The sequence below is a fragment of the Haemorhous mexicanus genome, chromosome 1, assembly GCF_027477595.1.
Source record: "Haemorhous mexicanus isolate bHaeMex1 chromosome 1, bHaeMex1.pri, whole genome shotgun sequence".
In the NCBI taxonomy this organism is placed as follows: Eukaryota; Metazoa; Chordata; class Aves; order Passeriformes; family Fringillidae; genus Haemorhous; species Haemorhous mexicanus.
In genome coordinates, this window is record NC_082341.1 from 47,024,725 (window position 1) to 47,085,672 (window position 60,948).

A 60,948-nucleotide genomic window follows, 5' to 3' on the forward strand; every position below is an offset into this window, starting at 1 on the left:
GTAATGCAAAAACAAAACAAAACAACAACAACAACAACAAAAAAAAATCAAACCAAGTTTTAAAAAAAATTTTAAAAAAATCTAACAAAAAACCAACTACAACAACAAGAAAGAGTAAAACACAGAAAAGTTCCAGGCTTTTTTTTCTCTATTACCTCCCTTACTGTCCTTTGAGGAAGGAAAGCCCTTTTCCCACTAGGCAGGTAATCCACAGCAAGGTAACTAAGAATACAAAGTGCTAACACATGTAGCTAGCACATGAGTTGGGGGGTTTGGGGGTGGTGGGGATTTTTTTGCGGATTTTATGGGGACTATTTTTTTGGAAAGGCTAAAACCACACCATTATTTTTCTGTCTCATAATAATCACTGTAATAAGAGCACAGCTCAGAAAATACTGAATTGGCATTTCTAAAGCCTCTTGGCTGCTCCATTTTGCACTAGAAGAGCTATCTTCTTGGCATTGGCCTAGACAGCACAAAGACATAGTATGTGTTGCATCACAAGCTAATAGCCAGAAGAGCAACATTTATACTACTTTATATGAATGAGACATGAAGAAAAATAAAGTATCTTATGGATAACTCAACAAGCTATTCATCTAACTGGGCCTTAATTTATTTGATCTATAATAACAAAATATTTCCTCCTTTATAATTTCATTCTTTAAATTCACCAGATGACAGAAGAATATTGTAAGCAGAAATTCTGTGCTAGAAACCACATTCCAGTGGTATTGAGAAATCACTTTCTTGTGGTGGAACTAGAAGCCTGTTCTTGGAGCTGCAAAGATTTCTATTTCTCTGGTAGCTTTCTGTGTGGTTGAGATGTAGTGTACACTACAGAACAGGCCTTATTTTGGATGCCAATGAACCTCATGGGTAGTAAATCTTTTTTCTTAAGCAATTAAATTTCAGACTTTAATCTTTCATTCTCTTGATAGAAGTGGTTTCCTGGATCAGGCTGAATGCCAGAAAATAATTTGCAAAACAAAGGTTGCCCCCAGCTCTAAACTACATTTAATATTTCTCTTTCACTGCAATCATCCCTGCTGCTTTCTTTTTAAATCTTTTTTTTTCTTTCTTCACTGTAATGTAAGAGATCAACTCTCAGCTGGGAAAAAGTGAGCAAGTTTTGAGACATGCTGTCTTAAGAGACCCAAAGCATCCACACACACCAAATCTTGCCCTTTCTATTATTCATTGAGGCAAAAGTGCTTAAGCTGGAAGAGACATTCCCAGTCCTCAGTGCCTCCCTGGAAATCTCAGCTACAAACAACATTAATCTAGAAGCCCATGTCCATCACTACTTTACCCTGTCTAGCCTCTCCTTTCATATCTAGGGGAAAAACCCCACCAAATGCTGGCATTCCAATTTGCCCCTTCGCTCTGTAAATTAAAGATTATATATAAAAAAGAAGACTAACTGCAAAGGTAATACTATCTCTATTAACTAGAGGGTCCTGAAACCTTTTATTTAAGCAGTTAAATGAGCTAGAATACTAGAAAGTACTCGTCCAGTAAGACACCAGACTCACTATTAAGCCTACATTCTTTATCTGTACTGAGCAAAGGCAATTCAATACCAGTGGTCTTGCCACCTCCTGGGTGGGCACTTTCCATTAGGAGGTGTCTGACAGGATCATATTTTGAAAAAACATAGAAGTCTGGACTGGATTGAGACATGCATAAAACTGTGAACCTGAAATCTGCCAGAGAGTTTAGACGTCCAGTAGTACATTTTGTATCAGCACAGGCATCTCTGCCTATCAACATGCAAAAGACTTTCTGGTTATGGTCACTGGTTCTTAGCTGGACAGCTTCAGAGACAGTAATGAGACTTAATGGAGGGTGTCATAGCACTCAAGCTCTCTACTAAAAGTTGAAAAGGAATATTACACATACCATAAAATGCATTATATATTCCATTGATGTCTTGCACAAAATAAATATTTCTTTCTTAATAGAGCTCTCCCTTCATTATTTTTAGAAACACCTAGAATGTTATGGCATTTGGAAAGGAGTTTTCATTTAAAACATCACCTGTGAGATACAACTGCTCTCTGAATGAATGGCAAATCTCCCTTTGCAAGACTTCAGTATGTAGCTTCTACTCCTTAATACAGTTATGGGTTGGGTTTTTTCAGGTCTGATCAAGTAAGTGCCAAACTGCACTTTTCCCCTCTGCTTCCACTGTGCAATAAACCTAGCATGATTTGTGGGTGTTCAGCAAGTAAATCTGATCCTGCAGACCTTTAAGATCCTGTTTGAGCCTTTAGCCCTGGGATGATAAAATAAGATGTCCAGGATTATTTAGTCCATATAAATACATGCAATTCTTCTTTATGGCCCCCTGTGCAGCCACACAAAATATGAGTCTATATTTTATCCAGTATCACACAAGGACAAGATTAACAGTCCTGCACCTGCTGTGGACTAACAAGAATCCTACAACACATTTCAAACAACTGTAGGAAAAAACCTACCCTCTCTGGTGCCCTTCCTTGACTATCCAGAAGCAGCTGCTGTGTCAACAACTTTCTTTGCCAAGTATCAGTTTATGCAAAATATTTTCATGACTGAAAACAACCAGGAAGATGATGGAATTACTTCCTAAATCAGAGCCAGGGAGTATCTCATCATACTTGTTTAAAGTCAGGGAAGAGTATCGGTTAGCACTATTGAATGGATTGGCTACTTAATGAAGGAGGTGGCATAATTAGATCAGAATGCTTAATTTATCACAAGAACAACCTATTGACTTCCAAAACTCAGCCACTGACAGAAGAGAATTGTCATATTTGCTTAATAATTTCAGAAAAATAAATAGCTGTCTGGAGCCCTCTCAGGTCTGAGAAAATGAGCAAGCAGCCACAGAGCAGACAAATTCTTTGTTCAAGACACACAACACCTTTCACTTTGCTGTGCTTCGACAAACTGGAGCCAGGGCATGATGTAATACTGAGTTATCAATTTGCTTGACACAAAAGACACAGAGAGGACAGTGAGAACTGCAGACTGAGTGTGTTTTAAGAGAAGCATGTTTCCAAAGAGGTCAAAAAAGTAATTGGTAAGTAATACAATTGTGTGAGATGATATTAAAGCCTACGGTTATTCATTTTATTACATGTTGCTGCAAGCCACAGAACCAACGATCTATCTAGGTTGAAATTTATTTTGTTAAGTTTAGAAATATGCAGAAAATGAACATTTCAGTGCCACCTTTGGCTTTCCTACCTAGGGCAGAGTTCAAGACAATCTAGACTAGGTTTCAAAGCTATTGAGCCTGCAGGAATAGTAGGTCCCTAAACACACTGAAAATCCAAAGCATGGCTACTCCAGTATTAAGTGCTAGCTTAAACACAGACTTTTCCTACACATCCATAAAGGACTGCTGTGTTTTCACAAAAGCAGGAGCTCTCAGAGAACTGCTGTGGTGTGCTCCTGCAAGCTTCAAGCCTAAAACGCGCCCACACTACACTTGGCAGGAGAGTGAACTAACTCCTGTAGAAGAGCTTCACAAAATTCATCAGACAGCTCAAGTCTAGGTTTCTAGTACTTCTGATCCTTGACACTGAACTATTTAATGGCTAGCACATGTGACCCATTTCACTGCTAACTACTAGTACAGCCTCTCCCTGAAGCAAAACAAAAAGGAAAGTGATGGAAAGAATTGTGCTTAACTAAATTAACTACAAGTTAGAAGGAGTTCTGTTTAATGGTTGGTGCTTCTGCTGTTTGGCTGCACTAAATATTCAACATATTTGTAGAAACCAAAGCAAGATGTAAAATGTGACTCCATATCTCCATAAAAGCTTAACTTCAGATTAACTCAAACTTCATTTTCAACCACGTGTCCACCTATTCATTTATAACTGCATAGCAGAACCATCTGCACCTCCTAAATTCTTATGTTCAGAAGGAAGGCTTGGATTAAGTGTGAGTTTCTTCAACTATATGTGCTTTTGAGCATTGCATTCACTAGAGGTTCTTCAAAGCTAATTCATTCCTTGACTTTATGGATCGGTTATGGCTTGAACCTCAAAGCAAAAGAGGAGCTAACAACTTATTTCCCCACTGATTAAATACACAGCTACTTCTTCATACGGCAGGAGGTCCATCTTGGTACATCTGTGCCCAAATCACGAGAAAGGGCATCAGCCAGCCACTGCCTAAGACAACTTCTGGTACCATGGTACCTCTGCCTTCAGCCCAGCTCCCAGGAAAGCCAAACCACAAGTTTTCCTGCCTGCATGAACTTGGCAGAATGCACCGGGGAGGAAGATTCTTCCAATTCTCACTTCCTCTTATACAGAAGAAGGTGAAAGACAGAGTTCATACCAGAATTAGACTGTTCTTATGCTATTCTGAAACACCACACTTCCCATCTCAAAGCACCAGGTGTAGGTGGTACAGATCATGTGACAATACCCAAGTATCTCAGCATCCTGTTCTGCTTTGACTGCAGAGGGCTGATAACTGCTCTGCAAATACTCACTGCTTGGGGCAATCAACGCATTTACTTGCCCCAAGACAATCAGAAGTTACTCCCCAGAGGAGGCAGTAAACATGCCCACATACTTGCAATGGTTACCTAATTTGTTGTGCTGTCTGAGAGCACTATTACTTTGCTACGGCAAAGCCCTAACAAAACCCACTGTTGGTAAAAGCCTAGTGAAATCACCTGGCAGAGATGTACTAGACTGGTACTTTGCTTTTTACTTCAGTGCTTTTCCCAGATAAATTTGCAACGGAGTGCTGTTTCCGTTACAGATGTCTTGATTGTAGCTGCGCTTGTGTATCTTGTCACCCCAGAAGGATGAGGCCTCAAGAAGGGTCAGTTCTCCAAAATCTCAAACAAGCTATATGGTTAGACTGACAAACTTTCCAGAAGCCCTAATGAGGCCAAACCTGCAGGTGCTGATAGGGAACACCTCACAGTCCTGACCACAGAACTCAGCGGAGCACAGACAACTGACAGGTGGTGTGGCCAAAGAACCAGCATCACGCTGGGCTCTGCTCTATTCTACCATCGACATTACATGGATTTACTCAGAAAATATCTGTTTCGGGTGGTATCATTGCAAAGAAAGAAAGAAAGTGGTGGATATGACAGATCAAGACAGAGATTAAAGAGCAAAAGTTTTAATATGATCACTTCTCTCCTCAGCCAGAATGCTAAAGCTAAATCTTATTTCCATGGAGGTTCCCATTTTATTCCCCTCACAATCCCTCCTGTCCTCTAAAACCCACATGCATGCCATTAGGCAATAAGCTTAGGGATATCAAACAACAGACAATGTTAACAACTGACTCAGTCTTCCTTTTCTTTCAGCAGTAGTTTGTGGTCTTATTGAGCTGACTTTGAATACATACCAACTAGCAAAAAATAATACACCCCTAAAAGCATAAAAAACCAGAAACTGGATGTGACTGCAGAACCTATATTCAACATGTAATCAATGCTTTACCATTCACAGGCACTTTCACTCACTGCCAGCAAGGAGTAGAACGGCAGCAGACATTTGCCAGCTTCCATATATGTGTCTCCTGTTTACTCTTAACTAAGTACCTTTTTCTTGTAAGTCATTATGTCAAATGCCAGGACTGTGACATTGAGCTGTGGCTCAGTATTCCAGACCTCAAGAACCATGTCCAAGATAGAGTAGCTTTTACAAGGCTGTGCAAGATTATTTTCTTCTTTAAGGGTACCATCTAGAGTTAGGAAATGGCTATGCTGTCTGTTGGTACACAAGATAGTCTAAAATGGTTATCAAAAAGTAGAAAGTAGCTACTGGAAATTATTTGCCATTATTAGACCCAGCAAATCCTCAGTGATCTACATTTCAACAAGACAGCAATAATTCTGACATAGTATGAAAAATTAGAAATCTCTATGGACTACACAGTTTTGTCTTCTAACCCAATGGATAAGATGTAACAGCAATGTTTTTAGCAAAACCAGTGAAAAACAGTGCTGGAGTTTCAGGAAGGCATTATGCATTGTAATGAAAATATTTTGTCAAAATTTCCAGTCACCCTATTGCTTTTTTTTCATAGGGAGCCAGTTATTACAAAGCATCTTGTTCATCTGAAGAAGATACTTTTCCATCCCCAAAGGCTTTGTCTGTAACACAAATAACCAGGCATTGTTGGTACTCCAGATGATGATGTAAAAATTAGTACTTTGTAGCTGGCATAGATGCAACATCATTTAAAAAGGCTAAAGAATCTGCTTAGCAAACCAGCAGGCATCCAAAATTCCCATACTCACAGAATTCAACCAAACATCTCTAATGTTCTCTCTCATCACTCAAGAGGGACATGTGAAAACTTCACTCAAAATATTTGCTACAACAACAAGAAGAGCATTCACCTTCTGCTCCTGATGGGTGGTGATTTACAAGCCCAGAATGACGGTCTTGTTACCTCACGTAGAGAAAGGCTCTGTGTTTAGGCTTGTGCCAGGCTGAGCTCCAAGACTCCAAGAGGACTTTCAGCTCCCTGCACAATGGGAGGTCGAAACCTGAACCAAATAGAGGCTATTCCTGGCAAGAAAGCACTGAACTACACAGGGGAAATAGGTTATAAAGAATAATCATCAAGTGGGTGCATGCTGTTTTCAAACCAGCGTTTTAAATGTTGTTCTTCGAACCTGGAAGTCAACCTGAAATAAAAGTACATGCTGAGCAACACTGTGCAAACAGGCTGGGATTCATAAGTTACCCAAACCCTGTCACCAGGGCCATCAAATTTGATGTTCTGGGAATAAGAGCTAGGCAAGCACTGTTCTACTTGTGCAATGATTTAAAGACAACAAGCAACATATTCAAACAGCTCTCCTGAGCCCTGATGTTGCACACATAAGTGCACCACCAGCAAAACATTTACGTTTGTGTTTCAGGGAGGTAAGTCCTGTATACACACACCAACTGAAAAATAACAGCATGTCTCTGGAAAGGACGCTTGCTAAGGCAAAACCTTTTCTCTCAGGGATCAGTCCTTGATTCTCCTTTCCCCCCAACAGAGAAGTCAGCCAACTGTTTGGTGTGAAAACAAATTCTCCCAGTGTGGCCACAAGCTGAGCTAACACAAGAAACATTTCCTCTTGCCCAGCTTCTGCAGATGATGGGACTTGGTCCCAGGGCATTGTATTTCGTTTCAGTCTAGAGCTGCAGATCAGCCCGAGGCTGAGAATCCCACCCTTGCCCTGCTACGAAGGAAACAGTGTTGAAAGGAAAGCATTTGCCTCCAAGAGGGAGGATTATTTTTAAGGACTAAGCATTTAGCTGTTTAGGGTACAAACCAAGCCAAGGAGTTTAGCCAGAAGTCAATTAGGGGAATAACACACAATTTCCCTCTGTATAATATAATGGTTTTCTTAAGTAAGTTAGAAGAGGAGAAGCAATTTGGTGGTATTCTAAGAAGAGGCAGCTCATATTTTAACAGAGTAATTCATATCTGATTAAGTGTATATGCATTTATTTACCTTTGTCTTGGTACGTAATCCAAATCCATCTGGGCAGCAGTTCTGCTCTGAAACAACAAACTGTGGTGCACACACACACAGATTCACACTGATTTTATGAAACAGTCACCAAATTTTGGCCAGATATGGGCTATATTCAAAGAGATCAAATTTAATGCTAATGCTTGAAAACCAAAGCTGAGACCCCATTCTTCAGTGTCCAGATAAGATCATCTAAAAATGTGATACTGTGGTACTTCCACAGCATTGCTATGCAAAGGTGTCCTGATCCTTAGGGAGCATCTGTCCACAGCTATGGACAGCCAGATCCTCTCACACAAAGCTAGAGCATCAATTCTTGCACATGACCCTGTTACTGGGGAGAAAAAAAACCAACAAACCAACAAAGAAAAGCCACACCAAAACACCCAAGTCCCCTTTCCCCAGTCTTTTCAGTTTAGAAGCTAAACATACAATGAGTTTGAAGATTCACATTAACCTGGTGAGGCTTTCTGGGAACTTCAAAGCACCATAGCTCTGACACAAAAAGTGCCCAGATGATATAAACCCAAAATCTGGATGGTATTAAATGCCTAATAGGATACTCAAGAATGTCCGACTGTGTTACTCCTACGCTACAGTCACCACTGTAACCACAGCTTGGTGCAGGGGTACTTCAACATAAAATTCAGCTGTGTAACAGAATTTCAGCATTTGGACTTTGCTGAGCTCTGACCTAAACTCTGCTGGTTCCTGGATAGGCAGCTGACAGTTCAAGAACAGCTGCCATCTACTTCGAACACAGCAGCTGTTACAATCTAAGAATAACATAGATGGGTCTCAACCCAATTTCTATGAAGCTTTGAAGTCCAGCTTTGCGATCCAACTGGGAAAAGAATTGGCTCTGAAAAGAAGGATTATTTCTGAGTACAAAACTTTTAGCTTCTAAGAGTACAAAATGTACAGCAATCTACGCAGATCTATGTGCTGAACTAGGAGAACAACATCCAACATCAGGAAGCAACATAGGCTACCCATCTGTACAGTAAAGCTTTAGAACATCAACTGAGCAAGCCTACATTCAAACTTTTTGAGGGTCAGGCACCAAATTGCATAGCCCTTCCTATGTGTTAATTGAGTCAAAGAAGCTCTAAAAATAATTAAGAACAGAGAAAAAGTAATGGGCCTTGTGCTTTCATTAAATCTAGCTACTTCATTTTTTTTTCTTCCCACTCTCCTTCAAATAGCTACGATTTCCCCTCCCGGTGTCCTGGGACATGTGGTGGGAAAAATGGGACAAATTAATTCACACCTCTAAAATTTTGCTACTGTACCCAACACCCACACACAGAGACTCATTGGACCAAATCAAGAGGCTCTGTTAGTGCTGGGATTTGCAGGCAGAAATCTTCATCGCTCATTCTCCTGGCACCAGGCAGGAGCCTGGAGCTTTCCGAAGTTTATTATTCCTGTTCCACAGTACAGAGTGTTTCACTGATGTATTTAAACAACCTCCAGTTAAAAAACAAAACAAAATAACCAGATACATGTTTATCACTTGCAGGGGTGTGATGTCAAACAAACACCAGCCAGCTCTGTGGGATTGTCTCAGCCTGCAAAAGTCAATGGAAAGGAAGGAGGGAACCACTCAACCAGTGCAGCACAGGCAACACAACTCCCAGGAGAGGAGGCAGCTCAGGGAGCTTCAACAAGCTCAAAATTTGTACTTACCAACACAGTCCTTAAGGACAAGGATCTTCCTAGCTACTCACTATTCATACTTACACTAACTCAGACCAAACTGACCCAACAGCCCACTGCAAACTGAAGAACACTAAACCTTCTCCCACCAGCCCCTCAAGGCTCACAGCCCTTCCCTGGGCACCTGCTGGGCCTGTGCTAATCCACAGCAGCTGTAGCCTGGAACCAGCTTTCTCCCAGCTGATGCTGGGAGAAAGTCAGCTCATACTGAGACAACAGAACTTAGTAGATGGCATTAGTTTTTCTGATGAGTATGTTCCTTCTTCTGAGGAAAAGCACATGATGTGAACCTTAAAAGGGCTTTTCCCTGATTTGCTAGGAAAAAAAGACTAAAAATCCTGCAGTATGGGGACCCTTGAAGGGAACCAAAGCAAGCACCAGTTCCTGCCCTAGGACAACTTGGTGTGCCCCTTTAATAGGAGCACCATGTGGAAGGAAGTACTGCCTTTCTTTACAAAGCACTAAGACAAAAGATCCCAAAGCCTCTCTTTTTCCCAAAAGAAAGTGTTGTCTTCTTAAACAACCACTCAGAGGTAAGGATATCCAAAATCCATCCCAAATGAAGAAAAAAGTTGAATCTACACCAAGGCAGGTATTTGTTTCTCACTGAAGTTGGCAGGATCTAAGTGAGCAAGTTTCTCTGAAGTTGACCAACAGGACAACTGAGCCCAGAAACACAAACCCTTGAACACCTGGTGGTAGAGTTTGGATCTGTTTGTAAAGCAGCACATATTTGCACTGCCCTGAGCACAGCCCAGCCACAAGGCTGTTATGCAGCTGCCAACAGAGTCCTCTAATAAACTGAAGAGGAGTTTTGAAATTTGCTTAGATAAAAATTGGGCCACAGCTAAAGGACATCATCAGAAGTTTTGCTTAGCAAGGATCTGGATGACTGGGATTTAATAATGGATGATTGGAAAAGCATTGCTGCATTTCAACAGTTTGAATAGTGCCACTAAAGTCCCAGGGAGAGCAATTCAAGTTTGTGTGAACCAGTACCAAAGGAAAACTATTTTCATGAGCTGAGGACTGACCAGTCAGCTTTCATGTACAGTATGAAGATTTACATTTGCCATGGTAGATAATGACTGATAGAAGAAATTCTCTGTGTACCAAGTTACTTTTCACCTCTGTTTTAAAAATTATTTTATTTATCCAAGGTTACTTGTGGTAAAAATTAATGGTTAGTCAAATACATATTACTTAGTTGCAAAAATAATAAAGAAATTTTTAAAAGGAGAGAAATGAGAGTACCAAATTGACTTGAATTTATTTGACTTGAATATTCATCTCATATGGGAAGGCAAATGAATATTTATATACTGTAAAGTCAAGTGTCTAGCCACCAAAATAATGTCATCAAAAAGCCACCAGGAGAAAAGGTCTTATTATTTGAATAGATTTTTTCCTTCTGTGGTTCTTTCTTCTTTCAGTCTAAATAAACACTTGGGCTGCAGCCATATTTCATCTGCTGGAAGTGTGGGGAGGTGGCAGGCCCCTGTGTTAAAAGAGAAACTAAGTTTTTCTCTTGGTAAGAAGCAAGAGTAGGGCCCTAATGAATTGAGGGAGAGGCTTCACAGCCCAACATAATCACCCATTCAGACTGATTAAGATGAGACACTATGGGAAGCTGTTTCCAATGCTCTCCAGATGCAGCCAGAGTAATAACAAAGCAAGTAGTGCTAAGTACACTGTAAAAGGAGCAGAGGCCTCCACCCTTGCATGATATACACCACAGAACTCAAGATAACAGTGTCCAAGGGAACAACACCTGAAATTCCTTTAGCTGAGGCATCTCAAGCTCTTCACTGGAAATCAATTAACCACCAGTACAAAATATTTGCTCACACATGCGTTAGGCAGCCACTTGGTTCTGCAAAGTCTACATCTGTGAGATGCAGATCTCACTCTCTGTCTCTCTGCATTGCAGCAACAATTAGAGGCACTCCAAAATTCAGAAGTATTGGCCTCTAGCCCTTCTGGGAAGTGTTTGCACAGCCAGCTTCAGAGGAGCAGTGAGCACCAACAGAGAAGTACATAAGAACAGGGAGGACTACAGGGCTGTGACTTCCCAGCCTGGCTGGATTGCAGCTCCGAGGTGCCCAGGACATCACCTGGGAGATGCTGCTGGGAAGCCAACAACAACAACAACAGCTTTGGCAAAACAACAACAATTGCCACATTTTCTTGTGATTCAATACTGACCCAGCTGGTACCTACCACTCATGCCAGCCAAAACCTTGCTGCGACCTAGCTTAGGTTTCAGGTGAATGAGAGTTTGGGTGCTTAGAGCTGTTGTGGATTTTTGTGTAAGATGACACTTGGGGATTGTAGAACAAATGGCATTTTTCCTATTGAAATTCCTTCTTAATTAAAAATTTCAATAGGAGTTTTCCCTTCTAGTGTCAGCTAGATATAAATGTTGTGAAACAAACCCTTCCAGACATCTAAGCAAGAGTGATTGCTTCTGGGTTTCAGAGCAAGCCTGAAACTGGATCCAGACCAGTACTTGCAGACATACTTTTTCATTTTTAAGACTGATTGCCCAATGGCTCTCACATTCCTCCCAGTGGCCAGTCCATTGTTTGTGAGCATCCTCAGTAAAGCTGCTGTAAATAATTCACACAACCCTCAGCTAACCAAGGCTGAGATGGTACCACCAGAGCCACATGAACATCTCAAGCTATAAGTGTATTACTTTGCACATGATGTGAAATGAAAAATAAAGCCCTGAGCATTCCAGTCATACCAAGTGTGCTCCCGATAGCACTTTTAAACAAATCTCCACTGTTTCAGGGATGGAGCAGAACTGGAGTCTGTCTGCTTCGATTTAAATCTGTCCCTGAATGATGTCCATGAGTTAACAGGGAGAATTACAAGGGAAGGAACAAATAAACATTATGAAAAGAAAAAGAAAACCAGACTTTTAAAACACTCAGACGCCTGCATAGTTCCCAGGCTAAGCAGGGAATGTGTGTAATTCATGTGTTAAGAAAAAACCCTAATCTTCTCAACAGTGCACAAGATCTAGCAGCTCTGAGGCTGTGTAACCTATCTGGGAATCAGGTATGGATTTACAGGGGGGAGGGGAGGGAGAGAGGAGAGCCCTGACTTGTTCCCGTGACCTGTGCCTTGCAGGGCACGTGATCTCAGGCCATAAAACAGGGCTGTCTGTAGGCATACCACACACCGCATGTGGGCTGGCCTACAGGTTGTCCTCTCCAGAGAGGTGAGAAACCACCCTGGAAAGTGCTTTTGTCTGCCAACAGGGGCAATACACCTGGTGGTGTGGTCAAGCGTAAAGAGCTTTAGATACTGTACATGAAGGGGAGGTCAGGCTGTTACTGGTTTTTAGGACCATTTCTGCCTTTGCTTTCTATCGCAGCCAAAGGAAAGACTTGTGCCTTTTGTATGTATGTACCTCAGTTAAAGCCATTCCAGTTTTTGGACAATGGCCCCATGAACCTCTGTTTGTGTCCACATTTATGATGCTGCAGGACAAACAGAAAGTCCATGTAGACCCGCTCTCCACCAGGAGCTCAAGTCTGCAGCCACCAATCACAGGCTGGTGTTAATGTACAGTGCTGAAACATAGCAAGTCCCCGACAAGTGACAGTAGGTCACTTTAATGGTATCTAACTTGTACCACAAAAAGCCATCTAGGTTCCCATTTGGCCCAGATATTGTATTTATGTGGTTCAAATTTATGCCCACGTTTAATGCAAGAATGTTAGAGACTGAGTGTAATTTGTGTTTGTACTTCTAATAGCTATGTAAAAAATATTAGACAAAGACAATAAAAGGAAAAGCTTTCCCCTGTCTCTCTCCTCAAACTCCTTTTTAGCTTAACCCAATTTTCCAAGTCATTTAGAGGCCTTGAAATAAAATGAAATCCTAATGATGTCGCTGCCATGAATAATTAATCGTACCAGTACAATCTCTCAAACAAAATCCATTCTCATTAGATTAGAGGTTTTCTCAAGACACACGAGTTCATTATGGCATTTTTACATCCTTCTTGTCTCTTATGTTTCTTTGGCTTTCCTTATCTGTCTTTTCTTATTTGTGTCTGAGACACAGGACTCTATCACCTCGGTAGCCTCCAAAGCAACATTCCAATACCCAGGGAAGAGAGCTCTATACAACCAGGCACATGGTGGCAGGAGTTTGAGAGTCCTGTCTGCAACTTATGTGCAGCCCAGTGGGGTGGGGACACTCCTGTTTCCAGAATCCAAAGACTATTTGAAAGGTTTACCCCTCTCTGCCAAAAGCTCTAAACTTTGAACAATTTAAGCAGTATGGTTCAAGTTTAGTGTGGAATCTCTGTTAAAGCAAATCTCAGTGTTTTAAGATACAGGACATTAAAGAGCATTGTGATTCTGATATTAATAACCAGGCATCTACCTTTTTCTACCCAGCTTTCTATTTAGGTTATTAAGGCTAGCAGGTGAATTAAAGATAGAGGATCACAAGCATTGCACATAAGAAGTGATTAGTCTATGAACATTTTGGTAGGCAAAAACTTCCAAGACACTGAGAGCTGCATTTATTCAAAGACCAAGGAAACTATTTTAAAGTGTAATAGGAGTCATTTCCAGTATCCTTAGTAAGAGCCTTTGCCACAAGGAATAAATCTTCTGATCAGACATGACCCAATTTAAACTGCTGGCATCCAATATGTTTTTTTCTTAAGCCTCTGAAAGTCCAGACTCATCCAGTGGAATTTTCTTCTTTTGAAAGTGACGATAGTATAAGGAATGAGAGCTCCCTGAAGTCTTCAAAGCAACTATTATTAATTTTGTGGAGGAGACATGAAAATAAAGTCCAGCTCACCAAGAGTCTTCAGGAATCTGATTTTATTTTTCACAGAGGCAAGTGTTACTTTCCGTGCTGAGGACAGATTCCAAGTCTGATAACTACACTTCGTGGACCTGGAATCACTTACATGTGCCCTGAGAGTTCAGTGGGATTTGGAATCATAAAATGGTTTGAGTTTGAAGGGACTTCAAAGATCATCTAGTTCCAGCCCCCTGCCATGAGCAGGGACACCTTCCACTAGACTGTGTTGCTCAAAGCCCCATCCAACCTGATTTTGAACACAGCCAGGGATGTGGCATCCATCTACCACTTCTCCGGATGCAGCAAAGAAATTCCTTCTCATATCTAATCAAAACTATTCTCAGATTAAAGCCATTCTCCCTTGTCCCATTGCTTCATGTCCCTGTAAAAAGTCCCTCTCCAGCGCTTTTGTTGGTCCCTTTTAGGTACTGGAAAGTTGCTCCAAGGCTCCCCAGAGCCTTCTCTTTTCCAGGCTGAACAGCCACAGCTCTCTCTGCCGGTCATGATAGGAGAAGTGCTCCAGGCCTCTGATCATCTCTGTAGCCCTCCTCTGGACCTATTCCAAAAGATCCATGACGTTCCTGTGCTGAGGACCCCAGAGCCAGAGTCCATACTCCAGGTGGGCTCTCACAAGAGCAGAGATGAGAAGTATCACATCTCTGGACCTGCTGGTATGGCATTGCTGCATCAATACATTACTGTCCTGCTACTTTGGATGCTTCCTTACAAATTCAAACCCTGAAAGAACATGCTGGTAACAGCGTGCTGGATCAGAGAACTGAAAGGGAACTCCCCTGTAAAAAGATTCCTTGAGCACCACCTTGCACCTACTTGTGGTCTTCACCCCCATCACTCTTCTTGGGAAGATACCACTTCCATGGTTAGTAATTTTATCCTGGCCCAAATTTACTCTTGGAAATTACAACCATTTCTCTTTAGGCCAGTTTTGTCCTTCACGCCAAAGAGCTGCTCTTCCTGACAGAGTTTATCTCCTTGATGTGTTCTTAGGCAACATTCATATTTTCTCAGTTTTCACCTTCTTAGATTATTTAAATTCTCCTGGTCATCCAGGTGTCTCTTTCCTCCACACCATTCCACTGTGGAGATTATCTGTGGTGAAAATGAGAGAGTGGAACTACACACAGCAGTCTACATTAACCCCTTGAACCGTGGAGTCAGTAATTCCTACCCTTATGCCAATTCTTCATTTGAGGTACCTTAAGACATCAGTATTGTAGATTTTTTTTTCCCCTGCTTACTTTGTATCTATAACTCCCTGTAAACATCTGATCATGCACCATGTCCTACATACTCTTCCTTTGCTGTTTCCAAGTGCTACACTTTCGGTTTGTAAGAGTAATTCTTCTTGTCAGGATCCTCTTCATACTGCTGGTGCCTCATAACTCCATGTCAGTACCAAGTTTCACCGGCACTCCAGAGCCTGGTCACAGACCACAAATGTGCCCTGGCTAGGAGGACTGTGACCAGGACACATAACCTACCACTCGAAAAGGCCACGGGGACGGGATATTACCTGATTACCATCTCACTGCCCAGGGTAATCTGTCCTTAGAAACACTGCTAGTTTTTATGCAAGATCATTAAGTGAACTGCTCAGGATGAATTCTTCTCCTCAGGGCTATGTTTAAAACGTGTCTCCAGCCCTGTAATCCCCCTGTCAGCAAAGCTTCCCATTATCTCTTCTTTATCTAGCTTTTGTATTCCTCCTTATCTTAACCATCTAAACTAATAAATTGTCTCAAAGGACATAAAATCTGGTCTGCCAGACACAACGTTTCATGTTTCAATTGTCTCTCCAGCATTTCTTACAAAGATTTTGTCTATTCACAATCAAGGCAAGTTCTGTACTTCTGATGTCAGCAGCTCTGAGACACCTCTAATAACAATCCTTGAGCTCATTAGTTCCCCTTGATTTGTTCATTCCTATTCACAAAGTTTGGTCTCCTGAAATAAAGTACTTTAGTGTGATTTAACCTTTTGATTTAAAAGAACTCCATGGGCATTCAGTCAATCCAAGCAGTTTGGTTTCATTCTGACAATCGTTCATTCTTTGCTGCTAGAGTCTGTAGTACTGATATCAGACTCCCATTATGACTAGTGAAGAAATGTGCAAATTACTGGGCACAAGACTATCTGGATCCTACCAGTCCTAGGTACTGTTTTCCCACCTCGATTGTACAGATGAAATTTAATTACAGAAACCCACTTGTTTGTAAATCTAAGGTTGAGTACCTGCAAGCAGGACTCAAAGCAGATTTTTTACCAGCAGATTTTTTTTCTTTCACCATTCTTCCCATACATTTTTAATCCAAAGTGTGTTGACTAGTATTATGCCTTTTTCCTTCTTTGTCATACTGCAAAAAGAGAATTATCAACACCTTTAGCTTTATTAATCTGTCCTGAATAGTGCACCTCTTTGAACAGCTGATTTTCTTTCATGATCTCTGTTCCCAAAGTGTCAATCCAGCTTCCTTGCAATCCCACTGAGGTCCTTCACCAGTAGGTCATATGACTTTATTGTGGTAATTACACATTTGTGTTAATATCCTGCTGTCCTTGACATGACAGTTGTCTTTTTTAAAAAAACTGAAATGTTTGTATATTTATAAATTATACTGCATATACACATGCCCCAGTGGAAAATCTGACAGTCTAGGATCCATAATTCCTCTTCTACACAAAAACCATCTTGCAGCAGATTGTGCTGGTGTATGTGAACAGGCTGTACCAAACTGAGCAGTAGCTCCTTGGATATACATGTGACTGAAGGTGAGTGCTTGCATGTCTATGTGAATATACAGAGTGAGTCAGTCTGTTATCCCTACAAGGAGGATCACTATAGCTATTAAATTACAATGGGCAAAAACATTAGTGCAGCCATTAAAATCAAAATCAAATTGATTTTTGAGATGACCATTATCCAGGTATCCAATTCCAATTTTTCCTCCTAAAAATGGAAAATTCTACACAGGCAGAAGGGCAGTGCAATAAACTCTATAGAAAACTTAGAAAATCAGGATAATTCACCCTTGATGTTCTTTGACCTAATTTCTTTATCTTCCAGCATCACAAGGGCTAGAGAATATGAAGTGGTATCATCTGCATTGTGGATACCAAGGCAACAGGCTCTCTCTCTCAGCTTAAGGACAAAGTAAAATCTCATGGCATCAACAAAGCTCTCTGAAACATGTTTCAACGATGCTAATTGTGCTCTCAAGTATCTGATTTGAAAACTCACTTGTCTTTGTGATTTTACTATTGTTTGTACTGTTGGGACACTGCAGACCCTCAGTGATGGACAATTATCCTTGAAGTGAAAGTTAGCTTGGCTAGTGAAAAAAAAATCTGATATTATTTCCCTTCAATAAATACTAAAATTCTACCTCCTTCTTTAACAAACATAAGGCATTTCAGAATGTTTACAAACACACAGAAGAGAGGAAAAGACTTTCCCAACAGTTCTTCCTCACAATGTATTCCCTGAACTTCACCATCTATTTTTCACCACTGCCCATCTTCATGCTACACCACCCTCCCAGAAGTAAAGAAATGCTAAAACAAGAAAAGCAAACTTTAACTGTATGGTTACACACTGATCTATGCCTCACATTTTTCACATGGACGTTCCTTAAAATGCAGCCACAAAAAGGAGAATGAAGTCAGTACAGAGAAAAATGAAAGGAAAGTGGGATCACCGTACACACAAAAATAAGCCAAGGAAGAGAGAAACTGAAGGATATATGATATTATATATTTCATATACAAGTAAAATTATGCCTGTTTGTAATAGCTCAGATAACTTTGGGGCCAGATCTTTGTACAGTGCAAACAGGTCCAAATCTACCCAGTTTATTAGCTGGCTTCATATGGTGAGCAAACACTAGATGAAGAAGACAGACAACTGTTCTAGAGTTCTGCCTATATTTTATTCTTACATGTTTCCCTAGAAATTTGAACGAAACATGCTGTCCAGGCCAGTTAAGTGCATTAAAAATGTGCATTCACAGTCCTGAACAGGACTCTGGAACACTAACTCTAGTCCCATGAGACAGGACTTTTGACAGCAACATCCCCGTAAGATATTGCTGCTGAATAATGTTCTCACATTATGCTGCCCCCCCATTGCACCAGCTGAACTTCTCATGTGCCCATGTTGGGAACGAGACCAGAGAACTGATCCAGCTCTGAAACCCTTTACGAGCTGGTTACCTCTACAAAGCTTCAGCCCCTGCCTGTTGCTGTGCTGTGACACTGGGTAATGTCTCTGGTTTTACAGTACTGGATCTATTCAGATCCTGTCACCTGGCTTAGTAGAGGGCCTCAAAAGCCCTCAGTCCGAGGCCATAGAAATTTCGGGCCGAGGCCATAGAAATTCCAGCCCTCACTAGAGAAATGCAATCGTCAAAGCAGCAGTAGGAAGGTATCAGTTGTCCTCCACAGCAGTGCCTGGGAATGATTCAGATGAGTTAAGACAAATGTTTGCTTGAGCAATTAAAAAAAATACTTATTCTGAAGTAGAAATGGATCCATACATCATAGCTTATTTGCTAGGAAGACCCACAATGTCTTTTGCATTACATCTGTTAGGAAAATTAATTTAAGACATATCAAAGCCAAGTCATGTATAATCATTTTAATTAAATTATTCATGCTGTAACTTATGTATTGCACTGCATCCTTCTGGCCACAGGGCAGAAAAATTCTTTTAAATCAACAGCATTGGAAAACTAGCCTACAACTCAATAAACTGATGATTCCACATTTCCCAGAGCCTACTCTGTGTCACATAATCTGGAGGCTGGATATTTTCAACCAGATGAAGACAGCAGGGTGCCTAGGTTGTTACAGCACTGCTTCACCACGCAGCAGCATTACCACAAGCACCCGAATGGGAGAATCCAGCGGCTCGGGAACAGGCAAGCTACAGACACGGCTGTTTGGAGGCATGTTTGGAATACGAAGCCCTCGAGCCAGAGAAAAGCTACAACAATGGGAGCAATTTGGCAGTTCCCTCGCAATACTTCATCCACTTATCTCAAGCAGGACTCGTGGAGTGAGCGAGCCCTCATGCCAGCCGCAGGAACTCACCTCTGCTGAGGGCACCGCAGGAGGCTTTGTGCTCTGGATGCACATTTTTTGAAGGGAAACCCACCGAGCTTTCCCTGGTAGCATCAGCTGTCTCCTGAAGGTGAATGCCACACTCCTGCCAGCAAGGAGTCTTGCTAATAGTGAAAAGAAACACCTTTATAAACACAGAACCTCTGCTCTGCACGTTCACTAACCACAGTGACCTGCTGCCGCGGGAACAGCACTCAACGGGCTTTCCCTACACGCGAAGCGAATCCAGGAGCGCCGTCCGCGGCCCAAGCGGCACTTGCAGCCCCGTGCCTCCGCCTGTAGCAGCGCAGCGAAGGGCTGCTCCGCAGCCGAGCCGCAGCCCGGGCCCCGCTGCCCCCGAGCCCCCTCAGCCCGGGCGCTGGGCGGCGGCGCCACCTAGCGGCGCGTTGGAGCAGCGCCGCCGCCGCCCCGCGCGGGCTCCGGCCCTGCCCTCAGCAGCCCCGGTTAGCCCGTCACCAATGACGTGCTCTTGTTCTGTCGATTACTCATTTCCTTAATTATCTCTGGCGGACAAATTAGAGCGTCAAGTGGCTCACCGGCTAGACAAGCGGCTCATTTATTTTTACAGCAGCGTATTTTCACATTGCTGCGGTTATTTCATGGCTACGGTTTGACCTTGCACCAAGTTACTAAACACTCCAAGAAAGCCACCCAAATATGATAACTTTGACACAAAGACCAGGTTTTGGCTTTCCTTTCCAAGCAGCAGTTAAGGTCGGCAGACTTCCTAAAGCCATACAGAAAATATGTCTGCACATGCACAAAAAAGCCCCTCATCTCTTAAAACCAAATGTGTCCACAAGCCAATTTACACTTGTCTTATGAGCACCTCACACCGAGCTTCTGCAAAGCTAGAGAAAAAAATGTCAACAGTCTTTCTGTAAGTTTTCCCCAGCTTTAAACACACCTCACCACTGTGTGAGCAAACTCCAGTTGCAGATGCCCTGGTATAAGCTCCCTACTCCAAAAATTACCAGTAATTTTTCAGTAATGGCTGAAACTATGCAAAAATCCACCACTATGACTCACATGCATTAAAGGAAAAAAAAATTATTGTTATATAGCAACATTTCCTCATTTTTTTTAAACAAAGTCTAAAACAAGCACAAACTAATCCTGATAGGTCTTGGTAAAGAAATGGAAATGCTGCTCCATGGGAATTCTCCCACTAGACACTGTGCTTGCCTCTGCAAATGCAAAAGAAGTTAGGGAGTCCTAGCTTCTTTATGGAGTTCCTTCAGGTGCAATATGTGCTTCCCTTTTCTCCAATCACTGCTGCTGGGTTGATTGTCCTTTAAATAAGTCTAAACTGACAAGTGTTCACATTAGTCACCCAGCTTCCTTCAAAAGCAAGAGCTAGCATAGACAGCTGCAAGTGAATAAATCCATCCAAGAAGCTGCAGCTGAACAGGTGCTCCAGATCCAGCATTCTTGCAGAGCCACCACCACGCAGAATGGCCAAATACTTTTTTTGTGGAGGGTGGGGATTACAATGAAACCTTCTATTATCTTGTTAGTTGGACAAGCCGCAGACGTGAAATAAATAAGGCTGTGAGTGATGAAGTAACTCATTCCCAGTTTGCATCATCCCACCTATACTAACACTGGAATCTGAAAGAAGAGCACCTTACCCACAGGAACAGCCACACTGGCATTAACCCCTTTAACTTGAATGCCAGCACCATCAAAGCTTTCCCATGGCACCCTGGAGGCTTTGACAGCTGGCTGGCACCAAAGTAAAGGCAGGCCCTCAACCTTACTAACAAGGGTTCACCCAGCTGGGCTGCAGTCGGGTCGACAACCGCCCACCCAAACATAACCAAAAAACAGGTCAGAGTTCACACTCACTGGGATAAATGCTGAACTGCTCCCTGTCAACAGCAAAGGCTGCTAAATACAAATTACACCAAAAAATGTTCAGTATGTACAGGAAAGCAGCAGAAACATGACTAATCATACCATCTGATGGAAGCATCAGCTTCATTTTGCATCAGCTATTAAAGATTACAAACATCACTGACAATGGTTTGGGTTTTTTTCCTCCTTTCCTTCTTTTTTTGCTGCAACAATAGTAAGAAGGTAGTGTTGTAGACTGAAGCAAACTTTTCCTGGAATATCAGGTGGTGACTTCTCTATGAGTGACCTGAATTTAAGGGCAACAGGGAACAACTGGAAAGCCAATTCTGCCTCTCAAGGTCTCCCAACCAAGCAGTAGCAAGTGATGGCAAGCTCACAATAGGAGAAAAAAAGATCCCTTTATCCACTATTTTGTATCCAAGAATTCTCCAGTTTGACTTCATGTTACACTTGTGTCCCAGTTTCAGCTGGGATAGAATTAATTTCCCATGTTAGTAGCCAGTACCAAGAAGTGCTGTGTTTTGCACTGAGTGTGAGAACAATGCTGATAACACACTGATTTTTCTCTTGCTGCCAAGCCATGCTTACTCTAAACCAAGGTCATCTCAGTTTCCCATGCTATGCCAGGAGCAGACACAAAAGAGACTGTAAGGAAACATGGCCAAGACAGCTGACTTGAACTGGTCAACTTAATATTTCAAGCATTGAAGATCATGCCCAGGATATAAACTGGGGGAAGCCATCCCAAATGGTGCCATGTGCAGATCAGGGATAGGCAGGTGGTGAGCAACTGTATATTGTGCCTCATTTTTCTTGCGTTTTCTCTGTACTCTTTTTACTACAATTAATAGTATTACCACTGTATTTCAATTTATCTCAATTATTAGACTCATCTTATCTTACCCTATGAGTTTTACTTTTTTTCCTATTTTCCTCTCCATTCCCTGAGGGAGGAAAGAAAGGGGAAAGGAAACAAGCAGCTGCATAGTACAGTTGCCCACTGGGGTTAAACTATGACAACTTGTTAAGCCAACAGTGGCACTGCTAAACTCAATGTAAGCTGGGCTTTAGAAGTCAATGCACATGTATGTATGGATAAACAGGAGTTGCAAAGTATTTTTCAAAGTATAGTATTAAGAAATCATGCTAAGGACTAGCTGTGTGTTGCTCTTTTCACACACCTCCTCCATCAGCACTGCTGATCTGATCTGTGTCTTCACAGCAGAAGTATTATGGAGGGAATGTGCTTCACTTGCGTCTGTTTCTGATACAAGTCTCTTACATTAACACACTATGAAGGTATTGCACATAATGCCACAGATTCATTGTTAATCTACATTTAGAGGAATCTAAAAGCATCTGTCATTTCAGGTCTTCTTGCAAGGTAAAGGAAAGAAACAATTTTAATCACTTTTTCTATATGCAAAGTTGTAAAAGTACCTGATTTACAGGTCAACTGGGGCACATCCTATGGTGCTTTAATCCGCATGCCTTTTGATACATTTCGTGCCACAGATTTAATACAGTTCTACATCTAGCTTTGCCTAGAACCATGTACTACACTACTGTGTTTTGTCTTGGTTTATGCTATTAAACAGTTTCTACAAGGATATACTAAGAAAAAGCAACAATTTTCCTAGGGTTCTAATTTCTCTCCCATATCAACTGTTATATTTCATATGCTCTTCAATTCTATATGCAAATTGCTCAGAAAAACATGCAACAACAACCTTATCTAACTAATTCTCACCACATTCTTTCCTTCTCTAAAACTGTACCTTTCTTACCTCAATCTGCTTTTCAATGCTTGCTTTATTTACTCATTATCACAATCTTATTTTTGCTTCTGCCAGTAGCTTCCCCCTGCCTCCAACTCTTTGGTAATGCTCCCTATCTCATTGTTATTTCTCAGTCACTTTCCTCAGTAACCATATTTTTTCTTTTCCTTGCTTGTATCTTGGCAAGTTGTGGAAGCTGGGAGATTTAATGATCTCAAGGAAGTGTGGCCTCTGTGATGCATCATTCAGCTCTGTGTTCTGGTTAAAGCGTGCAGAAGATCTCCCTCAACGTCCAACCAACTACCAGAATCTCTCATTTCACTATTTCAACCTTGTGAAACCCATCAAATATATTCTTGTCTAAATACAAATCAGCAGTGACAATTCTACACCTTTTAACCAAACCATGGGTAACAGCATATGAGCAGCTTTTTTAATTTAGTCTGCTAACAGCAGAGAGCTGCCACCAACTGCTTCCTACAGCATGGAAAACAAACCAACCTGAATAACATTGGTAAAAAGCAAAAAATGGCTGCTGATAGCTGGATATTGTCAGGTCATAACTGCACAGCTAACACGTATGCTAACACAAGGACAAAAAGAAAAATATTAAAAGAAAAACTTTGGTAGAAATGAGAGGGAGAACACACATTTCAAACAGATGAAACTTCTTCAATGTATTCCAGAAGTAAGGCCTATTACATACAAGACACTTGTGACACTCCTTTAAAAACATAAGTTTTTGTAGCATATCTTAAACTATTAGTCAAGTTAGATCCATTTGCCAAACTAAAAAAGGTAACTTTTCATGGACAAGGTCTACCCATTTTATGCATATCTAGTAAAGAACCTAAACTAGAGCAGCTTTCTGTAGTAAAAATGGGAAGAAAACATCATAATTAAAAATGACTTATTCATCATTGCTACCTATACAGCAAATAACATAACTGATGCTTTTAAGACTTACATTTCTACTTCTCCTCTGACAAACTTGGGAAACTTAAAAGGTTTTCTTTGGGTTTAAAACTTTGCTATATAGCAGTTTACAAAAGCAAGTGAAAAATAAATCCCTATTTATCACTCATTGAGAATATTCAAGAGCTTTGCCCTGTACTTGAGGTCAAGCAGGCTTTACTTTGGTGGTAGTGTAACAGAATCTTTGCAGATATTAAGTTAGAGAGCACACAAAAACCTCAGAATTAAGAACAAAACTAAATGTACCTTCTTGACTATGATTAAGGAAAGCAACCAAAAACCTGAAAGAGCACTCTGCTACTACTCTCTCATGTACCATTTTCTTTCTCAGTTTTAATTAGGTTAATGAAGTTAAAGAATACAGATAGTCTGCTGTTGAGAGCATACTCGTGACTGTATAGACGCTGCTACAAACACATCACTTTGGTCAATGTCAGTAATGCCACCATGATAACTTTATTACACTCTCAAATTAATCATATCCTCATCCTTAAGGAGGCACAACTTAGCCATTTGCATTCAAATGCATATAAACATCCAAAAGAGTTACCATAAGTTTTTATTAAAAAACCTAATGTACATGTTTTGCCCCAGCACAGCTACATTCTCCTTAAAAAGTACTGTATGTATCAAACATTTAAGGTTTATCCCATCACTGCCAATTGTCTTTGAAGAGCTGTCAAATACCTTCAACTTTAATGAATGCCAGTACAGTCTCAAGAAAAAGCTCGCAGCTTTTTAAATGAAGAAGCTTACTACGTTCTGACATGAAGACAACATGCCATTAACAAGTAACCCTTGTGTTAACCGCATTCTCTCAGGAATTATATAAGTTCCAAATCCCATGGGAGAATTCATACCCTGCATCAAGATTTGTTATTCAGGTAGAGAGCATTTGGAAAGGTCTGTCAACGTTCATACTTTTAACAGCTCTTTAAACAGGTAATGGTGCAGATTACATACAAGCTCTTTGCCTCAGAGTAACACACATTTGAAATTAAAACAAAACATGGAAGACCAATACCTTTACATTTTATTCTTCAGAAAAAGAAGAATCTTTAAGAAAGCATTTAGTAGTCCACTAGTGCTTAAAATATTCAATGCATGAGAAAGCCAAAAGAAAAAAAAACCACATTTTTGTACACCATGATCAAAAAGATAACATTATAAATTTTCAGAAATTGCACTGTATTTAGAACACTCTCTAGAATCTGCTCCACTTCTATGTATGGCTACTGAGGCTGCCTGACACAGTTCTTTTTCCACTTTAATTGCCAACCTGTGGAGGCCCTTCAGGGATCAGTGATGTGAAGAAGGTTGTGATAAAGGACCAAGCAGAAGCCATGAATCCAGGCTGCTGCTCTGTATTGCCATCTTCACCTGCATCTTCTCCGTTGTCTTCATCAATCCCATCATCCATAAGTCGCTCCTTTAAAAACAGAAATTGAAGCAATTCAACTGCTTCTTTTCAGAATTCTGACATAAGGTAACCAGCAGTATCTTCCTACATTAAGTGACTTCTCTCAGAACAACCTTCTGAAGTAACTAGCATGAAGAAAGTCTGTGATTGAAGTAGAGACAATCAGTAACTGTCAGACTGGAGAAATACAGAATTTAAGCAGCAGGCACAACCTGAGGACAATGCTGAAAGCCTTCTGGTTAAACCAACTCCATTCCACAAAAGCTGGCTTTCTGTCCAGCACACTTTACGATATAATACATAGGAGTCTCAAAAGACTGCCCTTACTCACCATCTCTTCAAGATCAGGATTATTTGCATGTTGCCCATCATGGTTCACTTCTGCATTATTGGCTGCCTGTTGCTGGCCTCCCTCTTGCCTAAAGGGAAACCATCCAGCTTGGTGTCTATGTAAGAAAGCGGAACAGTTGAAAACCTCTCTTTTGAAAGGAACAAAAAGATTTTTCTTCTACAGCTAAATACTGCAGCAAATTCTGTAAGTATTTTCAAATGAATGAGGTTACATCTATTTTTCAGTAATTCATCCTTCTAGACTGAATGGCTATTCTTCAGTGTCTGCATTAGTCTTGCTGTTCGCAGCCCTCAGTTCCAGAAGACAAATACTGTACCACAATTAGGTGATTAAATATGTAGACTATGGGTCTCCTCCCCATTTTTAAGCACTGAAGTTAAGTTTTCAAAGCCAGCCTTAATTTTCTTAGTTTAAATTTAATTTGCTGTGGAAAAAAGCAATATAAATTTCATCTAATGCTTGAACCACGTCACCACTGTAAATAAAATAAGCCTCTCCTATGTTTCCAAGCATCTATATTCTGATTTCAATTACCTTACCTGTATGAAAGAACAGTCCTAGTTAGGACTGAGACTACAATGTAAGGAAACTCTTGATGAATGACATCAGTTCAAAATACCAAGCATTACACTTCCGTTTTCCACTTCTATTTACATCAATAAGGTATCTTCATATGCAAAAGGAGGTGATGACAACAGTATTGGTATTTCTCAACTAAACACAGAATGTGCTTAGGTCTTTATGACGTGTAGTTAAAAAAATTTTACATCTCTGTAATTCTACCATATCTAGTATCCCACTATTATAGTACCATTACCTTAACTCTGCCTAAGAAAACTTACTGCACACACCCCTATACGTTATTTTGGAAATACATATGAGCTTTGCTCTGCAATTTCATATCCAAGCAGTAAGCTTATGCAAGTACATGCTTTACCTAATGAGCTTCGTCCCCTCACACCTCTGCTTTCTAAATTTTCATTCCAAAATGCTACCTATCAACAATACTGATCAATTAATATCATCAATATGCAAGAACATTGTGTTTCCGGTATAAGAGGTATCCAACTCAGTGTAAAAACATTTTGAGAATTACTTTCTTCATAGTTTTTCTACTTGTTTAAATTTGTTTTTTTTAACAAACACATCCTACTGTAAAGGAGAAGTGTGTAAATTTTTGCATGTGGATAATTTTTTATTTTAAATGGAATAAACATTAGCACCATACTCCACATCTCAGATCTGCAGCTATACTCAACTGTTGTACTCACAAATAAACCAGCAGCATGGCTCCCATTACCATGACAAACCGACTGAAAGAAGAATAGAAGTATACAATGCTCAGAAGAATTGCTGCTCTAGAGAACGTGTACATCCAGTCCAGCCAGTCCCGGTTGAAGTCCTCTTCATTCACTACTGGGCCACCCTGTGCATTCATCTGAACATTTTGGTTTACAGGCCTGTTTTCCTGGACAGCTACATTTGGCACTGCTGCAGGCTCATTTGCAGGAGCGTGTTCTGAATTTACAGCCTGGGCAACTGCAGATCTCGCTGGCTCAGTGCTGGAAGTCACTTGGGCTGAAACAGCAGCTTGGCTAAAAATTTAAACATAAACCTGGTTTGTCAAAAAACATGCACCATAATTACTAAGCCTATCTTCTTTGCTACAGTTCCAGATGTAATACAGATCAAAACAAACTGCATTTTCCCTTAGAGTTTTATTTACTAAGGCATTAATTTAATTCTAATGCAAGACTAGATTTCATAATTTGCTGGACAAAACTTAGTATAAAACAGAGCTAGACAAAATAAACACTGACATTTTGATTCTGAAAAAAACATATTCTTTTCACTAGTGTAGCTCAGTACTAAGATAATGCAGACTTACTATTGCATGTAGTACTGACGTACATACATCTGTTGCCACCATATCATCTGTAAGGGACTGAATGCAGGATACATAGAAAATCCAGCAGGAGCACCTTGGCCTGGAAACTGGTTGCCTATGTTGCTAGAAAACGATTTAAAGAAAAATATTCAGCTCTGAATTATGACATTTAAAAAGCATGCTAGTATTAAAAAACAATTAAAGTAGCATTTCTCCTCTCATTTGTTCCCCTAAAATAACACACTGAAATAACATACAGTGAGATTATCCAACCCATTCTAAAAAAGCACTACATTTTCATAAAAGAAATGAATAAGCAAAGTTATTTCCATAGAAAGAATATTTGGCTTTGTACTTAGTATGTCACTAGCTGCATCTCTGGGACAAAACAATGCTGGAAATTTTTCAAGACTGTGCTAACTGCTGAAATTCTTTCATACAATTCCTTTCAACTTCAGAGGTCATCCTTAAAGGTCTAAAGGGAAAATTTACTATCTTCTATAGCTTCCTTTTAGAAGCAATACCTGAAATATCACTGTGATCAGAGACCTGAAGAAATAACATAAGCAAAGACAACAAACTAATCTTTCAGATATAGTTTCTGAAGATTGCAACTAAAAACACTGTAAAGGATTTACTTCCCCCCCCTTCAGTATTTTGAGCATATGTGATTCTGATTCACATGCAAGAGAGATAAAACTCCTGTACATAAGTTTTGTTTGGTTTTGTCTGCTATTAGACTTCTTATCCTCTCTTACCTCCTAGAGCATATAGCATGTTTTGGCAAGATTTCCAACTCTTTCCCAAAAGATTTTGATGTAGTGAACTGCAGTAAACCAGGACATCTTTCAGGACAGCATGAGAGTATAAAGCATGAAGAAAAGTTTATTCACACTGCAGGTAGCAAAAGCTGAGACTGCTGTAATTGTACTGCAGACTACACCTGTTCCCTAAGTAAGGCACTCCCTGCAAAGATATCACCAAGAGATTTCATTAGTCTACCAGGCATTCAGATATACACGACATGCCCAGAAAGAAAGATGGGAGGAAGACATTAAATCCATGTTACACATGAATAAGTATTGCACTGTAATTCTGGACAAGAACCTGCCATGCAACTCCATGATCTCTGCTAAAACTGTTATGCTTGCATTTAGCCATAACCTGTTTTGACAACAGTTTGGGGGGGGGGGGGGCAAAAGTACTTTCCTGACACCAAACACAAACTGAGATAGTCACAGGCATTATTCAAGGTTTACTTCAAATACAGAAAGAGTTAACTAGCAGCCCTGCTATTTATTTATGCATAATTAATGTGTTGAAACAGCAATGCCATGGAGCTACTGTTGAAAAACATTAATCGTGATTTACAGTTTTACAGTTGCAAGCTATAAGAAAGTGTTTTTCTATCCCTGGAACTGGCATGCACTTGGAAAGGTAAGACTCCTCCAAAACATTTGACCTCAGAATGTAAAGATGATTTAAATATTCTACATGAGTGTCATTAAGTACTGTGCTGAGACAAATCATTGAGCAGTATCTCAATTTCAAGCAGGTAGAATATCGGATGGGGTTCTCAACAGGCAGGATCACTCACTTCGACCTCAGTCAGTAAAAGTCTGTACTACTCAACTTGCCTAGGTGAGTTCTGAAGGAATTTTCCACTTCCTTTTCTCACATACAGATTTTAGGGTTCTTCCTTGTAAATGCTATGTTGACCTCAAAAAAAGTTTAGAAGCCTTAGGCTAACAGCTTGCTCTCACAGATACATCTTTTAGAAATATTACTGGATTTGAGCCTCGCCTTTCTTTCAAACTCTTTTGAAAGCTGCTTTCTTGATGTCTTAAAGCTTAATAAAAGATTAAGTAGCCAGTCAAACAAGACAAAACACAGAAGTTCAGTTATGTCATGCTCTTTTCTTTCACATGATTTCTTTCACATTGTGGTGGTTTCTAATTTTTTTTTCCCCAATAGCTTTTCTAGAAGACATGACTTTTTGAGAAGAAAGACTTAATTTTTCAAGACTTGGATCCATTAATTGAGCAAAAGTAGACTGGCTTACAACTGGCTTCTGGCTTAGAATGCTAACTAGTACAGCAGTATTTGCTTTGCTCATCAAAAATCAAACAGAGGTAGATGTTGTCAATTATACAGCTATTACAGCTGCCACAATATTAGTTAGTTTATGAAATTCAGAAACAACTCTTTACACTGTAACAATGTATTTCAGTGAGAAGAACCTCCACAAAGAAGAGGATCTACTCAGCTTTTCTAGAAGACATGACTTTTTGAGAAGAAAGACTTAATTTTTCAAGACTTGGATCCATTAATTGAGCAAAAGTAGACTGGCTTACAACTGGCTTCTGGCTTAGAATGCTAACTAGTACAGCAGTATTTGCTTTGCTCATCAAAAATCAAACAGAGGTAGATGTTGTCAATTATACAGCTATTACAGCTGCCACAATATTAGTTAGTTTATGAAATTCAGAAACAACTCTTTACACTGTAACAATGTATTTCAGTGAGAAGAACCTCCACAAAGAAGAGGATCTACTCAGCAAAGCAAGGTAGCTTGCTGTTCAAGGAAAGAGTAAAGTAGCACAATACTTTCTCCTCATCTTTTTCCAAAAGGAGGAGAAAGAGGTAGGAAGCAGAGTATATCAAAAGAATGGCAGCAACAGCGTAAGAACAAAGAAGCAAACAGGATCTGTATAGGCATTCCAAGACTGGAGAACAAAGCAGAGCAGACAACAGAAGAACAGCTGGATAAGCCAGAAAACAGTTCAAATAGTCGAGGTAGCTTCAGAATATTCTGAAAAGACACAGTGCTCCTCAGGATGGCTGAAAAGCACAAAACTCCTTCTTTTGGTCTACGGAAGACACCCAAATGAACTAACCAGCACTGAATTTGAAGGTAAGGTTATCACAAAGATACTGCTCACCACAAGTGAAAAAACAAGAATTTTTATTCAGACTTAAAAGCCTGGAATATCAACTTCAGGCGGCATTTCAGTATCCTCCACTATGATACATGCTACTTAGAAGAAAATACAGCGCAAAGGTGACTGATGCAGCAACGTATTTATGGGCTAGGATATACTGCATGCTGTCAGTATGTCATTTTGTTGTTTGCTTTCAAACATCACTGTGTGCACAATACAAAAGCATTTCACTAGATGGGCCACCCACACTTGACAAATGATTTCACTGCCTTGATGGTTCTTGTCTGTTTACTGCTTCCAAGTGCTCTCCAGCCTGAAATGTGAACCCTGTCCCATGTGTTCTGTTTGTACTTCTGCAGCACAGTCCCTGATCCCCAACAAAGTCCACAGGAGCAGACAACGCTGTGCTTGCTCCCCACAGCTAAAGAATCACTTGGTACATACACAAACTACTTCCCCAGTCCTACCTCAAGTTTGGAGTTCTTAAAAACAGCATTTGCAAAAGCTTAAAAGCAATAGAAGGTTTTAATGTTTTCCCTGTAATACTTCAACAATCTAAACTAAATGCTATTTTCCCAAAGTATGTTCAACTCTCACACTGCAGCTTTCAGCCAGGAGCTGAAAAAACATCAAAGCCGTAATTTAATCATCTAACATCCACACTACTTATTTGTACAAGTCAATCAAGTACTGCAAAATACCCAAGGAAACTGATTCTTACATAAATTTTCAAACACCTGGTGATCTTTCCCTATCAGTAGTGCCTATATTTCATCATGCAAGAATAGTGAGAAGAAAATTTGTTTGGTCATAAAAATAAAAGAAAAATCAACAAAGTAACACCAGTTTCAGCTATGAATCTTCATTTTCCTAGCAAGTCTTGATCTGCACATAAATTACATTAAAGCTAGATCCCACTGCCCCAAATGATATTTAAGAGACAGCTAAAAAAAACAGAGGGCATTTCTTACTGCTGGAATACAAGCAGCAGTGCCTAAAAGCAAAAGCAGATGCATCTGTAAAGACTACTGAAGCATTAAAAAGGGTTCTTAAAGAAGCAAGCAGACTCCAGCAGGCACTGGGCACAGATTATTTCAAGTTGAGCAGAGCCAATACCCAACAGTCCACAAAGATCTACTTCAAGTTCTGACAGTACTCCATTAAAATATTTTCAGAAAAAAAAAAAAAAGCCTAGGATTATTTAGAGTTCATTTATTTTGGCATTTCTGTTCACATTAGGAATGCACTCTTGGCAACCTCCAGTCACTTGCTCTTACTACAGTTCTGTTTGCACCACAGAATGCTCTTGGAACACCATCTGGATTCCTTCTGGATTACACAAATTTGAAATACGTGATTTGGGTGCACTGCCAATGCACCACAAACACAAGCAGGACCTTATTCCAGGTAACCAAGCTAAAAATAGTCCAAGCAGGACTGAAACCCCTGAAATATGTACAGTCATGTCAGGTTCTCAGCACTTCTTTCAGTCCACAAATCCACTCCTCTCAATCCACATTACATGCTAGACATAGCAAGTCACACACTTAGTATTTTTAATGTAAGTTACTCCTTCTTTCCAAGACAGCAATGTCTCCCAAACTGACACAAATTAATTCAGCCCAAAGACTAAATAATGGTTCTGCTGCCTTTCTGAAGTCCACAGCCTATTCAGTTCACCACACTTGACAAAAACTCACTCAGAATATGACTATGTGAAAAGTTAATTAGAAAAATGTTAAAGCTTCTTACAGATTAGTCATTCACATGACACATAATAATTGCTTCTGGAAATAATTTACATTACACCAACAGCATCCCTGATAGTCAACCTGATGTCACCAGCTTTGTCAGAAGGGCAAGCATGACCAAGTCTGTGAAGATGCATTCAGTCAGAATAACATAAGTCTCCACCCACTCTTGCCAGCAGATGGTACATTTCAGATAATAATAATAAAAAAAATGTATTAACAAATTCAAGATCAAAACTAGCAAGAATGTAAAGTCTAAGTCAACTCCAATGAGAGCATGTAAATTAAACTGAAACTTTACTAAGTTTTAACAGCTCTTGGCATCTGTTTTCTTTCCAGCAACATAAGTAATGTTACTGTTAGCACATTGATATTTTGGGAGTTTTTGTTTCAACATTCTCCAAAACAGGTTTCTAGAATCTATACAGTACTGGGAGAACACCTTGTCAGAAAGGGCTCCCTGAAGAAATGACAGCTATCATCTTAGAACACACCATCCTCCTGTTTTCCCCTTGGAAGAAGCTACTACTTCTACTGACAACAAAAACATGTTTAAGCAGCTGCTAAGGTCACGTGGCTTAAAATTCCTAAAGCTGCTTTTTAAGCACAAAAAAAAAAAAAAAAAAAAAAGAACTGAATTTTAATAGTTATGCAGTAACAGACCTGTTCTAGATTTGGTTACCTTTCACTGGTATATATGAAAATCTTTAAACATTCTGTTGTACATACACAAGCACTACATGTACCCAAAATACCTGCATATCATTTCTAGAGTTGAATCAAATATGGAGAAAGGAAGAATTACATCTCTTATGTGTAAAAAGCTAGAAACCATCATATTCTGCTAAGAATTTAGTGCTGATTGCTAAAATAAAGGACAGAAAAGACAACCAGAAGTAATAATTCTATCAGTTACATTACTAACTACATCCACAACACATATTAAAGCTGCACTTGTCCAAGAAAATTGAGGGGTGGAAGCATAAAGAAAAAGATCAAAAACAGTCCGAAGGGGAGCACCAAGAGCACTTCCTCTTTGATTGACTCCGGGCTAAAAACACTAATTTTCATATGAAAACTTTTCTAATGTGACTTATGCTTCCAGGTGAACTAGCCAAATGGTTTTCCAGACTGTGAAAGAAACTTAATTGCAACTGAACATTTAAAGCATTGTAAAGAATATCAAAGAGTGAGGATTGCTTCAGTCTGCCTTACCCTTGCATTAAATAAGGGAACTGGTGGCTTGGCATGGGATTGCTGTGTGCTTGCGGAAGATTACGATGTCTCACTCCATCTGCACTAGTGTTCAAAGATGTAGAAGCTTCTTGGTTTGTGGGTGAGGCAGCAGTTGATCCAGAACGGTCTAAATTCTTAAAAATAAATAAAATCAAGGTTGTGGATCTTTGGCACAGTTATAAGATTTACCACCGTGTCTTTAAAAAAACTACTTGCTTTAATGTTTTATCACAAGTTTTACTAAGAGTGTAAACACTGGGTAAGTCTTCTGTGGTTTTACTGGTTCTGACAAGCCTTAGTAAAAACAGAAATTCAAAATTGCACTCAGGTGCAAGAGGGGGAAAAAAAAAGAATTTTTCAGAAAGACTCAACACTTGATAGTTTCCAGAGAAAACCACAAGTCACTGGGAATCATAGTTTCAAAAAGCTGAAGCAAACTAAAATTTAATTGAAAGACTATTAAGCAGGAACAAAAACTCTAGTGGCTATTGTTAACAGAAGTAACTACAACTTCAGGATATGACTGTCTTCAGAGACAGTGGCTTAAAACACCATTCCTCTACCCTTATCTTTAGTTACCCCTTCTACTGTTCACCCTCTTCACTGTGCCAACTGCCCAATCCATCCAAATTGCTGCGCTCATCACTGGAAGGGGGCTATCAAGAGGAATACGGAAACAGCTAGGAACTTTTCAGGCTCCAAGGAACACAGCTGAAACTAGTGTCAGACCTCTGATACCTGGCTTTTAAACTGTCACCATAACAAGATTACAATGGGGCCATTGAGATGCATTATTTCAGTTGTAATAAATCCCCAAATCCTGTTGCTAAGAATTACTGCAGTATTTACTTAGTAAAAAATCCTCTTTACCTTTGACAGCTCAGGAAGTGAGGAGGTGCAATTACTTAAGACATCTATACCATAAAGAACACAAGAAAAATTTACCACTAGACAGTAGGGGTGGGGAGGAAGAAAAAAAAAAAAAACCAAGTAGAAGGACAAAGGCCATTCAAACTTTGGGTTTAGGCTGTTTCCTCCAAAGTACTATGAACTTAGCACTTTGGAAACTGCCTGCTTTAAGCAGTCATTAATACAGTCATTCAAATACAACACTGATGACTGATGTACACAGCAATAAACACTTGCCAAGAAGGCCCCATGTGTCCTGCCTGAAAACAGAAATAGAAATAAAGCCTTTGAAAAGATGTTGTAGCCATCGTCCCCTCTCTACCACTGCTTAAACTGCTCATGTTTCTGACTGTCACACAGCAGCCTGACACTGGCCCTATCAACAGCAGAATGAAGGCAGACAGTATCAAAGGGCATTTCCCATATGCTGACAACCCACATACCTCAGATGAAACACACCTACACTGGTATTGTATATATCCCTTTCTGACTAATCTTCAAGGGCTGCTTAGTGATACTGCCAATTCTCAAAAAAAAAAGAACTACCAAGTTCTCAACAGAAATCATAACTGCTTTTAAAACACAATACAACCAAAGACCACCATCATTTTCAGAGGGCATGAGGAGGGGAAGGCTCAAAACACCATAAGCAAACATGTTTTGTAAGCAATTTAACTAATAAAAGTGTTAAGAACACTTGCTACTTTTGACTGCCTTACAGAAGCTATGACTAGCTCCAAGTTCATACATGACTACTGGCCAACTTCTGTCAAACAAAAACCTGGCCAAGTTCCACCTGTATCTCATGACAATAGCAATATTTTGACTGGTCTCTCTTAAATTTTCACAAAACAAATCTCAACTTAGTTTTTCTAAAATTTGGAATACACTCTGCAATTTCTGCCAAAGATACGGAGATATGGAGAGAAAGGAAAGCATACTTTGCAACACTGTTAAAAAGAAAGAGTGGCTTAGAAAAAGTAGTGCTTTATCATCTAATAGACATAACTATTACAATCTGGAAAAAGGTCACCTTTGTTTAAATAAAATTACATCCTTAAATAATCAAGTCTAATTGTACAAATTCATATAGCATGCTCTACTTTCAACACACCATTTTACAGACTAATATAAAAAGTTAAAAGAGAAATTAAACACAAGTTTTCTTAGCATAGAAGGAATTCATGTCCTGTGTATGAAAAAACTCACTGAGCTACTGCTGGAGGTTGACGCTCCGTGACCTTCTCTACTGGTGCTGGGTTTTGGAGAACTTGGGGGTGTCCGAGATGTACATACCAGGTGAACCATATGATATTCATCTTGCTAAAAATTTAAGAAATCAAAAAGTTAAAGCAACAATATTGGAGAAACTTACAAGTAAAAAAAAAAAAGTCTTTAAAAATTCAAAGTTGTAAGCACTAAAGAAACATTACACAAAAGAGAACATAGAGCAACACTTGAGTCCAGCACAAGAGAATCCTACTGTTTCGCAACAAATGTCTTCTTAGAAGCTGTCCACAATAACATATGGAACATTGACTTTACCTCAGTTTTCCCTAAAACCGTAGTACAGCAGAACCAATGGAAGAACCCCAGGTAAAGCATGAGGAAGTGTGTCACAAGCTTTAACTTTTATTTTGGAAAAATCTCACACCTTTTACAGGGCTAAGTTTACCTAAAATTAGGAATGCTTACATTTGCACTAAAGTCTATGAAGAGTGTTATTGAATAGAGACATCAGGGTACATGAAAAATGAAGGCACTGGAATTTCACAAGCAGACCAAGACAGAAACAATGCACCAGCCATTGCATGTTAGGCTTGAGCCAAGCTTGGCTAAAGCCTGACATGCAACTGAAGGGCCCCTGCAGATATTCCATGTGCATGGAATGCTATTCAAAGTACTAGGTGGGGCTTGAGTATTCCCAAATATTTGAAAATGAGGAAGCAAACGCATGCCACAACTTGAAGCCATGTAGCAAGGCCATGCCAATTCTGCCGGAACATGCTCACCCCAAATCTGAAGGCCACAACTTCAATCCGAAGCTATTTCACTGTACCAAATTAAAACAGTCCCTTACACGGCCATAGCAACACAACAGCTATGGCTGCATATTTAAATTGCACACTGCAGCTTCCTCAGTAACTAAATTTTAAACAAGAAGAGCAACAAAAACACCTCTCCATCTCTTCTGAAATCAGCATGGTGCAGGCAAGCTGCCATTTTGAATGAGATGACATTCAGAAAATCTGTATTTGGAGGGGTTTTTTTAAACTATATATAAACATGCTATAACAGCCATTTACCCAATTTTTATGGTTTCAATCTTTAAGAATAGAGAAAACTAGATAAATGCTTTTATAGACCACTCTGTATTACTGCTAGCATAGCCAATGCACGCTCAGCCATTTAAACTCCTTCCTGTGAACTGGCCCCTAACCCCAAGCACAGCCTCACTGCTACATTAAGCATAACTTCTTACCAGTCAGTGAGAGCAAGGATCAGAAAGCACTGAACACAGGTGATCAGCACTTTGGCCACATCAAAAGCCTTTAACCTAACTAATCACCCTCTTCCTAGATAAGAATTTATGCCCCTGGGAAAGGCAAGGAAAACTAGACATATGACTGGTAAGCCTGCAGCATAGAGCTTTATTAAATGTGGCAGTTTATTGTAACATACTTCTATTCATATGTAATGTGTTGGACACCACTGTGCTAGAAGAGTGTCACAACTTCCAAAACTTGAGGCATTTTGTATTGGTGAAAAAACTGGTTAGTAAAAAGGAGCAAGTACCACAAAGCTAAACTCAGCAATTTAGCAAGTCCTCAGATAATATTAGGAATTTCTAGATAATCCAGTAGGAAGATTTTGGCAGAGAATGAGACTGAATTTAAGTTTAACCATATTTTTCCAAAAGCTCTCAAAAGCTTTAGCACAAAAACTCTTCTTCCAGCACAAACTTCTAACTCTGTGCTTAAGACTGATATGCTTTCAAATTCACTGAATTTCTTTGATTATACCCAAGGCCTACTGCTGCCATTATGACATTAAAGCATTACGCCAATGCTCTAAAGTCAAGCACAGCCCCTGTATGATGAAGGAAGACATTACTTAAGAAGTTTCTTCTCTGGCACATAAACAAAATTTGAAATTTTGTTTTCAAAAGCCAGTGTGCATCAAGCAGGCCAAGTGTATTTAAGGAATTTGGATTTCATTTTGTACCTAGCAAGCAAAACCAAGCTTTGAGATAAGTTTCGTAACCATTTCCCTGAACATTTAAGCGGCACAGGGCATACACTAGTTTGCAACACTCCAGCTTCAGTTTTCTAGTAAACCTATACATAGTAAACTGCAAACATCTTCTTTGGAAAGAAGTTTAACCCCATTTAATAAAATCTATTTCAGAATAAAGTTTATAAAGTGTTAGTCTGCTGAAGCAATACTCAAGACTCCTCTGCATCTGTTTCTCAATCTAAATACTGACGTTCAGGCGCCCACTTTCATTAAAGCACCATCCATGTTTGGAGAATTTCCTCCACAAGAAGTTCTAAAATGTGACCCACACACTCTTGCAGCCTGTAGATTAATTTTTACCTCAATACATTACAGAAAACTATCCTTACCAACAGCCATATAGTATATTATGGAGTTCATCTATTTCATAGGATTAAAAACTGTACAAGGACCTAAGGCATTTCCCCAAAAAAAGCTATTGATTCATTCTGAGCTGTTTACAAAGAATTTAGACAACTCAATATAATGCCTCATGTTTCCTGTCACCATCAAAATTGAAACAAAAGTTCTATATAATCTACTCTAAATATCTTGTTCTATGCATTTTTAAGACTTTCCTAACATAATTATGTCCTTATTACTTGGTATCATCAATCCAACCTATTTGAGCCAGTTTGAAAACCAAGTGCATGTATTCCAAGACCACCTGCATGCGATGTCACACATATTCTGAACTGGGATCTAAATGTTGACTGAAGAATCCAAAATTAGACTAACAGAATTATTTGTTCCAATAGGAACCAACAGCAATTTTTAAAAAGTATGAAATTAAAAGAGCAAGAACCAACAAAGTTTCAAACATCATCGGGAATGGTTAACAGCTGCCAAATCAAAACCAAGAAAACCAACAGCCTTCCTGGGAAATTATTCAGGAACTGAGAATTCTTGGTTGTCATTAATTAATATATTACTCTTTATCTGTTTATGCAAATGCCATTTTTGACATAAATTTTGGATTTAAACCTCTTTGAGAATTTAAATGATGTCCCAAATCAACACAGATATGCTGTATAATTCCATTTATGTGACAGTGGTAACTGTCCAAAGAAGTCAAGGCCAGGCTGGAGCTCTAAGCAACGTGGTCTAATGGAAGGTGCCCCTGCCCAAGGCAGGAGGGTTGTAACTAGAAGAACTCTAAGGTCCCTTCCAACACAAATCATTCCATCATTCTATGATACAACATATCACTTGCTTGGGATTTAGCATAGCCTACTTGCTTTCCCACCAACTGGAAACATGCCTCCTCAATCCACAAGTATCATAATACTACACACAAGGCATACTTGAAAATACATTTTCCAGAACATAGCAACATTATATGGTTACATCTCTCAATACAACAATGAAAATTTTAAGTTAAACGACACAAATTGGAATTTCTATTTCCCAAAAACAGGATTTGATCAAGTATTGTATGGTTTTGATATAAAGCTTACTTTTCTGAGAACATCTTTCAGCTGCAGATGATCAGGAAGCAGTCTGCCAGAATACACCAGTCTCTGATCCTTTGTAGACTAGGAGATGGGGACAAAGAAAGGAATTTAGTTTTTTTCCTGCTGCACAGGTATATAGCTGGAGATAAAAGGAATTTTCTCATATGCAAATGTTAAGTCCAATCACCAACAGACACACTTAAAAACACTTCAGAGACTTCACAAGTCCAACTCAAATTACTTCTGAAAAAGAATTATGCTATTAAGCACTCAGCATGAGTGCCATAACAATAAAAGCACTTCAGGGTAAATGCTTGTCAAGAAAACTTTCAAGTACATTCAAAAATTCCTCTCTTTTAGTGATTTGTCCTTTAACCTGCTCCTGATCCCTGTCACCTTCTAAAAATATAGATGGAGAAGTGGCTGGGGCAAAGAAAATTAGCAGAACAATGGAATGCCAATTAAAATACACAGAAAAGCACACATTTCAGTCTTTTTCAACAAGGACTTTTTGTTATTAGTCTTTGCCCCCACCCTCAAACCCCCTGCAGAAAAAAAACAAAAAGACACAAAACCAAAAATAATATTATTACAAAAAACAAGAAGGAAAGCATTAAAAACCAAGAATCAGCATAAGTTTTTTTTTTTTTTTTAAGGTAGCCTTCCAGCCTGGGTAAGCTTTTTTCCTCTTCTTACAGTTTCACAGTTTAAAACAATCTAGTACTGTAAACAAAGATTTTGTTTTTTTCAACAAATTATATACTGTTCATATTTTAATAACTTTGGACTATCCCACACAATAGAAATAAGAACATAATTATTTTAAAGGAAACTATTTTAGGTGCTTATCTACAGTAAGATGTCCAGTATGCTAAAACAAGGAGCATACTTGTTCAAACAAAATAAAGAAAAACAAGCAAACGCTAAACAAAGAAATCCAGCCTAACACCAGTGGAACAAACATGCATTATCAGTATGAACTATTTGAAGAATTTCCCCATCATACAAACACCAAGCCTTACACCTCTCCTCTTTCTATCCCAGCCGTCTGCTGCCCACTCTGCAGTCTAGTTCACGCTAATACGAAGACAAATAGCTGAGCCCCAGATGTCTGCGATTAGGAAAAGCTTTCACAGAAATTTTGACTTTTTTTTTTCTTGCAATAGCCTCCTACAGATCCCAAATAATTTAGCAGAAGACATAAATGTTACAAAACTGTTTGGGTTTTTTTTTTTACCTGGAAAAAAAATGGTCATATCATTAGAACAAAACAGAGATACACAAAGCAAATAATGCTAATAAGTACTCAGTAAATCTGAAGCTTTAACTATTTTCCCAAAGCCATACTAGCCATTCATGATTAAATACAACTTTTTTTTAAAAATAACCTGCCACATACTGTGCAGAACTGTTTATCACTTCTATTTAAGAGTAATTTTCTCTACAGTTCTGCACTTTTCTTTATTTTTAATTACTGGCCTTGGACAGTATTTTTACGTCTCCCAACACAGGGAACTAGTTATTTGCAGCTCAAATTGATAAAATACTGCAATACATTCAACAACAATGCTGTACTATTTCTATTTACATTTAAAACAACAAAAAAAAAGCCTGACTCATGTCAGTAACTTCTTTTGAGGTATACCATTTTGTTGCTTGCTTCAAGCACGAACAGGCTACCAGCAGAATGCAAGCTCGCATTCTGTGTTTGGGAAAGGACTGAAAAATCAGAATTTAAGCAACAAGATTAAAGAAAACTTTAATTTCCTGTAAATTGGAGACTTGTTGCTTTAGACTGACCAGTGCAATCAAAAGAAAAATTTAAGAATCCTAGTTTCTTAGTCTGAGACAGATTATCTGGAGATTATTAAGAAGAGATAAGCACTTAAAACAAGGAAAGCCCAACAGCAAAAACCCCTCAAACTCCAAATCTTTAAATCATTATCCAGCATGGCACTAGAGTGTTGTTTTGCCTGTCTCACTCTAATGGGGCTTTCTACATGGTCACTTTCAATTGTTCTCTTCAGTACCTCATGAACCAGCCCCTCTTTCATCCCCTCTAATTAAAGCATCTTCTCAAACAAGATACAAGTTACTTTTAAATATGAATATTATACAGAGGTGAAAAAGGCAAGATTAAAACAGCCCCTCAAAGCTGACTACACAGCCTTCAGTAATGTGTTTCAACTCCCTACAAAACCACAAATGAAAAGGTTAAACACATGTTGAATACTTTAATATAGAAGATGAGGGCTTAAACCCCATGCTCCTTCCTTCATAAATTAAACAATTACCTGAGAACTAAAGGATTATCACTTGCAATTCTCAGGTTGAAAACCTGCAGTTCTGAAAAAGATTTTTTTTTTTTTTTAATGCAGATGGAAGAAGAGGTAATAAATGTGGAAACACAGTAGTTCACATATATGCCAAAGTAAATGGAAAAGGCATTCAACTCATCCTCTGCCGGAGGAAATTTCACTACCACATTTCCTGCTTCAAGAATGGGACACTCACTGCTAGCTGAAACACGGAACTGTGATGGAAAAACACCTCAAACCACATAATTAGAGTAGCCCCATTTTCAGAAGAAAGCGCATGGTATGAGAAAAAATTATTCTAGAACCTACAGTGAGATGGGAGACAGTTTGCAGGTCAAAATCCAAAATGTATGTATTCAAAACTAAGAACTCCAGAGCTACTGGTTTGGAATTTTTTTCTCCATTTTTCATGCAAGAGTTCTTTTGCAATGCTTAGTCCAAACTAGCTATGCCCAGCACATTACCAAACACCAAACCTAAGACAGTGTAGCAATGTTCTGTAGGTACACAGGCGATCTCTGAGCTATTCAGTTGCAGCTACCAGACAGGTATTATTTTAGTTCACTAAGCCTCTCTCCCATTCTTCCATAGCTAATAAAAATCCAGACAACCATATCTAGTTAGAACTGTAGGCAAATGCTAGATGACAGGTACTGTGGGAAATGAGAAATAGCAGTTGTAAATTACTGTTTATGGGTGTAATCAATGCAGCAGTTAATGCACTGAAGGTAGGCTCTGGCAGATGAGACACCCAGGCTGATTTTACAAGAGCCTTCTGTTATTCTACATAAGTATTTCATTTAGGGACATTGTAATTTCAGTACTCCAGCTGTGTAAACTGGTCCAGACAGGCAACAAAAGTATTGACAAATGTGAATCTTAGTTAAGACTCACAAACATAATTTAACACTTTTCTGAACCTATTTAGCTTACTTAAGTACTTGCTTTGCAAAGTGTATCAACTTAGATAACAATGAAACCAATCTAAAACTGCCTGTATTTAAAATTTTTACGTATTTAGGCAAGTAATTTACACACAAAATAATCTGGAAAAATCCCAAACAACACTGCCTCAAGACCTAATTTCTCATTTGCCTATTCTAATCGCCTCACTTTCTAAATACTCTTAATAAATTGTAAATTTAATTAGGACACTTCCAGTTATCATAATCTACTGATTAATTTACAGATACACATACAAGAATGAGGTTCAAGGCACACAGAAAACTTGAAATACTTTGTACAGCTGTGATGGCAACTGACTTCTGTTTTACAGCCTTCAAGAACACTCCAAGGCCTGTAGAGTCTCTGTGTTCTGATGTATTCCCACCACCTTAAAATAGAATTGTAATAGAAATTATTTCCAGGACCTATATATTGAGGGAACAGAGAAATCAAGCTTTTAACACTAATCTGGCTTAAAAGGGGAAAAAAAAAAAAAAATGTGAGGAGGAGGGGAGCTCCTAAAAGCAAAAGGACTTACATTTGAAAAAAACAGTAGCATTCAAAATATATCAAGCCAAAAATATACTTTTTGATTTTACTATACACAGAAGCCATCCTATTAAACACCTTTCACCTCTCCCATGTTATTACTTTAATTTGAAAGGTCCCATGAAATAAAAATACTGTGTTCAATTATTACTTAAACTGCAAGTGCAGTAAATCCAAATTAAATTGGAATTACTGAGATAGTTCTCATTAAAGAAACTCCCCATAGATAAAGATAACCCAGAACAAACGTGGGTATGCTGAACTAATCATGTAATACTGAGAGGCATGTTGAGGAATCTATTTTCAACAGAAGAAAGATGTTTCAGGAAACTGAAATTTAACACCATACTGCTGTTTAAAGCCTACAGTGCAACATGAAAACCTCTTGTTCACTATGGTTCTTTCCTTTCAGGAGCTGAATTTAGCAGGATCATTCATAGGATGAGTAAGAAAATTAGTGTTTCACAAACACGTCACTGGAGGAAATTCTAGGGAGGAGGACAAAGTAGCAATCAGCTGGAGTGGTAATTTTGTTTTCCACAGCAGATAGGCTCTTTCAGCAGAGAATTACCCACAGCAATAACTATATTCACAAACTCTCAAACTGTTTAACAGATGTCAATGTACCAGTGACACAGACCAAGCAGTTGGCTGCCTTTCTTCTTCTTTCTCCAAAAGGCAGAAACCCTTTTTGAGACAAAGCAACCATTTTACTTTTCTATGTCAAAAAAATCAACAGTAATTCTCCTACTGAACTAGGCGAAAAATAATTTAAAATATAAATGCCACCTTCTTCTGGAGTGTTCTAAAGCCTGGTTGTAGGCTCCACATGCTGCTGCAGTTCTCATACACTTCTCAAATTTTTAAATATACCATTCTGCACAACTGCCATTCTACACATATACAGTATTATCACCTATTGCCTATGCGTTTTTCATAGCCCCTTTTAACTGCCACATTTACAATTTAAAAGGAATTCAGATATAAACCGTATTTAACCTCAGAAACAAAAAAAGCTATAGGAATTAAGTTTCAAAATACGGTCACAGCTGTCATACAAGTTTGTATAACACCTGACAGCAGAATTTTCAGCACAATCTCAAGAAAAATAGCTTTTCAAAGAGGAAATAATTTTGGAGGTTGTTCAACTACATAATTTCAAAGAATTTTATGAATAAACACCCATCTGCTAAACACCTCAGGGAATTCCCTAGATCGTGTTAACCCTAAGTATATCACTTGTACTTTAGGACAGACAGAACTCTTAGCCAGTGCACTTAGATTTACAAAAATCAGTCTCAAATTCAGTTAACTTAGATACCTAAATCTCAGTTCCCAAATAAAAGATAAGTGAAGCATTAGTAAGCATCTTTAGCGATATCGCCTTTCAGGATGCTACACTGCGATCTTGTCACACGATGTAAAAGAGCAGCTTCATATTTGTTTCACTGCCAACTTCCCTGAAAGCAGAGGGCCGGCCATCGCCTTAACGCAGGTCACTCTGAGGGAGCAGGGCTCGTGTTTGTTTATTTAACAAGGCTTCAAGGAAGTCTTGACCGCCTGTCCCCACATCGCCGCAGCGCCAGCCTTAGCGACAAGGCGAGGGAAAAGGGCTTGGCCAACAACTCACCGGCTTACTAGGGTACACCTTGGAGAGGTGGGACTTCAGCTTGCCCACAGTCCACTCCAGAAAGCAGCTGATGGTCTGGTCGGTGTATTTCTGGTTGGGGGCCTTGATGATGAGGGTCACTGGGTGCTCCACCACGCTCTGGTCCATGCTGCCCGCGGGGCCGGCCGGCCCTGCCCCGCTCTTCTCCTCCTCCTCCTCCCCGGGGACACGACCCGCGAACCTCCTGGGGGCTCCGAGCGGGTTCAGCGGCCGGGGGCGAACTTCCCGGGGGCGCTGGGGGACCCCATCCCCGCGCTGGCACTCCGGCAACCGCAGCCACAGGAGACCACAACCTCGTCCACCACGCCCAAGGAAGAAAAAGAAACAACGCGGCACCCGGACGCGCCCGTCCGAGCCGAACCCCTTCGCCCGCAGCACCGCCTAGGCCTCCGGCCGGTGCCGCCGCGTAAAATGGAGGCCGGAAGCGGCGCCGCCGCTGCCCCCGCCCCCCGCCGCTCCCGCCCAGCGGCACCCGGGGGCGCCCGCGGGCCGCAATGGGGGGCGGGGGCTGAGGCCCTGGGCCGCGGTGCGGGGTGTGGGTGTTCGCCGGCTGTTCGGGTCGCTGTGCTCTTTCACAAGAAGGTCTCAGCGACTGGAAGGCTTAAATGCTTCTCAGCATGAGAATTAAAGCTTTGCTGCTTCTGTGTCTTGCCTCCGTCACCGTTGCGTGGGAATGCCGCAGTGTAGTTAGCCCAAATGTCCTTGTGAGGTCAGGAAATGCTATTTTATAACCAGATTGGAGGCCACTGAATCACAAAGAACCACCAAATCACAGAATAGTTTGGGTTGAAAGGGATCTTAAAGATCATCTGGTTCCAAGCCCCTTGCCAAGGGCAGGGGCATCCTGCAGTAGGACCAAGTTGCTCAGAGCCCCATCCAGCCCGGCCTTGAACAGTACCCGGGATGTGGCATCCACAGCTTTCCTGGGCAACTTGTGCCAGTGCCTTGCCACCTTCACAGTAAAAATTTTCCTTCTCGTGTATTTGATCTAAACCCACTCTCTTTTTGTTTGAATTCATTCCCCCTTGTCCTGTCACGACATGCCCTTGTAAATAGTCCCTCTCCAGTTTTCTTGTAGATTCCCTTCAGATACTGGAATGCTGCAATTAGATGACCCTAGATCAAGATTTCTCTTCTTCATGCTAAACCAACCCCACTGTCAGCCATTTTTTTCTAGAAGAGCTGCTCCATCGCTCTAATTGTCTTGGTGGCCTCCTCTGGACTCGCTCCAGCAGTTCCATGTCCTTCCTGTGCTGGGACCCCAGAGCTGGATGCAGCCCTGCAGGGGGGGGGGGGGGGTCTCATCAGAGCAGAGCAGAGGGACAGAATCCCTTCCTTACCTTGCTCGTCACACTGCTCTGGATGCAGCCCAGGCTTTCTGGGCTACAGATGCACATTGCTGGGTCGTGTCCAGCTCTCCAAAGTCCTTCTCCCCAGGGCTGTTCTCCATCAGTTCATCCCCTAGCCTGTGCTGATACCAGGGTTGCCCTAACCCAGGTGCAGCACCTTGCACTTGGTATTCTTAAATCTCACTCAATTCCCATGGGCCCACTTCTTGAGCTTGTCCAGCTCCCTCTGGATGGCATCACAGCATCACTCAGCTTGGTGTCATCTGCACATTTGCTGAGAGTGCCCTCAGTCCCTTTGTTTATATAATTAATGGAATTATTAAATAACACTTGTCTCAATATGGACCCCTTATGTTGCTCAAGAATTCTGTCTAAAACCATAAAATAAGCTTCTGAATTTCCAGGTTAGAACTGCAAACTTTTAATCATCAATGTGGTTTTTCAGTTGCTGGGAATAAAATACTTTAAAGGATAACCATCAAGGTGGATGGATAAAATTACAATGAATAAGGGAAAAGTTCAGTTCATTATGCTTCTACTAAATTTTTACAGTAAAAATTGGCTTCATTAACTTGACAAAAATTTTTAAAAGGTTATAAAAACCCAAATTGTCTCTTGAACAAACAAACAATGTTTCCTTCTATTCCCTTCTGTCATCAAACACTGAATGTAGCTACAGATGGCTCAAGAGTTTCAGACAGGTTTGATTTTTCCAGTAGATAGTGTCCCTTTATTGCCAAAGAATCAGACCTTTAATTAAGCTGGAGAGAGGCAGGAAGAAGTTTGCTAATGAAGAGAGGACAATGAGGAACTCCAGCTTCTGAAGGGAAAGATAAAAAGAAAAGCCTGAAGGAATATCATTAGCTCCCAGGACCTAATTCTCCTGTTTAAATAAAACACGGATGCAGACAACTAATGTTAGAATTTGCAAAAGCAGAGGAAACAGTCCTTGTTTTTATGTTTATTGACTTTTAATTACCTTTCTGTACAACCACGCCTTTGCAAACCTCCTGTTTGAGATGGGGCATGAGACCTCAAGCGTGTTCCTACAGCACCTGTTGTCTTTGAGATGACTTATCAAATTGTAAATGTGGACAACTGGTACTTGACAGCACCTTCAGCGACAACACTTGACATGCTCATATCAGCTTCCCAGTTCCCTCCCTTGTGCTGTAAGAGCAATTGTTTGCTCTTGAAATTCTGATCATGCTGTCACTACCAGAGCATGTTACTTGGAATTCCTGGAAATTTCCAAGAATAAAGTGGAATTTCCAAAAATAAAGTAGAATTTCCAAACACCCGGCAAATACTTGTACATAAGGCAATGGATCAGCTAGCTGATCATGGGCACTTGGAAGGATTAATATGCAAAACTCAAGGCAAATAGTCCATAGAATTTTTCATTCAGAGTGGATGAAATTTTATTGTTTGACAATTTGATGGTCTGTAAATACACACAGTATTTCTACAGTGCACATTTTAACTACTATACAAAATTTCAGACTTGGGATGATTGAGAAAAGTTGTGAGTTAGAACCTGAGAACAGTAAGATCTCTTCTATGGTGGCATTTAGAAGCTGCATGTGTGCCAGTTCTGTGAGCAGATCCCTGCACTGTGCACAGGCCCACGGAGGGCAGCATGACACTTGCAACAATCTCATTTTAGGACTAAAACTTAAAACCTTGTAAAAATGGCTCAGCATTTATTTATGCTCCAGAAAATCAGACTCATAGAATTATAGAATAATTTGGGTTGGAAGGAACCTTTAATATCATTCCAAACCCCTGCCATGGGGGCATAAATGTCTTATGAATATAGATTGTGAGATATCATGTCACACCAAGAGTCCATTTGATATTTTAACATGCACTAAATTATGTCATTATTCTTAATACTTGTCTGGCTTGACATACCTTGATGCATCCACAGTAATAATTTGCATATTTCTATTGTCTGTGACATCTCTGTAGTTCAGAGGAAAAATTAAGAAAAAAATCTTTAAGAATGCCAAAACTTTTATTTTTTGTAAAGGAATTCATGCATTAAAATGTTATAAAAGACTGAGGGGTCATCTTCTGACTCTTGAAATTTCTAAAGCAGGTACCTGATTTGAGAGTTGGGCCTTCTTATACAGCCACTAGCCTACCCACAAGGAAATTCATAGCCTATGAGATCCTGCACCTCCAGGCTCTTAACTAAGGCACAGAAGATACATGTATAATTAAACTATTAGAGAACATCCAAAAGGGGCCATGAAGATGGTGACTGAGGGGGAAGGAAGATGGTGGTCTAGAGGGGCAATTCATACAGAGTTCACTTGGTGGCTGAGGTCACTTGACTTGTCCAGCCTGGAGGAAACTGAGGGGAGCCCTGATTGCAGCCAGCCGCTTCCTCACAAGGGGTAGCAGAAGGCGGGCACTGGTCTGTTCCCTGAGGTGACCAATGATGGGGCTTGAGGGAACAGCATGAAGCTGTGCCAGGGGAGATTTAGGTTGGGCAACCAGCAGAGGGTGGTTGGGCACTGGAACAGGCTCCCCAGGGAAGTGATCACAGCACCAGCCTGACAAAGTTCAAGAAGTGTTTGGACAACACTCTCAGGCACATGGTGTGACTCTTGGGGTGTCCTGTGCAGGGGCAGGCGTTGGACTTGATGATCCTTGTGGATCCCTTCCAATTCGGGATATTCTGTGATCCTGTGATTCTAGTTGATGCTGATATCTATTTATCATGTTGGAATAGCTCAAAATCTCAAGTTATTGGCAGTAAAATACCATCTCTTTTTCTCCATTATTTTTATTAATTTATATATCTCCTGATAAGGTAGTATACAGTCTAAAAACTTGGATAATTTCTTTCTTTCATTCCTCTGCAGAAGCCAGCAGGGCACAGCTCAGGCGCTGTAACATGAAGTAAAATCACAGCAGTTGCAAGCTGAGTTACAAGCTGAGTTGCAGCTAACAAATTCAACCTCTTCTGTTATTTATACTAATAGTAGGGGTCATGTGAAATGTCTGACCTGTATGTGGGATGACAACCAGAAAGAACTTGAGAATCTCTATGCTCGGACACATCAGTTTTCTCCAAGACTTTTTAAAAACTCTGCCTTACCATGAAACAATCACAAGGATTCCCACATTTGTTCTCCTGAACAAATGACTTTGAGAAAATCAGTACTTTGGTTCTTGCCAAGATTTTTTCTTATAAATCACAGAATTTACATTTCAGTTAATGACTTGGAAAACTTGATTGATGGGGAAGAAAGAGTGGGTTTGTGCTGGTTTTGCTCCGTTCAGTTGTATACATGCAGCCAGAGTGGTTTATTCCTTAAGAAAACTAAGGGAAAGGTCATGTTCACATGGGTATTCTCATCTCACTCTGGAAGTGTGTATCATCTCCTCAGTACTAGAAATATTACAATTCCCAACAGTACTATAGGAATTTCCATAATGGATTTCCGTCAGGAAAAATGTCTCTGTAAGCCTTTTTGTTGCCATATTAACAGCACTGACAAACAGGTTTGACTACATCTCTTTTGACAAGAAGTATGCAATTTGTCAGTGATATTTCTGATATTTCTGTAAGCAAACAAGCTGAAATGCATATGTTTTTTAATATAATAATGGGCTTCTCAGTTGTGTTTTTGGTCAGGACTCATGCACTTATGTTTTCTGTATGTACCAGTTGATCCTTCCTCTAAACTTTTAACTCAGTGGCCAATTTCCATCCAACATCACAAGGGGTAGAAGTCAGACATTATTTGAAAGCTGCAAGAACTATGGGGCTATTAGAAGACAGGGAGAGAGAGAAACTTTACAAACGTATTCACTGATAAGAAAGCTAATATTCTTTCTCCTTTCTAGCCACCAGAGAATTCAAAAGAAGCAGACTGAGAGGGAAATACAGAATTACTTGTTTTCACTTGCAAATCATAGAAAGAAGAGAGAGTTTAAAGCCCTACAAGTCTGCAAGGGGTGGCAGGCGAACATTTGTCAACATGGAAATGGGCTTCTAAAAGAAAAAGAAAAAGAAAAATTATTTCAAATACTTAATTTAAAACATTGCTAAAATGGCCATTGGAAATCTATCAAAACTGGCTATTACCATGGGGTTTTTTTTAGAAAAGCATTTGTCTTTTGTAAAAAATACTATTTCCATTTAGCAAAATCCTTGTCTTTTTAAATTTCAAATGATTCTAAGATACTACGAAGAAAAATTGGAGACAAATCAGCATTTCTACAAAGAATGATCTCTTGCAAAGCAGTAAATACAGGAAAGTCTACTGATACAATTGATTTTTCACTTTGAAAAAGCCTCTGACCTTACTGCCTACAAGAGACTACTGATGAGATCAGTGCTGTGATCCAGCTTCTGCTTCCATCAGTAGCATTCTTTATTCATGTGACGCCCCATTAACATTAGGAGACCTGTCAGTCCGGCCACATGAAAGAAATTGCAGTCAGCTCCCACAAAGACACTGATAGGATAGTATATGATAAAATGATAGTGAGAGCTGAAAAAGTGTTTCTCACTCTAAATGTTTCCTTGTTTTCTGCTACTTGCTCGACTTCCTTTTGAGTTTTATAAGCCCTTTGGAGCAGAGACTATTCTTTGGAGCAGAGACTATTCTCCACAGTGCCTGGCTATAGACCAAGCAACGAGCTTGGTCCCTAAAGCTGTGCTTTAGGGACATGTACTAAACATGGGAGGTGCACAACTGTCTGCAGGAACTGGGGCTTCTTTGTGCATCATGGCACAGCCCATGCAGCCCCACAGGGTCCATAACCATGGAAGCAATAAACCCGAAAGGATCTCTCATAATTTGAGAACAAAGTGATACTTAATTAAAATAAGAAGAAACAAAGTGTGACCCTTTTTTTCATAGTTCTTTTTACAACAGCGTATAATTAGTCTGTGGAATTTGCTATCTAAAGATAATCCCAAGCACCAGTTTTGAGGGCAGTGTCAGGAAGCACTACATTAGGGAAGGGCACGGTTCATGGTGGGAAAGGAGTAACTGTTCTTAGCTGAGTAACCCCCAGCTAAGAACAGAGCAAGTGCAGACTGAAAAGGTGCCTGTTTCATTCTCCATAGCATAACAAGCTATGCTGAAGCATTGCCAATAAGAGTATATCCCTTTCACCTCCAGGAAGCAGTAATGAACTCATCTGAATCAACAGCAATGAAAAATTTACTGTCACTGAAAATAACTCCTTCCTCTAGTCTTATTTTTTCTTTGAGTGTGTTCAGGGCTAAAAACCTAAGGGAAAAAAAACAAACAAACAAGAGACTTGATGGTAGCCAGAATTTTTCATGCTCAAAGGAGAAGTTCCTCTGAAACCTGATAGGTTCCTGATTTACATTACAGGGGCTCTGTCAGATATTTTTAATTTTTTTTACCTTTTCTTGTGTAAAGTTTGAGTCAGCATCTTTAATTTCAGCACAGAACAACACAGGCAGAAAATGGATGCAGGCATCTCCTGGCATGTGCTCAGATAACTGGCACCTGCACAATAAGTGTGACATGCTCCAGATATCTTGAGCATTCAAAATTCACTTCAAGTACAGTTGATCTTTGTATGTGTGCTGGCCATTTATCAGGACAGACATCACTTGGTCTGCACTACTGCACATCCACTCAGGCTGCTACTATCCAGAAATTCCAGACATAAGACCAAATTCCTGGTTTCCTGTATCAACAAAATTTTGGGGGTGAGGAGAAGAAAGGACATGCATAGAAAGAAGGAAGATATATGGGTGAATACCCAGCTTTTCATAAAAGAGGGGATTGGTCCTCCACGAACCACTACAGTGATGTTTGTTGCTGAATGCCTCCCCAGCTCCCTGCTGAGGAGGGAGAAGCTCAAGGGAATTACAAGGGAAGAGCAGCACAGCACTGCCACTTCCGAGCCTTCCTCACCGTGCTCCGTGCATAGCATGGCTCAGCGTCTTCTTTCAGTGGCACCTGTGGGACAAGGAATAGAATTAGGAGCATGGTTATGGCAGAATTGTGAGAGAGAACAATGAGAACAAGGTGTGGCAGGCTCAGTGATGAAAATGCTTGGAATTAGCAAGGCAGCTCCTCCCTGCTTGCAACTCTGGTGTAGCCATTACCTCCTGGCAGTATTCCTTGCAGCAATCCCTGGGGATTTCTCTCTCTCCCTGTCCCAGACACTCTGTGTGTCAGTGTTACACAGGTGAAAATAGCCACAAGAGTAATGCATTAACTGGCAGAAGAATGTGAAATGCTGAGAATGTGTCTTTGTGAAAGGGTAGAGGAAAACCTTTAAAAACTGCCGGTCTAATGATTATAAAATATCTATCTTCCCTCATTCTTGACTTTATATGCCTTATTATTATTTAAAACAAAAATGATCAAATGCTTGCTAAGTTTTATCCAGTCTCTAGAAAAGAAACCATCGTTCTTCAGAACAATTTATCCTTTTTGAAGTTCCAGTCTTACAGGTTTGCAGATGTCACAGCACATGACTGGAGTCTTACAGACTCTAACTAATAACTTTACTCATGAGCAGGCCCGGGAAACTTTATGCATCCATTTCAGTGCACAGGTATTTACAGAAACAAGATCCAGTTGTCCTGAAAATCCATATATTTTGTATATTTATATTTTTTTATGTCTGAGGCATTGTCTCATGTCTGTTGTGATGACACTCATATTTTTTGAGTGGAAACAAGCTGGTTTAGATTTTGCTTCCAAATATTTTGTTTCCAAATGCTTTTCTATTCTTGTTTGTCTTTTTAGGGGTCATCCTGACATCTGTACTCTAAAAAATATAACCTTCTCAGTCTGAAATGCTGTTCTTGCAGCTAGAAGATTTTATAATAACATTTATCTCTGTCCACTAAACATCACACTCTTATTTAAAGAAAGATTTTACAAATTCTTCAATATCATAAGAAGAGTCTTGAGTCTCAGTTTAAAGTTTCAAAAACTCCTTGCTCATATATGTGGAGCTTAACACTGTGTTCTGAGAATATTTAGTCACGTCTCATTTACAAGAGCAAGCTACAGTGAAATAACCGGGGGGGCGGGGTATTTTGCCTGCAGTTATTGATGCCTTGGCTTATGTTTTATCTAAAAATTGCAAAGGGTGAATTCAGCCTATAGGCTGTGTAAGCAATAGGAGTTAAAGCCAGGTATAATTTAATTCAAGCCATTCTGAAGTTGTTGCAAGAGGAAGAAAGACACAATTTCCTATTAGTGACACTTCAAAGAGAAGTCTTAGCCGTGTAAATCTGGATGCTCCAGTTCTAGCAAGGAATCCTATGTGTGTGTGTAATCAGCCTTCTTCCTAGCAGAGCACTTAGAGCTTCCTCAGGAGCACTGCAGGTCACAGGGTTCCTCCTAAACCCAAGGGGGATTGTGGGATTTCCTTTGTGAAGACCAGGTTCTACAAGCTGTCATGAGAGTTCTTGGGCAGAGTCAGTTGCTCTGGCCAGTCTTGATCCCTACAGTCATTTCATAACAATGCCAGACTTCTTATATTGACAGTCTGCTGTTTGACTGCATTTGCCTGAGTGCCTTTTGGACTGTTCAGCCAGCTACTTGTGCAGCAAGTATGCCAGGTATTTTCTCACTTTGCTGGCACGGACATTGTTCCTGCTGAACCTTAAATGATTATTAACCAACAGAAGGTTGGTAAGAATGAGCTTCTTGACATCTACCCAGGATCTAGACGTTACCGTAACACAAATGGTCTTTAAAATCAGTATTTCATGCACTTTCACTGCATTTTCACATCTGTCATTTTAAGTTGCATGAACTTGAAAGGTTCTTTGTTTGTTTGCTTTAATGAGAGGCTTTGGCAAGACATGGACTTCCTGCAAGACTCCGTGGTCCTAGGACATGCAAGCCCTCAGGTCACATAGCACACAAGGTGTTGCATGTCAGGCTCCATTTTCAAACACTTGCATCAGCACACAGCTTACAAACAGCTCCTAAACACAATTAAATTTCCTCAATAATTCCCAAGTCAAAGATTCCCATGTTCAAAGATTCCCATCCCCTTATTTTGCCAGGTTGCTCCAATAACATTGTATTGATGTCCAGAGTGTTTTTCTGCCTTCTACAGTGTAATCAGTATTCAGCAAACACCAAGCTTGCTTCTCAACCATGAGATGTGTTGCTATCTCATGTTTGGGAAAATAAATGGCACATGCTTAGGAGTGCTTATTCACACAGGTACCTAACCAGATGTCAAAGCAGTGAGTAATAGGGAGACTCAGCAAGTTGCTAATCAGCTATTAACTGTGTACTTCAGTAATTGGCTTCTGCTGAAAACCAGTTCTCCACAGGCCACAATTTTAGGATGGAAATGGCAAGTTAAATGAGAAGCACACAGAGATGCTGTGGTTAACCTTGTCAGTCAGTAGATGGCTCTGTTGCTTGCCACCTTCAGGGAACAACAATGCATTGCCATGGCCAAGGAGAGCGCTCTTCCCCAGGGAAACAAGGAGCCACTGACAGTGCTGACAGACCTTTTCACTTCGTTCTTTCCAAATGGTTCAATTTGCACACAGTATTGTTCATCTACTTTTTTTTTTTTTTTTTTTTTTTTTTAAGGTGTTTGTTAGTTGCACAAAATCTTTGTTAATTCTCTGGTTGAGCCATCTATGCATTGCTGGTTTACAATACAGCTTAGCTTTAAGTAATTATCTGCTCTTGGCATCACCATAATTTCACAGCAACCACTTACAAATGCCCCAGTGGGAAGGAATGGGTTATTTCAACTGTTTAGAAGTGGACTGTGAGTTTCTTCAGTTGTGTATTCATAGTCACTGTCCTGGCTCCTTCTCACTCTCACCTTGTGGCCTAGCAATTGTGCCAGTGATGGGCTTCCTGTCAGCTTAAAACATGGCAACACTCACATCACCAAAAAAATTACAATTGCTTCATTGATTAGCTCCAGCAGAGAGTATGAATAAATACAGAGTTCAAGCTACTCTTCCCTTCCAAAGAAACAGTCACACCAAATTGGAATTGTATGAGGCAGCCAGGGCATCGGGAGGAAGCTTGGAGTGTTAGGTTCCTTCTATTCTGCAGATAAAAACAACATTTCAGTTACCCAGAAAATCTATTAATGTGTTTTCTCATGCATTAAATGGCCACACAAAACCCTCTTCCCCTCTGTCCTAAAAACACAAGCCAGCATGATGCCAGAAGAACTCAGTGGTGGCAGAATTTGCAATGGGCACAAGGAGATTATATTGGCTCCAATGGAAAGAAATTAAAAAAGAGGAAAGTTTATTTTTTGGCAGTTGCAGTTGTGGGAAGATACAGCAAAACTAGCAGCAGAGGTAAAAAGTTCAGGAAAAAATAGCAAACACTAAACACTTTCAGATGCAGGTGGATTAATGTTCAGAAGGTGGTAATATCTGAGCTCCTGGAGCAGGGAAAGCAGGTCCTGTAGGCAAGTTCTGCAGTCCTCTGGAAGCACTGGGAATGTTTTTATGGGTTTCAATAGCCCGTAGAGCTGCCAAATGTTGTGCATTTCACTCAGGCCAGTGAGGTCCTTCTCACGCTGGCCTGGCTTTCAGCTGGTTTCTCAGGCACTCAGGCTGGCAGTGGGAAAATGTGTCAGGCTTTTGGCTTGTAGTTCTGTCTTTGGACTGTTAGGGGCCCCCATGACTCCTGTGTAATCAAGACCTGTCTGTAACTGGAGTATGGCCCCAAGCAGTGGATGTGATCCAGGACAAGGGCACCAGGATAAAGGTTCCCAAGCTGACACATCTATTGTCAGTGATGGCAGGATCCCCAACATTTTGCTCCACAGGTAAAGTAGCTTCTACCTCTTGAAAGCCCAAGTCAGAGCATCAACTCCTTTTCTCTCCCAGCAACGTCTGACTCACTCATTATCCTTCTGCACTGCAACCACAAGGGTCTGATGTTCTCTGTGGTGACCATCTCTTCCCATTAATCCCCTTTCCACTTCCCAGCAGCATCCATCTAGTAGCCTTCTCCAGCACTGCATTACCCCACACCTCTGCTCTACACTACTTAAAGTAATGTGTGTTGCCTGCTAGTCTGAAAATTGTTTGCAAGCATGTGTAAAGTTGCACACAGGGAGCATGGCACCTTTTGGAATTACTCTTTCAGTCCCAGTCTGGGGCAACATAATGAGGACAATAATAATCACAAAATCAAAGAAACAAGTTTTCAACTTGTGCAAAATGTCTGCAGTCAACAAATGATTGCCCAGCATGTGGAAATGAATAACCAGGGTCTGGAACAAGATAGGATTTATATTGCCATAGATTTCATACTGGATGGCAAAAAAAGGTCACACAGATTGAAATAGCGGAGGAATTTATCTAGAAAATGCTGCCTCACCGAGCTGTGAGAATATGGAACATTAAAAATCCATATTTGATGAGAGGTCAAGAGAGATATTTAACCTTTCTTGGACTGTACACATATGAAAACTTGAGTTACACGGTTACAAGGTTTAAAGAAGGCTGACCCATTTTGCTGTTTAAAATATTCTGAGACTTCCATGGAGACATATCTGATACCACCTATATATAATGACCTAGATTTTAAAAACAGTTGGGAAGCAGACGTCTGGAAATCTGCTGTGAATTTTAACATTTTCCATGGAGTGTAAACTGGCAGTTTCATTTCACTTATGAAGGACCAAAATGCTTATAGGGCTTCCCAATTATATAATGAGGAATGTCATGTTTGGAAGATGACTGTGAAGTGACAACAGAGCCTTTCCCTGCCAGATTCCTGTCCTAAAGGATGCTCAGGTAAGCACAGGTCTAATGCTATCTAATAACTGTGTGGCTGTCTGTGAGCCATATCTTAATGGCTTATTAATGAATGGGTGTCAGTGGCACAAAATTCACAGGCACCACTAGTGCCTGCTGGCTGAGTGCTCACAGTGACCAACTAATGGAGCAGTGAGGAGAATGAATTGCTTTGCCAACGTGAAGTGCTCAGAATAAAACAGACATGTGATGATCGAGATGAAGCATTTACAGGATACCTTCCCCTCTCCTCAGATTAACAGGCTTCAGTCCACAAGTTTTTCTTCGCAGCTATATTCTCTGGAGCTCACTCAACCATCCATAGCATGGACTATGTGAAGTGGCATTTCTAGAGTTCAGCAGGCAGGCTGCCAAAAGAATCTCTTCTACTCCTATTTTAATGTGAATTTCTATGAGTTGGGGAAACTAAATCAAGCAGTCATATGAAAAGGAATTGCTGGCAGAAAATATTTGGAAAAAAAAAAAAAGGAAACGAAAATGTCTCTTTTTGTATTTTAAGTAGGAAAAAATATCCCAGAGCCTCATAGGCTCAGGGATCCAAAGGTCAGGAGAAACAATAAGTAGTAAGCCTTAAAAAACAAATAATCTAGTAGAGGGAAAAAAAGAAAATTTGTAAAAATAATCAAAAGCAAGTTAAAGGGTAATTAGTGAGATAAATAATACTGATTTCCAAAAAATATTTCAGCTGACAGCAAGGGGACACAAATATGTTTTTAGTGGAAGCTGACCAAAGATAACTAAAAAATGGTCCATGGGAGCATAATTGGCTTGCTTGTCACAGCTCTTTAAATAAGAGTTTTGAGATAATGAAAACAGTTGCGTGATACTACTGAAAGTGCTCATTAAAATAAAGCAGGCATTTCTGCAGGAGTTTGGTCTTCAGAAACTCTCTGCGCAACTTTTGGAGGCCAGAATGCATATGGAGCCAGAGAAAAGTAGAATTAACTATGCACTCTCTCCCACAGTTTCATCAAAACCTTAGTGAATTACATTATAATCACATTATAAAATAAATGCTCCTTTTAATCTCCTGAAAGTCTCACAAGTGCTATCCCTGTTACACAAACAAAGATGCCTCCAGACACAACAGTTATGTCTTGAGAAATATCAGGCTTGATCATCTTCCACCAAAGCAAATAAAGGCCAGAAAAGATAAAATACTGTGAAATTATGTTGTCCTTTTTTGCAGATGTCAAGGAAAATTCTGTGGTATAGTAGCAAAACTGAATTAAGTCAGAGCTAAACACTAAAGTGATTATTGCTGTGCAGAATGATACAATGGCAGACATATGTGCTATGAATCGGAACATACCAGATGCATGCTCGGATGAATCTTCGCAAAAATTGAGTCTAGTGCAATAAATATCAGAGCTTCAGCTTCTCAGAAGAACACACTTTGAATTAATTCTCATAAATATTTGGTGGTTGCTGTTGCAACTCTTCTTAGTTCCTGAGTGCAGGCCCGTTAGTATGAGATGATGTTCCTTGAGTCTTTCCAAGCCCAGTCTTAGAGGGGCCTGCCAGCTGTTTTATGCCGGCCCTGTGGCAGAACAAATTGGTTTTGGATGAGGCAAGCATCAAGGGCATTTGAATGTCAATTGGAAGTATCAGGTGGAAACCCTGGGCAAAGGGAAGCTTGCAGCGGTGCAGCAGACACAAAGAACCTAAGTAGAAGGCAAGCAAAAAAGCTTGGGATGGACAGAAGACAAATGCTACCAGATGCTTTAACATCAGCTGAGTAATAGCAAGTAATTTTCACTTAACTGCTCTTTCTCACAACTGCAACACAAAGAAGCTTTGCCAATGCCTTCCATTCTTAACTACACTTTTGCAGCAGAGAATTTAAACCTCACAGAAGCCAATATGGTACTGCTGGCAGAAGAATGAATTTTGCACATGATTTTTTTTTTTAATTAAAATTGAACTAAACTTTTTTTAGTGTGTATGTGATTTCCAGAAATGACTAGGTTTCCAGAAATTGCCTATCTTTTATACCAATTTTAATTTAGAATAACTCAGGTAGTAAAAACCTATAGCCATTTTACCATCTCATAGCTTGCAAAGTTGTCTTACTAACAATTTATAGCTCACGCTCTCCACAAACATGACAAGAGTCAATCCTCAGAAGCTAAATGAACCACATCCTCTGTGAATATACCAGCCCCCAACCATCTGCAGAAAGCCTGAGAAAATAGAGCTAGTAGTATAACCCAGAAGGTCAATAAACTAATTCTTTCAGATCTGCACTATTTTGGATTTGGAGATAAAAGCCAGGATGTGAGCTTTCTGAGGCTGTTGCTTCTATACGCAGAGTGTGTTCGCAATCTTCCTAAAGATGATTCAGAGCTATGTTAGTCTTCAGCCTTTCACACTTATTTGATATTTCCCAATTACAATTCCACTCAGTGACAGGACGATTGAAATTCCTATGATTCCTGTTGTAGCTATTTTGCAGACTTCCTTTATCTACATAAACATTTCCTGTTCTTCTTTCTCATCCTCCCCCAGTGTCCTATAATGGCTTCCTATTGTCATTTTTTACCCTTTCTTTCACTTAAGTTCAAATTGATTTTCACTGGTGACCACTCTGTCTGTGATATTTCTTGGGTTAGAAATACATCACAGCTTCTCCCCAACTGTGAAGAGCTTCTCTGTGTGCTAACAAATGCTTTGGATAAACTATGTAGTGAAATGTTTAAAATTCTTGACCACATTTTAATTTGACCAGAGCTACAACACAACTGGTTCAAGTTCTGCACCTTACCCTTTTGTGATTTTTACTCCTGAGTGGTTTATTATTTACAGAGCACCATGGGTGTAATTTAGCCGCTGTACAGGTGCTGTATTTCTCTGTGATTTATACTTTAGCACTAAAATGATTTACTATGGAGCCTGCAGTCTGACTGAGATAGTTACAGACCACACAGCAAAAAACAAGGGGAAGACCAATGCTGAACAGCACCAGTATGGAAGCTAGTTCATTAAAGTAAAGTCAAAGTCAAGCTGAAAAGGAGGAGTCTTAAGGAGATTTTTAAGTCTTTGTTATGTGGAATGAGAGATGCGCCTGAGGAAGGTCTGGGAAATGAGCCTGAATGATATTTGTCTGTCCTCACCCCCACTGCTGTGCTCTGACCAAAAAAACTTGCCTCCAGTGACTGTTTCATCTCTCTCCTACTGGCCTTAAATCATACTAGTCACTTTTACAACCTTGCTTCTCATCAACTTACTTTCCAGCCATAAAATTTAAGAATATGCCCCAGATACCATCACTGGTTTTGTCCCCTTACTCTCTTTACCAGTCCCTTGTTTTTTCTGTGCCTCCCATTCTGGATATCACCATCATGTGCCCTTAATCTGTAGCATATTTTGCTGCCAGTCACTCAAACCTGAACCACGATACACCCCAAGGGATTCTCCCACTAACACTTAAGGGTGCTTTGGGCACTCTTTGGTGCTTTCATTTCAAAAAAGTAGAAGCCTGGTTCTTTTCCTTTCCCTGAAGGCCCTTCATGAAATCCCAGATTCCTTTTCTGAGATAGTGAGTGACTCCATCCTGTACACCTGCAGATCCTGTTCCATTAGTGGGTCTCAGTTCTCAAGTAAGAGTGCTCCTCACTAACTTGTATGAATCCCCTCATAATTGTCATGATTGTGGATGGCCACCATGTAAAATAGTCTGCTTTACTAAAACAAGTGGAAGTGGGCTATTTTTAGGGATCTGCCTGTTGTTTAGGAGGAAGATGTTATAAACATGGCTTCTCTTACACTCTATGTTGGTTCATCCTCAGATGGAACATCTCTCCAATAGCTTTTGTGTTTTGAGAAATGAGTAGATACAAGGTAGTTAAAAGAAGAGACAAGGGAGATAATTTAGCAGGAAATATATCCCTGCTTCTGTTGAAGGAAGGTTTAGAATAAAATATAGAATATTGGATATAGAATATAGAGTATATATAGACTATAATAGTTCAGCTGGATGGGAGCTAAAATGATCATCTTGTCCAACTGCCTGACCACTTCAGGGCTGACCAAGTTAAAGCATGGTATTAAGGACTTAGACCAAATAAATGCCTCTTGAACACTGACAACTGTGCTGCATCAACCATCTCTCTAGAAAGCCTATTCTAGTGTTTGACCACCTTCTTGGTAAAGAAATGCTTCCCAATGTCCAAACTAAACCTTCCCCAGTGCAACTTTGAACCATTCCCATGTGTCCTATCACTGGATCCCAAGGAGGAGATAAGCAACTCCAAAGATATGCCTTCCTGCCCTCTCACCATCTTTCTT

The 60,948-nt window shown here is 40.0% G+C and overlaps 1 protein-coding gene across 2 annotated transcripts; it reads right to left on the minus strand.

Annotated features, from left to right (window-relative positions):
- Positions 1-24,247: 24,247 nt before the first annotated feature.
- On the minus strand, positions 24,248-44,956 carry HERPUD2 (HERPUD family member 2). Of its 2 annotated transcripts, none has more exons than XM_059848668.1 (8): positions 44,485-44,956; positions 39,046-39,123; positions 35,522-35,635; positions 33,383-33,537; positions 27,475-27,597; positions 26,858-27,181; positions 25,566-25,653; positions 24,248-25,243 (listed from the first exon to the last, which is right to left on the minus strand). In XM_059848668.1, the coding sequence occupies exons 1-8, from the start codon at positions 44,629-44,631 to the stop codon at positions 25,082-25,084; spliced, it is 1,191 nt and encodes a 396-aa protein (XP_059704651.1). In that variant the 5' UTR covers positions 44,632-44,956; the 3' UTR covers positions 24,248-25,081. The 2 variants fall into 2 exon arrangements, with proteins under 2 accessions (XP_059704651.1, XP_059704642.1); XM_059848659.1 differs by having other exon boundaries at positions 25,566-25,680; positions 44,485-44,955.
- Between the last annotated feature and the right edge of the window lie 15,992 nt (positions 44,957-60,948).

What these genes read in the sequence shown, in the direction of transcription:
- HERPUD2 (XM_059848659.1), bottom strand. Translation starts at nt 44,631, where the DNA reads ATGGACCAGAGCGTGGTGGAGCACCCAGTGACCCTCATCATCAAGGCC. An exon ending in TGAAAGATGTTCTCAGAAAA is followed by an intron (nt 35,636 to 39,045) that starts GTAAGCTTTATA and finishes TTAAATTTTTAG; the next exon opens with CAAGATGAATATCATATGGT. An exon ending in CAACCTCCAGCAGTAGCTCA is followed by an intron (nt 33,538 to 35,521) that starts GTGAGTTTTTTC and finishes TTTATTTTTAAG; the next exon opens with AATTTAGACCGTTCTGGATC.